The sequence below is a fragment of the Bos taurus genome, chromosome 1 (genome assembly GCF_002263795.3).
Source record: "Bos taurus isolate L1 Dominette 01449 registration number 42190680 breed Hereford chromosome 1, ARS-UCD2.0, whole genome shotgun sequence".
Classification (NCBI taxonomy): Eukaryota; Metazoa; Chordata; class Mammalia; order Artiodactyla; family Bovidae; genus Bos; species Bos taurus.
In genome coordinates this window covers 11,394,546-11,466,634 of record NC_037328.1, presented here as the reverse complement: position 1 = coordinate 11,466,634, position 72,089 = coordinate 11,394,546, and the positions used below count along the sequence as shown (strand labels likewise).

General features: G+C 37.9%; 1 long non-coding RNA gene across 1 annotated transcript; it reads left to right on the top strand.

Annotated features, from left to right (window-relative positions):
• The first annotated feature begins 31,169 nt into the window (after positions 1 to 31,169).
• Positions 31,170 to 36,439, top strand: LOC132346259 (uncharacterized). Its single transcript, XR_009496032.1, has 3 exons — positions 31,170 to 31,239; positions 35,999 to 36,144; positions 36,329 to 36,439. It is a non-coding gene; the product is annotated as an uncharacterized lncRNA (long non-coding RNA).
• The last annotated feature ends 35,650 nt before the right edge of the window (positions 36,440 to 72,089 follow it).

The following is a 72,089-nucleotide window of genomic DNA, read 5'->3' as shown; positions in this document are numbered from 1 at the left end:
CAGGATGGGGAACACATGTATACCTGTGATGGATTCATTTTGATATTTGGCAAAACTAATACAATTATGTAAAGTTTAAAAATAAAATAAAATTAAAAAAAAAAAAAAAAAAAAAAAGTGACTATTGAAAAAGAAAAAAATTTATAATTGTTTCCAACTGAATTCTCTTGGGAGCAGTAATTCTCAACAATTATATCTTTTGGAAAGAAGAAAATAGCATCAACAGTACACTTAATGAAATGACTAATTCTCTATCTTCATATAAGTAATTCAGGTTTAAAATTAACATGAATTTTAAAGAAGAAAAAAAATATGGAGGATCTATCTTCAAACTTTTCGAAGAAAAACATTTCTCGACTTCATCTTCAAAATCTGACTTTTACTATTGTTAGTATTAAGGAATTCGAATAACAACTCATGTGCCATGTGCCCACAACTTAAATACTAATTTTGCTCTCTGTCTAGTAAGGGTAGAGTCATTTGACAGAATGAATGTAGCAGTGGTGATTGTGACTGTGTGTGATGTCAGGCCAAAATCCAAAAATTGTCTATGACTCTCAGTGGCATACTAAGGAATGAAGTGGTTGCAATAATCTCTTGTAGCAGCACAACAACAGAAAAATGATAGTTCTATTTGAAGGCACATTTCACGTGTCATTTCATACAGAACGTACACAGCCTAGAGACTGGGGAAAAAACATGGGATTTCTAGCTAAAATCTAATGAAGTAGTTAGCAAGGCCCTTCTTCATATGAAAATGTCTAAATATAATTTTAGATCACACTCTGCAAAATGTATATGAAAAATCAAAAGTATGTATGGAACTGATGCTTGAAAATATTACTTTTCCTCCATCAGAATTTGAAAATGTAAGTCATTACTTCAGTGACAGACATAGTTCTTACAGCGATCAGCATGAAAACTAGTGAATGATTATTAGTAATAAGCTGGAATCATGTTTGTAAAAGACTCTCTAATTTTTTCTTCCCTGATAGCTCAGCTGGTAAAGGATCCACCTGCAATGCAGGAGACCCCAGTTTGTTTCCCGGGTTGGGAAGTTCCACGGGAGAAGGGATAGACTATCCACTCCAATGTTCCTCGGCCTCCTTTGTGGCTCAGCTGGTAAAGAATCTGCCTACAATGTGAGACTCCTGGATTTGATCCCTGGGTTGGGAAGATCCCCTGGAACAGGGAAAGGCTACCCACTCCAGTATTCTGGCCTGGAGAATTCCGTGACAGTCTATGGGGTCGCAAAGAGTCAGACACGACTGAGCAACTTTCACTTCACTCTAATTTTTGATCTATAAAAAATTAAGTGTTTTTTTCCTAAACTTTTCAGCCTCACACTTCAGGCTGCTATAAAGATAAGTGATCTCAGAAAGTGCTACATAAACAAGTTAACAGTAAAAGAGCTTCTAAATATGAAGTGGGGACCTTATGGCTCTAGGATAAAGGCAGGAATGCAAGACACTTGTCAAATTCTAAAGTAGCATCCTGATCTAAATTTAGAGAAGCTGGCGGTGGATCAAATGCCCAAGAGGAATTAAGAAAACTGTTTCTTCAGTTATACATACATTGCCAGGGTTGTGTTGGCAAGAGAAATTTGTGTGCTTAACGATCATAAAGAGAGAAAGGGAGAAGAGTGTACTGACCATTTGCCTGAATTAAAAATAATGTGCTATAAACAAGTAAACTGAAGAAATAGTTTTCATTATTCCCAGTCTTGATTTTGTGACATGGCTGCTCTTGGAGGATATTCTGTTACCTCCTGTGGATGGAATCTATACCTCTTCTTCTCTATAGACTGGATGCTTATGACTCCATAGATAGTGTTTTGGTTCAGTTGCTCAGTCATGTCCGACTCTTTGAGACCCCATGGACTGCAGTATGCCAGGCTTCCCTGTCTTTCACCGTCTCCCGGAGCTTGCTCAAACTCATGTCCAAGTCAGTGATGCCATCCAATCATCTCATCCTCTGTTATCCTCTTCTCTTCCTGCCTTCAATCTTTCCCAGCATCAGTGTCTTTTCTAAGGAGTCAGTTCTTTGCATCAGGCAGCCAAAGTATTGGAGCTTCAGCTTTAGCATCAGACCTTCCAGTGAACATTCAGGACTGATTTCCTTTAGGATTGACTGATTTGATCTCCTTGAAATCCAAGGGACTGTCAAGACACTTCTCCAACTCACAGTTCAAAAGCATCAATTCAAAAAAAAAAAAAAAAAAAAGCATCAATTCTTCGACTCTCAGCTTTCTTCATACTCCAACTCACATCCATACATGGCTACTGGAAAAAACCATAGCTTTGACTAGATGGACCTTTGTCAGCAAAGCAATGTCTCTGCTTTCTAATATGGTGTCTAGGTTTGTCATAGTTTTTCTTCCAAGGAGCAAGCTTCTTTTAATTTCATGGCTGAAGTCACCATCTGCAGTGATTTTGGAGCCCAAGAAAATAAAGTCTCTCACTGCTTCCACTGCATCCCTCCAAACTTTAAATGTTAAATACTAATGCCCAAGGTGATAGTATAGGAAGTTTGGCCTTTAAGAAGTGATTTGTTCATGAGTAGAGCTCTCATAAATGAAATGAATGCCCTTACAAAGGAGACCCCAGTGAGCTTCCTTGCCCTTCTGCCATGTGAGGACACAGCAAAAGGATAGCCCTCGATGAACTCACCAGGCCCCAAATCTGCCAGAGCCTTGATGTTCAGCTTCCAGCAACCAGAATTATGATAAATAAATATATGTTGTTAATAAGAACAACCTAGTCTGGTGGTTTCAAGACACAGTGACAGGACTCTAGATTAACTCTGAAGGACAAAATGTTACCATTGTTCCAGAGAGGGGTCTGGGAGTCAGACTCTGCGTGATATGAGTTCTAACTTTATAATCGACTGTCTCAGTGACTCCGGGAAGCTATTGTAAACTTGTTCTGTTTCAGTTAATTTATCTATAAAACAAGAATAATAATACTACCATCTGAAGAGATTGAGAGATTTTAATATTATCTGCACACAACTGCTTAGGAAAGTACTTGACCATAATAAATGTCCAATAAATATTAGATCTCATAATTATTAGAAATATTAGATCATCTCCTCATATAGATGAATGTTTGTTAAATGTAAATATTTAAGACTATAAGATAAAAATCTTAGAGTAAGGAAGTTCTCTCTAAGGAGGACAGCTGGCAAATAGAAAAAAAATATTTTCTTATAGTTCTTGACTTTATTACAAAAGAATCATACAAAGCTATTGGTAGATTGTGTAGGATAGGCTAATAGTGTGTAAATGTTAGCTTAAAATATAGTTTGGGCAACTGGAAGTCAAGCTGAGAAAAAAAGGCAATAATAAGAAAAAGTAACACCCAAATGGTATCTTTTATAACCAATAATGATATCGTGTCATATGAACAGTTATGAGTAATAAGGCACATTTGGGATTCCAGAATTACAAAATATAGCGATATGTAGAGTATGATCCCAAATTATAAAATTGCATTTTTATCTGTGAATGGGTGTGACTGTGTGTACTCACAAGATGGGGAAGACTGAAAAAAAGGTGAAAAATATTATTACTGATTTTCTCAAGGTGGTAGAATAATGGGTGTTGATGTCTTTCTCCTATTTTAGAGTCACTCTAATTTTCTACTGTATTTATTAGTCATGCAATTAGATAAGGTTTTTTGATACAAAAGAACAAATCTTTCTATAAATAATGATGAAACATAATCCAGTCAAGCAAAATTGTTAAGACATTTCCTAAAGTTCACATCGTTACCTCAGGAACACTGTTTTACCTCTTACCTTACTGCAAGCTAACAAGTTAGCCTGTAAGTTTCATAGATACAAAAAGACATGAGGTTTCTGGGTCAGAGCAATAGCAGCTGATTACATATAGTTATAGTAAGGGCCAGAGTAACATCTTGCCCCAGTTTTGAGGCGAATTCTCAGGGCAACATCATGAAGGACAGGTGTTTCCTGCCCACAACCAGGGACGAATCACAGGAGAAGGACACTGATCTTAGTAAGTCTCTGGTCTTATACAGGCACCTCTGACAAACTGGCCCTACCTTCTCTCCACAGAGAGACACATTATTTTTATTACTCTGTTATTATTACCTTTATTACTCTGTTATATATGCAGACTACATCATGAGAAACACTGGGCTGGAAGAAGCACAAGCTGGAATCAACATTGCCGGGAGAAATATCAATAACCTCAGATGTGCAGATGACACCACCCTTATGGCAGAAACTGAAGAGGAACTCAAAAGCTTCTTGATGAAGGTGAAAGAGGAGAGTGAAAAAGTTGGTTTAAAACTCAACATTCAGAAAACGAAGATCATGGCATCTGATCCCATCACTTCATGGGAAATAGATGGGGAAACAGTGGAAACAGTATCAGACTTTATTTTGGGGGGCTCCAAAATCACTGCAGATGGTGATTGCAGCCATAAAATTAAAATACGCTTACTCCTTGGAAGAAAAGTTATGACCAACCTAGATAGCATACTGAAAGCAGAGACCTTACTTTGCTAACAAAGGTCCGTCTAGTCAAGGCTACGGTTTTTCCAGCATTCATGTATGGTTGTGAGAGTTGGACTGTGAAGAAAGCTGAGTGCTGAAGAATTGATGCTTTTTAACTGTGGTGTTGGAGAAGACTCTTGAGAGTCCCTTGGACTGCAAGGAGATCCAACCAGTCCATTCTAAAGGAGATCAGCCCTGGGATTTCTTTGGAAGGACTGATGCTAAAGCTGAAACTCCAGTACTTTGGCCACCTCATGTGAAGTGTTGACTCATTGGAAAAGACTCTGATACTGGGAGGGATTGGGGGCAGGAGGAGAAGGGGATGACAGAGGATGAGATGGCTGGATGGCATCACTGATTCGATGGACGTGAGTCTGAGTGAACTCCGGGAGTTGGTGATGGACAGGGAGGCCTGGCGTGCTGCCATTCATGGGGTCACAAAGAGTCGGACACGACTGAGCGACTGAACTGACTGACTGACTGAATCTGTTATTATTCAATCTGCTCCAGGGAGTGAAACATCTCTTTATTTTAATAGCTACTTACTTACACAAGCATTCTGAAAAGAAATGAAGTCCATCAAACATGAAAGATCAAGGAAGAACCGTCTTCCATTAAAACCATCTCATTAAGTTATAAAGGTTTACTAAGTGTGTCTAGTTGAAGGTGCAAATTCAGTAAATCACCTCATATATGAATATTGCTATCTTAGAAGTCTGACAATGCTATGTTATTGCTGAGTTGCTAAGTCAGGTCTGACTTTATTGTGATCCATAGACTGTAGCTTGCCAGTCTTCTCTGTCCATGGTATTTCCCAGGCCAGAATGCTGGATAAGGTTGCCATTTCATTCTCCAGGGGATCTTCCTGACCCAGGGACCCAACCTGCATTTCCTGATTTGACAGGTAGGTTCTTATCAGGTGGTCTCAAATGGTATAGTTTTCATTTACAAGTGGTACATAAAGAATGAATACTTAACCTTGGTAAAATAATTATCATTGTTTGTATACAAAGTGTTATTTTATATATGTTATGCTCAGCGGTAAAGGATCCACCTGCAATTTAGGAGACTTGGGCTTGATCCCTGGATCCAGAAGTTCTCCTGGAGAAGGAAATGGCAACCCACTCCAGTATTCTTCCCTGGGAAATCCCGTGGACAGAGGAGCCTGGCAGGCTACAGTTCATGAGTTCACAAAAGAGGATGTGGTTCATCAACAGTGGCAACGACAATCTGTATTACATGGACTCAAATACATGGTATTGAATTTCTCTGTAGCTTCTTTTTGACCTATTTTCCCTGTTATTTATCTGTTAATGAGAAGCCCCAAAATGTTTCTAGTACTCAGGGCTCGAATCCACATCTTTATTATGATTGAAGAACTCAAATGAATGCAACAAACTTGTAAGTGAAAGAAAAATATACTAGAAGGTCATTTGTGGGAAAATGTGTAAATTACAAAGAAGTAGATGGAGAAGGCAATGGCAACCCACTCCAGTACTCTTGCCTGGAAAATCCCATGGACAGAGGAGCCTGGTAGGCTGTAGTCCATTGGGTCGCTAAGAGTCGGACACAACTGAGCGACTTTACTTTCACTTTTCACCTTCATGCATTGGAGAAGGAAATGGCAACCCACTCCAGTGTTCTTGCCTGGAGAATCCCGGGTACGGGGGAGCCTGGTGGGCTGCCGTCTATGGGGTCGCACAGAGTCGGACACGACTGAAGCGACTTAGCAGCAGCAGCAGCAGCAGATGTTGACCAACTTTATTCAATATTCTAAATGTACTTGTCAGTCCTTGTCTTATTCTCCAGAAGCATTTCTTAAAGCTTAACGTAGACAAAACAGAAAAGACAGCAACGTTGATAATACAGAAGTTCATCAGGTCAAAGGTAAGAGAGAGATCAGAAAATAAAACCTCTCATGGACTGTGCTGACTGTAATAGACTGGCTTTTGCTTCATCATTTGCAAAAGACAAAATTTGTTTTGTCTCTCTTCATTTCAAAAATGTATACCTGAAGCTAATTTTCAGTTCAGTTCAGTTTAGTTGCTCAGTTGTGTCCGACTCTTTTCAACCCCTAGAATCACAGCACGCCAGGCCTCCCTGTCCTTCAACAACTCCCAGAGTTCACCAAAACTCATGTTCATCGAAGCGGTGATGCCATCCAGCCATCTCATCCTCTGTCATCCCCTTCTCCTCCTGCCCCCAACCCCTCCCAGCATCAGAGTCTTTTCCTATGTGTCAACTCTTTGCATGAGGTGGCCAAAGAATTGGAGTTTCAGCCTCAGCATCAGTCCTTCCAATGAACACCCAGGACTGATTTCCTTTAAGATGGACTGATTGGATCTCCTTGCAATCCAAGGGACTCTCAAGAGTCTTCTTCAACACCACAGTTCAAAAGCATCAATTCTTCGGAGCTCAGCTTTCTTCACAGTCCAACTCTCACATTCATACATGACCACAGGAAAAACCATAGCCTTGACTAGACCGACCTTTGTTGGCAAAGTAATGTCTCTGCTTTTGAATATGCTATCTAGGTTGGTCATAACTTTCCTTCCAAGGAGTAAGCGTCTTTTAATTTCATGGCTGCAGTCACCATCTGCAATGATTTTGGAGCCTCCCAAAAATAAAGTCTGACACTGTTTCCCCATCTATTTCCCATGAAGTGATGGGACCAGATGCCATGATCTTAGTTTTCTGAATGTTGAGCTTTAAGCCAACTTTTTCACTCTTCTCTTTCACTTTCATCAATAACCTTTTTAGGTCCTCTTCATTTTCTGCCATAAGGGTGGTGTCATTAAGTGAAAACAAGATATGGATAAGAAATGTAGTGATTTTTTTCACTTTATACCTATGACTTTTCACTCATTTGAAAATGCAGAATGAGTAGATACAATACACATACACTTGACCCCTGCCTACAGAACATCAGGGAATTGCAACTTCACTTATAATCTGTAGATATGAAGAGGTGATTGTCTGCAGAGAGCTCTTTCCCCTGATGCTGCAGGGATTAATAGATTTATTGTAGAATATAAGCCATAGTCAAGCTAAGAAGTCAATTCACTAAGGAGAAAATATGAGCTAATTTTTGTAAACCCAAGCTTCTTACAGTCAGGTGGAGAGAGGGAGAAAAATGAAAACAACACTTAGGAAAAGAAACTGCAGGTTACCTGAGCCAGAACCTATTGTAAAGGAATTGAGAGAATACAGCACAAAACTCCTAGGGCTCAAATGCACAGAATTCATTTGAGCGCCTGAAAGACTAGAAAGTCAGCTGTGTAGACACTAGTCTCTCCTGGAGGCCAAGAGATCAGAAAGGACCTCCAACTGGCATTTGGGTTAACAGGATGACTCCCCAGCTCTCCAGCAATCATGAGCCCTGTTGGTAGATATCTAAGAGTGGATTTTGGTAAGATTCTCACTTCCCACATGAGTCTATTATATATATTTGATTCTTTTTACTTGATTCTTCTAACCTTAATTTGATAGCACATACAAGGGAGGGGCATTAGAATGTCCAATATGCATTTTCTAAGATATTATGAATACAGCTACAATCAAGTAAGTGTTTCCCAATCACCTATTTGTATATGAACAAAATCATTTTTTGAGTCAACTAAATTAATGAATATGTTAGTCGTTCAGTCATGTCCAACTCTTCGAGACCTCATGGACTATGGCCAACCAGGCTCCTCTGTCCATGGAATTCTTGAGTGGGTTGCCATTCTCTCCTTCAGGGGATCTTCCAGACCCAGGGATTGAATCCCAGTTTCCCACATTGCAGGCAGATCCTTTACCATCTGAGCCACCAGGGAAGCATTAGCTAAAATTGTCACTAAAAGAATGATTCAATCACCCAGCCCTCCTACTTGGTGAGCAGATTCGCCTTTCAATGTCTTTCCCCCTCCCCTATCCCTCTGTCCTGCAATCTAGCTACCTTCAAAACATTTTTTTAAAAAACCTTTACAAAATACATTAGGAAAAAAGAAAGAGAGTCTTTTTTTTTTTTTCTGGGAAGATCCAAATTTAAACATTTACAAACATTAAGTATCTTAATAGAAATTAATAAACATGTCATTCTCTATACTGTATTAACCTGGATTCTCTTAAGCTCAAATAACCTAATAATGAGGTAGGTGGTGGTGAAGGAGGAGGGAAAGCAACAATTATTTATTTATTTTTGCATTTCAATGTTCTCTGAATTTCCCTTGGTGGTGGTGGTTTAGTCCCTAAGTCATGTCCGAGTCTTTCGACCCCATGGACTGTAGCCCGCCAGGCTCCTCTGTCCATGGGATTTTCCAGGCAAGAATACTGGAGTGGATTGCCATTTCCTTCTCCAGGGGATCTTCACTACCCAGCAATTGAACCCAGGTCTCCTGCGTTGCAGGCAGATTCTTTGCCTACTGAGCTATCTCTTTCAATTGTCTTGGGTTTTCCTGTACCCTGAAACCATATATTCACTGGTAAATTCACCTGTGACATGGTGCAAATGAGAGAGAAATACCAGGATCACCCACGTAGTTTCACTTTGGCTCTTTAGTGTGCATATCTTCATTTCTCTATATATTACCTTTTTGCTGAAATTCCTTTTTTTTAGAGTGTTCTAACTTCCTCACACTTGCCTCTACATCATCCCACAGGTACAAAGAGATGCCAAAGCTAGATCTCAAACACAGGCCCTTTGCTCATTTTAATGACTTTTTTCTAGAACCTCTCTTCTAGAGTATATGTCATATTGACAATCACCTTAAATTATTAAGATAGTGGCTATTCAATTCAGGCACCTAAAAAATACTGAAGCAGGACATTGGTTAGCAGAGCTTGTCCTCCACTTTTCAAATCTTATTGGTGGAGCACTGTCTCCTTCATCCATGTGTCTGCCGTTGGTTATTTCACTTGAGGTACCTTTAACTCTGAGCAAAACTGCAAAGGTGACATTTATCTTTGGTGATCTATTTGGTGTTGAGAAACTCACTGTACTCTGCTTTTTCTATCCTTAAAACCTATTTTCAAAAAAGCATCTGCCTTGAATTGTGTTCCCATTTTAGTCATCTTAAAGTAAAGTCATCAAATAACTGAACTTAAAGTAATCTGTATAGTCAGCAGTAATAATTTCTGCCATAATTACTTGTACCTAAAATAATTTTGAAAACTCTTATTATACTATGTGAAATTTTTTTTAGAATTTCTAGAGAATGGAAGTTATTTAAAAAAAAATTATGTATTTCAATATCCCTGAAATCAGTCATCACAGATATTATCTTGTTCCCCTAAGAAATTAGTCTTATTGGACAAGGATTTATCCAATTTTTAAATTGTTGTACACCTAGAAAAGAGTGTATTTTTATAAACATCTGTTACTAATAATGGTCATTGTATCATCGATTGACTCATCTGAGGATTAATTACCTATTATTCATGAGGCCTTATCATCATCCTATATTTACTGTGTATAGGTATTTAGCTATAAAATAAGGGTAAAAATGAATAGTGATTACATTAAATGGTACTAAATTTAATCACTGAGTACCTTAAGATATGCCAAGCACATTGAAAAATTTATCAACTTTGGCATGAAAAATATAATTTTTTCTGCCTATTTGTACAAAAGGAGCACTTTGTTTTTAGAATTATCTTTATATCTATTTATATCTATAGAGCTGAACTTGTCAGATAACTTATGCACTTTTATTAGTTTGTTTCAAGATAGCAGTTGTTGATTTAATTCTGTTGTCAATTTTAACCCCAAGGTGATTAAATATTTCACAATCTTGTTTCCATTTCATTCAGTCACCTCAAAATTAAATTGTAAGTGTCTTAAAATTCATAATATAAAATATGAAGCATCAGAGAATCTGCAGATGTCACCAGTAGGCAAGTAGTCACAGGAAACCTATGACAGGGATTTTAACATTTACATAGCACTTCAAAATATATCAACAAGGTTTGCATAAGAATCTTGATGTTCTGTCACTGATCTATTTCTGGAATAAAGTTGTAAATGTTCAAGAATGTGGCTTTTATACTGTACTATTATAGCAAAGTGAGCTCCATAAACTAAAAAGAACATAAATTATACACACACACACACACACACAGTCACACACGCTATTGAGAGAAAGGAGAATTAAGAGAAGAAAATGGGGGTGAGATATAGACCTGCTTATTGAGTACTAACTACACATCTGTCTTTTTGCTAGGTATTTCATTCAACCCTCAAATTACATCTGTTATCCACATTTAACAGAAAAGATGCCTGAACACGTAATAATTTGTAATAATTAACCTAGAGTTCAAACTCAGATTATCTGGTTCCTGAAAACAAATTATTTCTTCAACCCAATGAAGACTATTATAAAAGTATATTTTCTCCTTGGATCTCAGCTTTTCATTTCAAGTATAAATCTAAAAGAAACAAGAATGAAGTCTCAAATCCATTGACTCAAATCCACCTCCTTTGTTGTAGTCAATTCATGGACACACCCAAAAGTATTTTTATATGAGATGCTCTCTCCATCTCTTTCTTTTTGTTTTTCTTTTTTTTTAAATTTTATTTTATGTTTAAACTTTACATAATTGTATTAGTTTTGCCAAATATCAAAATGATCCGCCACAGGTATACATGTGTTCCCCATCCTGAACCCTTCTCCCTCCTCCCTCCCCATACCATCTCTTTCTATCTCTTGCTCTATGTCTCTGTTCTCTTTACATACTTTCCCTAGAAAATTATACAATTACCTTAGACTTAGTGTACAAATCTATATCTATTAATCAGTCATTGCTTAAATACACATATACACATGCAAAATGTCACACATTCAAAACATCATATAAATCTGTCCTCTTTTTTCTATTCTGTACTAAATATACAGGAATGAATGAGTGAAATTTGCTCAGTCATGTCCAACTCTTTTGCAACTCCATGGAATGTAGCCCACCAAGCTCCTCTGTCCATGGGATTTTCCAGGCAAGAATAGTGGAAAGGGTTGCCATTTCCTTCTCCAGGGGATCTTCCCAACCCAGGGATCAAACTCACATGTCCTGCATTACAGGTGGATTCTCTACCACTGAGCCACCAGGGAAGCCTGAAGTTGACTAATTCTTCACTCTTCTCTGTATTACTTTTTTTTTTTTTTTTTTTTTGGTGTTCAGTCTCTCTGATTCTGAGCTTGGTCATAGCATTTGCTTTGTCCAGTTACAAATGAGTAGATGTGACTTAACTAGAAACTTGTAAAAAGTACTTGTGCTTTTTCACTCTGCTTTTGTCCCTCTGCCATTGGCATGAGAAATGCTAAGACAAGCTTGCTAGGGAATGAAAAGTTTATGAAGCTCAGTCAAATTGCCCTAGTCATTTCAAGGGAAGGCTATCCCAGACCAGTATCAGACAGATGGTCATGAAATATGTGAGTGATCCCAGCCAAGATCAAAGAGAGTTAAAAAGCAACCTGACCAGCCACTAACTTACAAAAATAAACACTTAGACTGTGTGCTCTGTCAATAGCTATGCCAATAATCCAGACACTTTCCCCCTACCATGGCTAAATATAGAGTCTATATTTTTCCAGGCTATATGTGCCTGGAAAATATGATAACTATAATATAACTAATCTTTAACCAAACACATCTTTAATTCACCCTTCCCAATACTGGGGTTTCAGCTTTATTTTTACATGATAAGCAATAAAATGTCCTTGATCAAAACCCCCTGGAAATCCTGTTACCTATCAAATCAATCCAAATATCCTAATGACCACACCCACACATATTTCTCACCCTCCAGGGTAGAATTGAAATCCCACTTCCCTCTTAGTAACCAGCCAAGAGTAATTTCTTTCTTTTCAGAGCTCACCTAGTTCTCTGTTGGTACATATCTTATGGCGCTGACCACATTCTGATTTGTAAAATAGTTCATACGCACATAAATCTTATCTTTACTTTATACTCTCCTCTATAAATAAGGGCAGAGATGGGGGTTGTCATCTGCTATCAATCTACCAAACTTTGTGCATGTTCCTTCACCCATTTACCATAATTACCACTTCACTCCCTAGTGGCTCAGTGGTAAAGAATCCACCTTCAATGCAAGAGATACATGCAGAAGTCATGGGTTCGATCCCTGGGTCAGGAATATCCCCTGGAGGAGGAAATGGCAACCCACTCCAGTATTCTTGCCTGGAAAATCCCATGGACAGAGGAGCCTGATGGGCTAGAGTCTATGGGGTCACAAAAAAGTAGGACACAACTTAGTGAAACAACAACAAACAAAAACCACTGCACTCCATCCATGACTTCAATTTCAGACATTCCAATTTCCAGCCACTAATTCTGTTCCCTCTAGTCTCTTACTGGAGAAGGCAATGGCAACCCACTCCAGTACTCTTGCCTGGAAAATCCCATGGATGGAGGAGCCTGGTGGGCTGCTGTCTATGGGGTCGCATAGAGTCGGACATGACTGAAGTGACTTAGCAGCAGCAGCAGCAGCTAGTCTCTTATCTCAACAATTCCTCTATCTCATCAGATTGTTCACCCTTTTCAAGGCTCCAAAGGAACTTTTTATCACACAGTTAAAACAACATGGTTTGTTATTATACATTTCTGCATTTTACCTTCTACTCCCTTGGAACTCTCTCTGTCTTAATCACTTGGTAAAACATCAGTTTAGCTTGAATAAAATTCTCTGTCCCTTCTACACCTGCACACTTGTAGTTGTGCATGGTTGGAGAGAAATATGCAACAATTGCATTGGTTAATTTTAGGTATCAAGTTAAATAGGCCATCAGTTCAGTTCAGTTCAGTCACTCAGTCATGTCTGAATCTTTGAGACCCCATGGACTGCACATGCCAGGCTTCCATAACCAACTGTTTATCACCAACTCCCAGAGTTGGCTCAAACTCATGTCCATCACCAACTCTCATGCTCTGTTGTCCCCTTCTTCTCATGCCTTCAAACTTTCCCAGCATTAGGACCTTTTCCAATGAGTCAGTTCTTCACATTAGGTGGCCAAAGTATTGTAGTTTCAGTTTCAGCATCAGTCCTTCTAATGAATATTCGGGACTGATTTCCTTTCACATTGACTGGTTGGATGTCCTTGTAGTCCAAGGGATTCTCAAGAGTCTTCTCCAACACCACAGTTCAGAAACATCAATTCTTCGGCACTCAGCTTTCTTCATAGTCCAACTCTCACATCCATACATGACTACTGGAAAAACCATAGATTTGACTAGATAGACCTTTGTTGGTAAAGTAATGTTTATGTTTTTTAATATGCTGTCTAGGTTGGTCATAGCTTTTCTTCCACGGAGCAAGTATCTTTTAATTTCATGGCTGCAGTCACCATCTGCAGTGATTTTGGAGCCCCAAAAAATAAAGTCTGTCACTGTTTCCCCATCTGTTTGCCATGAAGTGATGGGACAAGATGCCATGATCTTAGTTTTTTGAATCTTGAGTTTTAAGCCAGCTTTTTCACTCTTTCACTTTCATCAAGAGGCTCTTTAGTTCCTCTTCACTTTTGACCATAAAAGTGGTGTCATCTGTGCATCTGAGGTTATTGATATCCTGGCAATCTTGATTCCAGCTTGTGCTTCATCCAGTCCAGCATTTCACATGATGTACTCTGCCTATAAGCTAAATAAGCAGTGGGACGTTATACAGCATTGATGTACTCCTTTCCCAATTTGGAGTTCCATGTCTGGTTTTAACTGTTGTTTCTTGACCTGCATACAGATTTCTCAGGAGGCAGGTAAGGTGATCTGCTATTCCCATCTCCTGAAGCATTTTTCACAGGTGTGATCTACACAGTCAAAGGCTTTGGTGTAATCAATAAAGCAAAAGTAGATGTTTTTCTGGAATCTCTTTCTTTTTCTATAATCCAATGGATGTTGGCAATTTGACTTCTGGTTCCTTTGCCTTTGCTAAATCCAGCTTGAATATCTGGAAGTTCTCGGTTCACGTACTATTGAAGCATTGCTTGGAGAATTTTCAGCATTATATTGTTAGAGTGTGAGATGAGTGTAATCATGTGGTAGTTTGAGCATTCTTTGGCATTGCCTTTCTTTGGGATAGGAATGAATCTGACCTTTTCCAGCCCTGTGGCCACTGCTGAGTTTTCCAAATTTGCTGACATATTGAGTTCAGCACTTTCACAGCATCATCTTTTGGGATTTAAAAGAGCTCAACTGGAATTTCATCACATCCACTATCTTTGTTCATAGTGATGTTTTCTAAGGCCCACTTGACTTTGCATTCCAGGATGTCTGGCTCTAGATGTGTGATCACACCATCCTGGTTATCTGGGCCATGAAGATCTGTTTTGTATAGTTCTTCTGTGTATTCTTGCCACCTTTTCTTAATATCTTCTGCTTCTGTTAAGTCCATACTATTTCTGTCCTTTATTGTGCCCATCTTTGCGTCAAATGTTCCTTTGGTATCTCTAATTGTCTTGAAGAAATCTCTACTCTTTCCCATTCTATTGTTTTCCTCTATTTCTTTACACTGATCACTGAGGAAGGCTTTATCTCTCCTTGCTATTCTTTGGAACTCTGCATTCAAGTGGGTATATCTTTTCTCTTCCCCTTTGCCTTTTGCTTCTCTTCTTTTCTCAGCTATTTGTAAGGCCTCCTCAGAGAACCTTTTTGCCTTTTTGTATTTCTTTTTCTTGGGGATCTTGATCACTGCCTGCTGTACAATGTCATGAACCTCTGTCTATAGTTCTTCAGGCACTCTGTCTATCAGATCTAACCCCTTGAATCTTTTTGTCACTTCCATTGTATAATCATAAGGGATTTAATTTAGGTGATACCTGAATGGTAAAGTGGTTTTCCCTACTTTCTTCAATTTAAATCTCAATTTTGCATTAAGGAATTCATGAGCTGAGCCACAGTCAGCTCCCAGTCTTGTTTTGCTGAGTGTATAGAGCTTCTCCATCTTTGGCTGCAAAGAATATCATCAATCTGATTTTGGTGTTGACCATCTGATGATATCCATGAGTAGAGGCTTCTCTTGTGTTGTTGGAAGAGGGTCATAGCAAATGGGCCATAAGTTTCCCAGATATCTGGTTAAATATCATTCTGGATGGTGTGTCTATGAGGGTATTCCTGGATGAGATTAACATTTGAATGGATTAACTGGATAAAGCAGATTGCCCTCCCTATGGGGGTGGGCTTCATCCAATTCAATGGCCAAACTAGGACAAAAAAGCTGAACAAGAGGAGAATATTCATTTTCTCTTTCTTTCTCTCTCCGTTTCACTCATTCTCTTCAGGCTGATCATTTCTCTTCAGAAAATGATCTCCTGTTTTCAGACAGACTCAGTCTCAGACTAGAACTTACATCAGCAATCCTCCTGGTTCTTAGAACTTTAGTCTCAGACTGGAATTTACACTATCAGGTCTCTTGGGTCTTCAGCTTGCCAATTGCAAATCTGGAGCCTGACTAATCATGTGAGTCACTTCTTTATTATTCGCCTCTTTTCCCTTACTTTCTTTTTCATTTTTTCACTCTTCTTTCTCTCTCTGTCTCTCTCTCATATATGTATGTGTGTATATATACAAATAAATAAATACACACATATATATGGCCACTGAGCCACCAGGGAAGCCTGTGCACACATACATTTATAGATATGTGAAAATCCAATAGATAATTTACAAAAATCATAGATACTATTAGGTATATATACTATGGATGGATAAAGATATAAAAGTGAAAGTGAAGTCACTCAGTTGTGCCCGACTCTTAGTGACCCCATGGACTGTAGCCTATGAGGCTTCTCCATCCATGGGATTTTCCAGGCAAGAGTACTGGAGTGGGGTGCCATTGCCAAATATAAATATAAATATATATTTTTGTATATACTATTGGTTGTGTTTCTCTTTAGAACACTGACTGCAGCAACCAAGTTGATTCATCTCACTTTAAATTCATGACCAATAATTTCAATCTGGCCTTTAGTGCTATATGACAAGCAATAAATTCCCTTTGTTAATTTACTCAATATTAAATGACCAAATAATAACTCTCCCCATCGTTTTAGTCTCCCAACTTTCTTTTCCCCATCCTTATCATCAAATAGAGCAACCATTAATAATGAGTTTCCACACATTCTTGCCTCCATTCTATCAATTTGTATTTGTGTCTGTTTGTGCTCACAGAATTATGCAGTACAGTGAGCAGACTCTGATGTCCTATAACTTAAGTTTGAGTTGCAGATCTGGATCTTTTATCAGCATGACCTCAGATAAGCAATTTAACTACTTTGGGCCTAGATATCTCATAAGTGAAATGAAGAAAATGTTAGTACTTTCTCAAAATGTTGTGAGACTTCCTTGGTGGCTCAGTGGTAAAGAACCCACCTGCAGTACAGGAGCCAAGGTTTTGATCTCTGGGTTGGGAAGATCCCCTGGAGAAGGAAATGGCAACTCTCTCCAGTATTCTTGGCCAGATAATTCCATTGACAGAGACTCCTGGTGGGCTGTAGTCCATTGGATCTCAAAGAGTAGGACACAACTGAGCAACTAAGCATGAAACATAATGTTGTATTCAATGAATTAAGAATACATAAGTTATTTTGAAACGTACGTAGCTATCACTGTATAGATGCTATCTATTTTTTTCATTATTAATTCTATGCTGATTTGGGTGTGATTTCTGATATTTTTTCTATTTATTTTATCATGTACATTTTGTCATGTTATTTAGTACTCCACAAAATAACACAAGTTCATTAAATGTTCCATTCTATGACTTGATGTGTTTAATATATTCATCCACTTATTTATTTTAATCCAAGTCTGTCAGTGGCAGCTAAGTTTCTCAGGAATAACTCAATTGGAAACAATCCATAAGAAGTGGAAATAGAAACAACACTTAGAGTGCCTCAAATAGCTATGGGAATATGTCCATCATCCTCTCTGGAGACTGCACCAAAGAATATAGCTTTTCTTCCCAACATCATGTTCAAATCTTTAATCATGTAACTAAAAATCTTCTTAGGGTCTTTTGCAAGTATTAAGGACACTGTGGAAGCAGATTTCTCTCTTTCTTGCTGAGAGTATGCTTCCCAGAAGGAAAAAAAAAATGGGTCCAAATATAGGGTATATTTTAGTTCACTCTTTTATAACCTCTGTGTGTGTCAAGGGGACTATCCAATACAGTGAGTCACTTCCCAACTACCAAAAGCAGTGATTAAAGTATAAAATGCATGAAGTTCCCAAGTCATCAGAGACTTTTATAGACAGGGATTGATGTTGTATTTTTTATTGGCTAACCTATAGTATAGAAATAAAACGTGTACATATTTCTCAGTCTGAAACTTGAGCAAAGTCATAATAAAATAGATTTTGATTACTTCTAAGACAATTCTAGAAATATTTGTACATAATACGTGTGTGTATTATAAATATTTTTCCATAAGCTAGCCAGTTTTCTACCAGAAAAATAAACGTAAATAAAATTACCTTCTCACAAACTTCCTGCTCCTTATTACCTTTCCAGATGGGCATATAGTTATTGAATATCTCATATAATGGTAAATTATTTAGTTGAGGCCTGTCCCTCCAGAAATTTAAATACAATAATATCCCATAGTTATAAAGTACATGTTCAGCCTTTTTACCATTACAAAATGTTTTGTGAATTTGTGTATTTTTATTTTCCTTTACAAAAGCTTTTATTCAGTAAAATGCAAAGATTCTAAGTGTTTAGTTCAATGCATTTGATAAAGCCTAGCACATTTCTGTCATGACAGAAAACTTCCTTGTGTCTCTTTGAGTGTCTATGAGACCCATTCATGTGTTTGTACATTTAAGTAGTGGGTTCCCTATGCTATATAGTAGTTCCTTATTAGTTTTACATATACAATACTCCATAATGACATATGTGATAAAAGAATCTAAAAAAGAGTAAAATTATGTATATGTATAACCGATTCACTTTGCTGTAAGCAGAGAGTAAAACTACGTTGTAAATCATGCTCCCCATCCTGAACCCATGGGGAGCATGTGTATACCTGAAATTTAAAAATGTTAAAAATTATTTAAAAAAAAATAAATAAATATGAAAATATAAAACTTGAAAGAAAAAAAAACTACGTTGTAAATCAACTAAATTTCAATGAAAATTTTAAATAAATAGTGGTTTCCCTTCAGTGCTGAGTAGTGCTACATTATGCGAGTTTACCCCAATGTGCTTATCATGTTCTCTTGTTAATAGGCATTTGGTTTGTTTCCAGATCTAGATTAATATGGTTTATAGTTATGGATTATTGGCTAATTTATAGTGATATATCCATGTATGTGTGTGCACTTATATGTATATTTCCAACATCAGATAGATATGTTCTATAGTAGCTAAACTATAAGCTACTGATTCATTTCCTTAATGGTGTTTTTCATGAGCATAAATGATAGATTTTAATCTTGTTTAATTTATCAACTTTTTCCCATTTGAATTGTTCTTTTTACATTCTCTCTGAAAAATGAAAGCCAATCTCCATGGTCATAAATATACTCCCCTGTGTATGCAGGTCAGGAAGCAACAGTTAGAACTGGACATGGAACAACAGACTGGTTCCAAATAGGAAAAGGAGTACGTCAAGGCTGTATATTGTCACCCTGCTTATTTAACTTAAATGCTGAGTACATCATGAGAAACGCTGGACTGGAAGAAACACAAGCTGGAATCAAGATTGCCGGGAGAAATATCAATAACCTCAGATTTGCAGATGACACCACCCTTATGGCAGAAAGTGAAGAGGAACTCAAAAGCCTCTTGATGAAAGTGAAAGTGGAGAGTGAAAAAGTGGGCTTAAAGCTCAACGTTCAGAAAATGAAGATCATGGCATCCGGTCCCATCACTTCATGGGAAATAGATGAGGAAACAGTGGAAACAGTGTCAGACTTTATTTTTTTGGGCTCCAAAATCACTGCAGATGGTGACTGCAGCCATGAAATTAAAAGATGCTTACTCCTTGAAAGGAAAGTTATGACCAACCTAGATAGCATATTCAGAAGCAGAGACATTACTTTGCCAACAAAGGTCCATCTAGTCAAGGCTATGGTTTTTCCTGTGGTCATGTATGGATGTGAGTTGGACTGTGAAGAAGGCTGAGCATGGAAGAATTGATGCTTTGGAACTGTGGTGTTGGATAAGACTCTTGAGAGTCCCTTGGACTGCAAGGAGATCCAACCAATCCATTCAGAAGGAGATCAGCCCTGGGATTTCTTTGGAAGGAATGATGCTAAAGCTGAAACTCCAGTACTTTGGCCACCTCATGTGAAGAGTTGACTCATTGGAAAAGACTATGATGATGGGAGGGATTGGGGACAAGAGGAGAAGGGGACGACAGAGGATGAGATGGTTGGATGGCATCACTGACTCCATGGATGTGAGTCTCAGTGAACTCCGGGAGTTGGTGAGGGACAGGGAGGCCTGACGTGCTGCAATTCATGGGGTCGCAAAGAGTTGGACACTACTGAGCGACTGATCTGATCTGATCTGATGATTTCTTTTACAAACTTGATGGTTCTATCAGCTTTGCTTAGATCTATAAACCAGCTTGAAATAAATAGCTTTTAGAATGAATTAGGGATTAAAATTAGGTTTATTTCTTCCTATGTGATTATCCAGTTAACTCATTACTATTTCACAGGGTGCCTACAAAAAAGTTTTAATGATACCTATACAAGCTTAATGGAGAAGGCAATGGCAACCCACTCCAGTACTCTTGCCTGGAAAATCCCATGGACGGAGGAGCCTGGTAGGCTGCAGTCCATGGGGTCGCGAAGAGTCAGACACAACTGAACGACTTCATTTTCACTTTTCACTTTCATGCATTGAAGAAGGAAATGGCAACCTACTCCAGTGTTCTTGCCTGGAGAATCCCAGGGACGGTGTAGCCTCGTGGGCTGCCATCTATGGGGTCGCACAGAGTCGGACATGACTGAAGCAACTTAGCAGCAGCAGCATACAAGCTTAAAGCCTTTTGAGTTTGATACTCCTCAAGTAAATAGATTTAGTTCACTTCAGTTCAGTTCAGTCGCTCAGTCGTGTCCGACTCTTGCGACCCCATGAATCGCAGCACGCCAGGCCTCCCTGTCCATCACCAACTCCCGGAGTTCATTCAAACTCACGTCCATCAAGTAGGTGATGCCATCCAGCCATCTCATCCTCTGTCGTCCCCTTTTCCTCTTGCCCCCAATCCCTCCCAGCATCAGAGTCTTTTCCAATGAGTCAACTCGTCACATGAGGTGGCCAAAGTAGTGGAGTTTCAGCTTTAGCATCATTCCTTCCAAAGAACACCCAGGACTGATGTCCTTCAGAATGGACTGGTTGGATCTCCTTGCAGTCCAAAGGACTCTCAAGTGTCTTCTCCAACACCACAGTTAAAGCATCAATTCTTTGGCACTCAGCTTTCTTCACAGTCCAACTCTTACATCCATACATGACCAATGGAAAAACCATAGCCTTGATTAGATGGACATTTATTGGCAAAGTAATGTCTCTGCTTTTCAATATGCTATCTAGGTTGGTCATAACTGTCCTTCCAAGGAGTAAGTGTCTTTTAATTTCATGGCTCCAGTCACCATCTGCAGTGATTTTGGAGCCCAAAAAAATAAAGTCTGACACTGTTTCCCCATCTATTTCCCATGAAGTGATGGGACCAGATGCCATGATCTTAGTTTTCTGAATGTTGAGCTTTAAGCCAACTATTTCACTCTTCTCTTTCACTTTTCAAAATGGGTTTTCATATCCTTAGAATCTTTGGTTAATATAATAATTGTCAAGAAATGAATTGAGTCTCCCAATTCATGTATTGAAGGATGTACTCCTGGTAGCTCAGAATATGACTTTATTGGTGTTAGAACCTTTAAAGAGTTGGTTATGTAAGGATGAGTCTCTTAGTGTGAGTCCTAAAGGAGTATAATTGATGTCCTCAGAATAAGAAAGAGAAACACCAGTAAAGTTTGTGCAGAGAAAAGAGGCCATGTGAGAACACAGCAAGGAAGAAGCCATCTATAAGCCAAGAAGAGAGGCCTCAGGAGGAATCAAACCTGCAGACACCTGACCTTGAATTTCTGACCTCCAGAATTATGAGAAAATAAATTTATGTTAAGTCAGCCAGTGTGTGGTATTTTTATTATAGCAGCCTTGCCAAATAGGGTGTTAGAAACAAATATTCTGGACGTGTACAACAATATAACCTCCCATATTCTTTCCTCATTTATGATAGAATAAAAGAATAAGGAGATAACTGACCAACTCAGAATTTCTGAAAACTTCAGGCTCTCTCTTCCTTCAGAAGAAAAAAAAAGGAAGTTTTTCCCATTCATCATTACTGGTGTGGGGGATGCTAATGGAAGTGAAGTTAAAATAGCAGAGCAACATAATAAATGTCAGTCTGAATTCCGTTCATGTCAAGCTAAACAATAAAAATTACCATTTCCCTGGTGAATATAAACTACTAGGGGAAAAACAGAGCTAGAGTCACCCAAGATCCTCTCTCTGATGGCTTCATTATTCTCAATAGTTGAATGCATTCCATTAATAAAAAAAACAGCTTAGAATGAAGTGAAAACTTTAATTTAAGCTTCAACTATTGAATTTTGTGTATATTTTATCCTATATAAAATATTTTAGTTAAGCAAAGAGGAACTAAAGAGCCTCTTAATGAAAGTGAAAGAAGAGAGTGAAAAACCTGGCTTAAAACTCAACAATCAAAAACTAAGATCATGGCTTCTGGTCCCATCACTTCATGGCAAACAGGGAAACAATGGAAACAGTGACAGACTGTCTTTTGCTGGGCTCCAAAATCACTGCAGATGGTGACTGCAGCCATGAAATTGAAAAGCACTTGTTCTTTGGGAGAAATGCTATGACAAACCTAGCAGCATATTAAAAAGCAGAGACGTTATTTTGCCAACAAATTCCATACAGTCAAAACTATGGTTTTTCCAGTAGTCATGTATGGATGTGAGAGCTGGGCTATAAAGAAAGCTGAGCCTAAAAGAATTGATGGTTCTTAACTGTGGTGTTGGAGAAGACTCTTGAGAGTCCCTTGGACTTCAAGGAGATCAAACCAGTCAATCCTAAAGGAAGTAAACCCTGAATATTCATTGGAAGGACTGATGCTGAAGCTGAAACTCTAATACCTTGGCCACCTGATGAGAAGGACTCACTCCTTGGAAAAGACACTGATGCTGGGAAAGATTGAAGGCAGGAAGAGAATGGGATGATAGAGGATAAAATGGTTGGATGGCATCACTGACTTGATGGGCATGAGTTTGTGCAAACTCTGGGAGTTGATGATGGACAGAGAAGCATGGTGTGCTGCAGTCCATGGAGTAAAAAAGATTCAGATACAACTGAATTACTAAACAACAACTCTAAAGGTAAACAGTAATTCCAAGACTCCTGAAGACACCCTGAACATGAAGATGCTCCTGAAAATCTAATTTTGGATGAAATTAATACAAGCAAAGGCAGATAAACTATCAATTTAATTAGACATCAATTTAAAATTGAGTTATTGAAAACTTAGAAGTGGTATAAAACTAAGTGTATTATTTTAATAATTATGATTGAATAGTACTCATACTTTTAGCCATGTCAACTCCAGAAAAATTTTAAACAGTTTGGAAACATCTCTTATTTTATTTGTTTTGTAAGTTTCCACTCCAAATCTCAGCAAAGGAATGCTACATATTAGCAATATTTGGGGGCTTCCCTGGTAGCTCACCTGGTGAAGAATTCACCTGCAATGCAGGAGACCATGGTTCAATTCCTAGGTCAGGACAATCCCCCTGGAGAAGGGATAGACTACTCACTCCAGCATTCTTGCCTGGAGAATCCTCACAAACAGAGGAGCCTGATGGCTATAGTCCATGGAACTGTAAAGAGTTGGACACCACTGAACGACTAAGCACTGCATAGCACCATAGTATTTTGACATTACGATTTCAGAAAAAGAGCATGCATAATAGTTTACTCAACACAAAGGTTTTCCTTCAGAGATTATCTTATGAAACAAAATTAAATTGTATATTTTGTTTAGATGAGTCCAAAACCCTTTTCATATTATATACACATATAAAATATGAGAGATGAAGAGAAAGTGTATGCTCTGATTTTGGGCTATTGTGTGTATTTATTTTTTCCATGGTTTTTCCATGACTTTAGTGTTTAGCTTTAATTTTTGCCCTGGAGATTTTTCCTGTAGTAAAACTCTATTTTAAAATGCATTTCAATGCAAAATAAACATCCTCTCAAAAGACTAAAGAACATGGCTCAGAAAAGTTTGGAATAAATATATTAAACTTTACTACTTTTTATTATTTACAAACTATTTTAGCTTCAAATTACTTGACATATGCTATCTGTGAAAAATGGAAATTTTGAGTTAAGTTAGAATGTATCATTTTTCCCATTGAAATTAAGGAAAAATTATTTTTATTTAATGTTCTTTCACTTAAGGGTAGAATCTTCAGGAATGAATTAAAGTCATTAAGAAGAGATATTGGTTTTCAGTGATTCTGAAAAAGATGGGGGAAAAGTGGAAACAGTGGCAAATTTCATTTCTTGGGCTCCAAAGTCACTGTGGACAGTGACTGCAGCCATAAAATAAATGACACTTGCTCCTGGAAGAAAAGCTATGACCAGCCTAGACAGAATATTAAAAAGCAGAGACATGACTTTGACAACACAGGTCTGTGTAGTCAAAGCTATTGTTTTTCCAGTAGTCATGTATGGATATGAGAGCTGGACCATAAAAAAGGCTGAGTGCCAAAGAACTGATGCTTTCAAACTGTGGTGCTGGAGAAGAGTCTTGAAAGTCCCCTGGACAGCAAGGAGATCAAACCAGTCAATCCTAAAGGAAATCAGTCCTGAATATTCATTGGAAGGACTGATGCTGAAGCTGAAGCTCCTATAGTTTGACCACCTGATGTGAAGAGTCGACTCATTGGAAAAGTTCCTGATGCTGGGAAAGATTGAGGGCAGGAGAAGAAGCAGGTGTCAGAGAATGAGATGGTTGAATATCACCAACTCAATGGACATGAGTTTGAGCAGACTCTGGGAGAGAGTAAAGGACATGAAACCTGGTGTTCTGCAGTCCGTGGGATCGCAAAGGTTTGAATACGGCTGAACAAAATAACAAAAAGTGATTTTTCTTTTAACATACTTCATGCATGGAGATGGAGTAAATCAAAGCTATGTTTACTAAACAGGAGAATCCAAAACAGTGATATGAATATAATATGTGTGCTACTACTTTTTCTCTGATTTGTCATAGATTGGTGGCGCTGGCAGTGGTACTTGATTTCTTCTGAAGTGGAACTAAGCATCTGAACATAAAAATCCCTTGTAAAATGATACCTGCATCAAATATAAAGGCTGCAAGTCTGTATTTTATTGTTCCACACATTGTCCTAAGATCTCAGTAATTTGGAATGGGATTTCCCAGAATTCTTGATTGTGATAGAATACTGTGAAAAACAACTCCCACTCAGTAAAAACATATTTCAATCTTCTTTACCTCTTTAGAGCTTCCCACGTGGCACAATTAGTAAAAAATCTGCCTTCCAATGAAGGAGATACAAGAAATGTGGGTTCTATCCCCAGGTAAAGAAGATCTCTATAGAAGGAAAGGGCAACCAACTCCAGTATTCTTGTCTGGGAAATCTCATGGACAGAGGAGCCTGGCCAGCAAAGTCCATTGGGTCACACATAAGTCAGACACAATGACATGTAAAGTATATATCTCAATTTTTAACCTTACACATCACACACAAATTTATCAATTTTAATTAGTGCAAGACTCCATAGCATGCTATCCTGTCCAATGAAGCAAGTAACATGAGTTATATAAAATACTTTCTGTTACAGAAGCTTGACTTTAGGCCTCTAACTGTTTATTCCATAATAGAAAAATCTTCAACATGGTACACAGTTCAACTGCTTTATTTGATACTAATCTTCAGTATTACCTTAAAGGTGGTTTACACAAATTTCTTATTTAAAAAAGCATTTGTTATCTCTTTGTGTAGCATGAGATTTTACTGTTGATAAAGAATTCCATAAATGCCCTTCAAGCAAGTTTCAATTTTAGATAACTGACAAGATATTATCACAGATTTATAGACTAACAAATTTAAGTTTCTATTAATTCTTCAAACAAAAAGTAATATCTAATAGTCTTTGCATTTTGCATATCGTATGAATACATATTTAAGTAAATATACATGTTACACATACTATATTTTATATATGGTATAATAACCATAATTATGAATTTGAGAGTTGGACTATAAAGAAACCTGAGTGCCAAAGAATTGATGCTTTTGAACTGTGGTGTTGGACAAGACTCTTGAGAGTCTCTTAGACTGCAAGGAGATCCAACCAGTCCATCCTAGAGGAGATCAGTCCTGGGTACTCATTGGAAGGACTGATGTTGAAGCTGAAACTCCAGTACTTTGGCCACCTGATGTAAAGAGCTGACTCATTTGAAAAGACCCTGATGCTGGGAAAGATTGAGGGCAGGAGGAGAAGGGGACGACAGAGGATGAGATGGCTGGATGGCATCAACTACTCAATGGACATGGGTTTGGGTGGACTCCGGGAGTTGGTGGTGGACAGGGAGGCCTGGCGTGCTGCAGTTCATGGAGTCGCAAAGAGTCGAACATGACTGAGTGACTGAACTGAACTGAACTACATATATATATATATATGCTGCTAAGTCACTTCAGTCGTTTCCGACTCTGTGTGACCCCATAGACGGCAGCCCACCAGGCTCCCCCATCCCTGGGATTCTCCAGGCACGAACACTGGAGTGGGTTGCCATTTCCTTCTCCAATGCATGAAAGTGAAAAGTGAAAGTGAAGTCGCTCAGTCGTGTCCGACTCTTAGCGACCCCATGGACTGCAGCCTACCAGGCTCCTCCGTCCATGGGATTTTCCAGGCAAGAGTACTGGAGTGGGGTGCCATTGCCTTCTCTATAGTTTATGTATTTAAATATTATTATCAAAATGAGCTAAAAGAAAAATATAATTCCAGTTGGTTTTTAAATTATATTTTTTATAAAATGAAAGAAACAGCTAATATTAATTATTCTCACTATATATAGGACATAAATTATCTTAGAACAAATATTTATTTAATCCTTCCTCTTGAAACCAAAAGGGGCTTCCTTGGTGGCTCAAATAGTAAAGAATCTGCCCACAATGCAGGAGACTTGGGTGAGGAAGATCCCCTGGAGAAGGAAATGGCAACCCACTCCAGTACTCTCGAATGGAGAATTCCATGGACAGAGGAACCTGGTAGGCTACAGTCCATGGAATCAAAAAAAGGTCAGACATAACTGAGAAACTAACACTTTGAAATTAGAAAAAGAGATCAATATTCTGGTGATTTTAATAAATGTTTTTGAATGTGATGTTTTGCAATAACAAGCAGAGTTTGGTGCCTAGTTTGAAGGTCAATCCTTTTGTTTCATTCAGCTCGAGTGTCCTCAGGTTGTGTTTGTCTTATCAACAAAAAATATTTTTCAGGCTGTTTGGCTTATCTTTACAATGACAAATATTTGGTTTGCTAGTTGGCTACCTATCTACATACCTATTATGTATGCACTTGTTGTCTAAGTTTTATTATGTAAATATTAGAATAGAAAAAGAAAATAAAAACATATCATAGAGAATGTATCAACAAAATGTCTAAGTGGTTATCCTAATTGAGCATTATATTTAGTTCTGGGCATCCTGGCAAGATAAAAATGGAAATATGATAAATTATCTAATTGTCATGATCTGATAAAAAATAATACACCAGTTCTTCAAATGGCATCATTTTTTCTTGCTACTAAATTATCCATCCAATGTATCAATTTAATGGACTATATAATATTAAATAGAATTCTTAAGTCATATTATGATGGCTTGTTGAAGGGATCTATCAATATGGAATCGAGGTCATAACAAAGCAGATTTATTGTTAATAACTTACCCACCACGGGGTCAAAGTGTAGTCCTTTGGTTTAAGGAAGGACTTTTGGTTTAAGGAATGGTCTTTTGCAAGTGGTTATTCAAATAAAAGTGAACACATTCAATTTTAGAAATAAACTGGACACGTATATATAAATAAACCTCTTGAAGAATTCAGTCAAAAATGCTTACAGTGACAGCCACACTTTGATGTTTCTTTTTTTTTCCTTCCAGAGAAATTTACAATCTGTAAACTGCCTGATCTTGTTCACTTGTATTGTATATAATTCAATTCAGCAAGCATTAATGAAGCAATACTTACATTTTCCAGACACTTTGCAAGGGCCTGAGGATACAGAATATTGGGCACTGCTCATTTTTCTCAGTTATAAAGCTAGGGTTGGTTTGCCCTAAGTGTTGACACTCCTGTAGTAAATATGTCTCTGCCAAAAGCACAGTTTCAGCACTAAACTCACTGTGGCAGCATACTAACAGATGGAAATTTTTAAGCATCTTTCTTTTTGCAAAGAAATTTATAGACACCTTCAAATAAAGGACACTGCATTGTATGTTTCTGGTTAATTTCATTCCACATAGAAAGTATAGCCATGGAAATGCCAATTTGACCTTCCACAAGTGCCATTTCCTATAGACTTCACATAGCCTTCCTCTTTCCTTTATGATTCAAATATATACACAATATATCCAAATGAGTCTTTCTAAACCCAAGTCAAAGTTTCATCAGCATTTTCCCAGGGTTCAGGTGCACAGCCAGATATAGCTGTCATTTCGCTGTCTCAGGAATTACTTGGTCTAAACTGGCTGTTTCTGTGTATCACCACCAGTCATCTTTAATCCCCCAAAGATAACGTTGGAAAAAATGAAATGAATTGGAGACTAAAATCGCTGCTTCTTTCATATCGCTCTTTTTGAGAGTCGGGAGATCAGCTTTGATAATGGATTGCTGGACGCCACATGTTCTCATTGGAACATCACAGGTTGGATTCAGCACAAAAATACATTTTTTTCATCTGTAAACAGCACCAGCTGAATCCATATTTCTCATGAATGTCCTACCACAGCACTGTGTGTTCTCTTCATCATGCAGCCAGTTGATTACAATTCCCTTTGAGCACAGTTTCCAAGAATTTGCATCTGTCACTTGGAGTTGAGCATCCTGCAGCTTCACCACCATCCTGGGCAATTGGAACTTGGTTGCATTGTTGCCATTTCCAGACTTAAGTGCCAAAAAATATCTTTAAATAGCTTTAAGCTAGTTGGCTTCAGTTGACGTGGAGGTACAGCTATCAACTGTCTTTTGAGAGCTTACCTTAAGCCTCAAACTGGCAGCTAGAATATATCTGTTTGTAGAAGGTAATAGGTCTGGTCTTTAGGGCTGGATTAGGTAACATTCCACTATTACAGCTACTGCTGCTGCTGCTAAGTCGCTTCAGTCGTGTCCAACTCTGTGCGACCCCATAGACAGCAGCCCACCAGGCTTCCCCATCCATGGGATTTTCCAGGCAAGAACACTGGAGTGGGTTGCCATTTCCTTTTCCAATTCAGGAAAATGAAAAGTGAAAGTTAAGTCACTCAGTCTTGTCCCACTCTTAGCGACCCCATGGACTGCAGTCCACCAGGCTCCTCAGTCCATGGGATTTTGCAGGCAAGAGTACTGGAGTGGGATGGCATGCCTTCCCCGATGAGGTGCAAACAAAATGAAACAATTAGGATTACCCATTTTCTCAAACTTCATATATTTTTGGTGAGCCAAGAAGAATTTCCTCCTCCCCAAAATATTTATCTGACCAATGTCTGAAAAAGAAAATTCCACTTAGTATTATTTTAGTATATTCATCAGCTCAAATTCAAACATATCCCAGTGTCAACTGTCTTGGGTCATTTAATTTGCCAGATATCTTTGAGAGAAAAGATTTCAATCCACTCAACTGAATTTTTTAACTTATTTTATCTATTGACTCATTAATTTAGAAAATATTAAGCATATTAAGAAAAAGTGAGTTTAAGAGGCAACTTGAAAGATGAGTCAAACTGGTCTTGGAATTGCAAAATTAAGACACTGTATTAGTGTCTGCTGTGTATTCAATGAGCTGTCAATTCTCTAGAACTTCCTCTGATACTAGAGGAGATAGTTCTCTGAGGAATAACAGCGGTGGAATAATTCTTATAATAGAAATATGAATAATAGGTTATTGGTATGTATAAGAGGAACTAATTCTGCCTTCATAGGACATGAAATATTCTTAGAGGAGTCAATATGAATTGAATCATTCATTTGTTTATTATTTCATTTTATTTTTATTGGGGTATAGCTGTTTTACAATGTTGTGTTAGTTTCTGCTGTACAGCAAAGTGAATCAACTGTATTCTTTCTTGGATTCCCTTCCCATTTAGGACACCACAGAGCATTGTGCAGACCCTGAGCTATACAATAGGTTTTCATTCATTATCATAATATCAATAGTGTAGAGATATCAATTCCAATCTTCCAATTCCTCCCACTCCTCTTCCCCCCCCCCACTTTGGAATCCATACTTTTGTTCTCTCCACCTGTGTCTCTATCTCTGCTTTGCAAATAAGATCTATTCATTCATTTTAAGATATGTTTTCTTGATGTATTTTTGTGCCTTCCCCTTTCTCTCATACCCTTCTTTGAAGGATGAGCCTTAATTATCTCCCCAGGAAAAGAAAGATTACTTTCTACAGCTCTTTGTGTTCTTATAATCCTTTATCTAACCAAAACTGTCTGAAACCAAACTATGATGGGAAATAATTCTAATGATCTAGTAACCAGGAAAGGAGATGAGGGCAGATATGGGGATGAGAGACACATGTTCCCACAACAGAGATCCTCTACAGTGGAGGGAATATTCTAACCCTTAATAGGAAGGGGTGGGGGCTACTTCTACATGAACAGATGGGCTAGGGGAATCTGTGAATGTGAAATTTTTAGTATTTTAACCCAGCTATCTTTATCACATACCTAAGTCATTTTATTTCTCAGTTAGAGTCTTGACTTTACATAGGACAATTGCCTTAGTTCACTGTTTAACTTTCTTTGACACTTTGGTACTTTAATCACAAAGTCCTTTGTCTGGTTTTCAGCTTTAACTGATTTCTGGTTGCAATTACAGCTTACTGTGTTACCAAGGAAGCCTGTCGCTTTCGCATTTAATTTTTAATTGCTGTTTAATCAGTTACCCTTTGCTTATCTTTCCTTTAAGCATCTACTACACTTAGCAACAGCTGCTTGAGTTCACAATCTTTTATGTCAGTTGTTACTTACCCCGTATCTCTCAAAGTTACAATACAGCACCCTTGCTAGAGCATCCTTCTCCAGTGATACACCAATCCAGTTCACTGTGAGAGAAAGTTTTAACAACAGTTTTGATCCCTTGTACCAGAGTCTTCTGTGATCATCTAATGCTAGCCATGGATTATAGGTGTGAGCTAGAAGATGACTAAGTTCCTGGATTCTGTATTTTATTCCTATGACCATTCCTGGCAGCAATGATTATAGCTTGGGGTCCTGGCAAGATGAAGCTGAGACTAACATGCAAGAACTTTATCACAGAGTCATGGCAGCTTCAAAGAGAAATGCAATGAGGCAGGATTGGACAGAAGGAGAAGTTGAATTGTGATGTAACCCAAACAGAGCTCTAGCCAAGCCTAATAAGGATCTCTGAAGCTATGATGACCCTTCAATACTGCCTTCATTGTAGTAATAAGGTGAGGTTTAATATCCCTGCATCTATCATCATTAATGCAGGTTATCTCTAGAAAGAGGATACAACCTTGGGCAACACAGCTGACTTTGGTATGGAGCATTTTCTAGAGAGAGCTGTCATCTAACAGTAGTTAGCAACCTCCTTAAAAGTTAAGGGATTAAGTCTTTTAGTCCTAAAAGGAGTCTAGATGGCACATCACAAAATTCACTCTGGAAATTTCAGTAGCGCTAGCTTTCAATAAGAGGATAATGGCATGCCAGGAGATTTGGCAGATGGACATATGAATCTCAAGCAGTGCACCAAGCTCTCTGTGATTTTCAAGTGACTCAGATTAACCAAATCCTCTAGATAACAACCATAGGCATTCTACAAAGAATGGTGGGTCTGCAAAGAGCTAGGATCATTACAAGAACTGTTCAGCATCTACCAGCACAGAAATTAAGACTGCAATGTCTTCTACACTAACACCTAGAATTAGAAAAATATTCAAATGCTAAGGGTACACTCCTCTTTGAGACTACCCTTACTTCAGACACCAGCCACAAACCCTGGTTCCCAGGGCCACCTTCACTTCTGTCCAAGTGAGTGTAAATTTGAGAGTTCCCTCTGGTTTTTAATTGCTACCATGATTCACAGAATTCAGGAAAGTGTTATTATTACAGTTTTGTTACAGCCAAGAGGGTTCAAATCAGAACCAGCCAAAGGAAAGACACATAGGCCAAGGTCTCAAAGGATCTCAGACTCAAAGCTTCCAGTGGCTTCTCCTTATAGAGTCAGGATATTTTACTCTCCTAGTACATGGATATGTTATGATATATAGAGTATTTTGCAAATGAGGGATTCTCTTCTGACTTGGGTGTCCAAAGTTTTTACTAGGCTTTCATTATGTAGTTATGACTGATCAGATCATTGCCCACATGACTGAGTTCAATCTCGTTTCACCATGGGTTGAATTGATACCACTTGATTCAAAGCCAGAATCCCCCAGTCATTTGGTTGGTCTTTCTGATCTGAGCAACTATCCAGAGTCATCATCATTAGCACAATCTATCTATAACTCCAACATGAGGTAACTCATGAGCATAAACCCCCGGTTTGCATACATGTAATCAGACACTAAGTCATGTCCAATTATTTGCAACCGTGTAGACTATAGCCTGCCAGGATCCTCTGTCCATGGGATTTCCCAGGCAAGAATACTGGAGTGGGTTGCTATTTCCTTCTCTGAGGGAAATTCCCAACCTGGGGAATCAAACCCACGTCTTCTGAGTCACCTGCTTTGGCAGGTGGATTCTTTACCAGTGAGCCACTTGAGAAGTCCATAAACCCATAAAGTCCACCATAAAAAAGATATTTCTATTACCCAGGGAGCTTTCAATGATTTAAAGGTTACTTCTAAGAACTGGGGTTTCCTGATTGCTCAGTTGGTAAAGAATCTGCCTGCAATACAGGAGACCTGAGTTCAATTCCTGGGTTGGGAAGACTCTCCTGGGGAAGGGAATGGCAACCCACTCCAGTATTCTTGCCTGGAGAATCCCTTGGACAGAGGAGCCTGGTGGGCTACAGCCCATGGAGTCACAAAGAGTCAGACATGACTGAGTAAGTAACACTTTCACTTTCTAATAACTGGGACAAAGGCCAACCAAATTCTTTATTACAGAGAAACTAGCCACTTCACTGAGCCAAGGAATCCAGAAGACTTCATGGTTCAGAAGAATGCTTTCTTTGATGCTCTGTAAGGCCTCAGTGCTTTTAAACTGTGGTGTTGGAGAAGACTCTTAAGAGTCCCTTGGACTGCAAGGAGATCCAACCAGTCCAATCTGAAAGAGATCAGCCCTGGGATTTCTTTGGAAGGAATGATGCTAAAGCTGAAACTCCAGTACTTTGGCCACCTCATGTGAAGAGATGACTCATTGGAAAAGACTCTGATGCTGGGAGGGATTGGGGGCAGGAGGAGAAGAGGACGACAGAGGATGAGATGGCTGGATGGCATCACTGACTCGATGGACATGAGTCTGAGTGAACTCCGGGAGTTGGTGATGGACAGGGAGGCCTGGCGTGCTGTGATTCATAGGGTCGCAAAGACTCAGACAGGACTGAGTGACTGAACTGAACTGAACTGAAGGCCTCAGTACACTCCTGCATATAACTATTTATTAGATTGGTTTAAGCCTAGTTATAATGATTTAAAATTCATGGTCTGAAACCAAAATTACATTTGCATCAACCTAATACCACCTTCGGAGAAGTCAATGACAACCCACTCCAGTACTCTTGCCTGGAAAATCCCATGGATGGAGGAGCCTGGTAGGTTGCAGTCCATGGGGTTGCTAAGAGTCAGACATGACTGAGCAACTTCACTTTCACTTTTCACTTTCATGCATTGGAGAAGGAAATGGCAACCCACTCCAGTGTTCTTCCCTGGAGAATCCCAGGGTTGGCGAAGCATGGTGAGCTGCCATCTCTGGGGTCACACAGAGTTGGACATGACTGACATGACTTAGCAGCAGCAGCAGCAATACCACCTTGGAAGACAGAAACAAAGGGTGGAGGGATGTACTGAAAGATGGACAGACTTAGAAAAAACTGATTCTTCATGTGAAATATTTTTATATCAGCCCTTGATAGACAGTTGAACTTTTAGTATACATTGAAAAAACTAATGGCTTTTTTTTTAAACTCAAACTTTAAGGTGACTGATATTCAGTGAAATTGAGGCTTGTAGATTAGATCAGTCATAGAAAATAAAGAAGTTAATATTTAATTATCCATTAGAAAGTAACATGAATGTATTTGGGATGATATTTTATATTTATTGATTATATATCAGCCAGAAATCTAGGAGCTGCAAACACAATTAATGAACAAAAATAAAGTTTCCTCTTGTGCTTTTTACATTTTAATGTGAAACATAAGCATGTGCCATAAACAATTACAATGAAGAGTGAAAATTTTGTAATAGGAGTGGTAAAGAGTCTAAAAGGAACACTTGGATGAGTGTTCTAACCATCTAACCCAGCCTTAGAAAGTGTGATCAGAAAGATTTCCAGAAAAAAAAAAAAAGAGAGAGAGAGAGAGTTTAAGATGAGATTGAAGAAAGAATCAATATTTCACCAGTGAAGTTGGTCTTAGAATTGTAAGCAAACCACAGAGGTTTCAGTGTTTCATTTCAAAGACACTAATTGCCTGTAGACTCTGATCCAAGCATGAAAAAGGGATCTGAGAGCACTTTCCAGATTATTCAGATTTTCTTCACACAACCAGTTGAAACACATATGACCAAATGGCCTTGTCACTGAGGATGATGCTTTCATGATTGTAGGTCTTCTACATTATGGCACAAACTTCTTCCCTTTGATCTGTTTATTTCAGATGTTCATGAATTATCAAGATAAAGATTTAGAAACCATAATACTAAATCTGTGATTAGCACAAAGTCAAGAAGGATAATCAATATAGAATATGATAGATCAAGATTGCACACAATTTTGAGAGATTACAGTCATCTAAATAAAATAAAATAATTACACCCCAAGTCCAAAGAAACAGCAGTAGCAGTGAAAATACCACAAGATATAACTTAGCATTGTAGGGGGTAAAAAAAAAAAAAATTATGTTAAGGATTTAGTTAATTGTATACTTAGTCAAAGGGCTACCCTGATAGCCCAGTTGCTAAAGAATCTGCCTGCAATGCAGCAGACTCCAGTTCAATTCCTAAATTGGGAAGATCCCCTGGAGAAGGGATAGGCTACCCACTCCAGTATTCTGGCCTGGAGAATTCCATGGACTGTATAGTCCATGGGATCACAAAGAGTCAGACACAAGTGAGCAACTTCACTTAGTAGAAGACACCATGTGCCTGTCAAAACACCAGGGAAGTCTTCTATGATTTGATAATAAAAATAGAATATCTGTCACAAGAGTATGGAGGCTCTTTGTTCTCTGTTTGGAATATTAGATTTGGTTCTGGGTGCTATACTTACTTTACAAAAATTGGTTCTACCCTCCGGTTTAAAGAATCAACTACATGAATACAGCTAGCACAAGATATGAAGCACCATATGTTGGGAGATAAAGAGAGAAGTAAAGAATTTTGTCAATAGCATATTCAGTAAGAGTTTGTTAGCATAATAAACATGTCACTGAGTACTTACTGTGTAAATCACCATGCCTCAGATAGCAGATGCACAGTCTCTTGATCTTAATGGTTCGTATTCCCAAAAATATATGAATTTTAGCTTGAATTATGGTCTGATAGAGGCAGAAGTATATCAGAATAGAAAACCTATCCATGGAATACTGGGGTCACTGTCAAAGATGGGTGCAATTTGGAGAAACAGCAGTGACTCGAAAACTAGGTTAAGCCATGTAAACAGCAATTAGAAAATTAAGAGTTTGAGTGAAACATAACATTTGTCAGTTCTTGACTCATTACAAAAACCACCTCCCCTTAAAAAGAAAACAAAAACAAACAAAAACCTCTTGATCACTCAAAACTGAGTTAACTAAATTTATTACAGATATGAAAAACTCCACATTTACAAATTCTTAACAGTATCAAAGGAGAGGAAAGGAAAGAGAATTTATAGGTTTCATTCCCTGGATTCCAACAGTTTAATGTAGAATATTCTCTCTTTTTTTTTAATTTACTTTTTAACTGAGGGAAAATTGCTTTACAATTATATGTTGCTTTCTGCCATACAACAATATAAATCAGTTAATTATATATATATATATATATACCTTCCCCCCCAATGCAGGATATTCAAAGCAAGAAAAATGATTGTGCATTCATGCCAGAGTTCATGATACGGTTATTTAAGAAGAGTAGACACAACAGGGCCAGAATCTTGAAACCAATCTTGATGAGACAACTATGAACCTAATACCCAAACTCTTTGCTCAGGTGAGCAGGCTGTTGTTAATTAGATAATTATTTGGCTAAATGAGTGAACCCACATAAGTTGTTTGGCAAAGATCTAAAGCAAACTATTTTTTTTTTTGACTAGTTAACAATTTTGTCTCTTTTGAGTAAGAATTTCCTGCGCAAATGGTTAAGTCTCAAATGACTACTTGTGGTTATTTTCCAGGTGAAGCTAGACAATATATCAGAATGGACCCCACCAAAAATTTGTCATGGACTTTGGAACTGATGACACTGCACATATACCAAGGAGATTAAAAAGGTTTTTTACTTGAATTGAGAGTAGAATAAAGTTCTCAAGCAAGTTCCACATGGCTTGGGAGGTCAAGGAAAGGAGAGTGGCTCAGAATTTTATTGCGGGTGCAACTAATGGACATAAATTTGAGCAATCTCTGGGATATGGTGGAGGTCAGAGGAACCTGGTATTCTGCTGTCCATTGCATCACAAAAAGTCAGACATGACTTAATGACTGAACAACAATGATTTGAACAGATATTTCTCCAACAGAGACACACCAATGGTCAACAGGTATATGAAAAAATATCTGATGCCATTAGTTATCATAGAAATGCAAATCAAAACCACACTGAAATATCATTTCACATGAATCAAATAGCTCTTACCAAATAAATGAAAGATGAACAAGTGTTGGTAAGAATGTGGAGAAATTGCAGCCCTTATACTCTATTGATGGGAACACAAAATGGTGCAACCACTATGGAAAACAGTATAGAGATTCCTCAAAAAATAAAAATAGGACTACCATATAATCACAATCCCATTTAGGGGTATTTATCAAAAGGAAATGAAATCAGGATCTCAAAAAACAATATTAGCACTCTCATGTTCATTGTAATATTATTCACATTAACCATGGTGTGGAAACAGCTATCTGTCCAGTGATAGATAAATCGATAAAGAAAATGTCTTTATATACACATAATGAAATTCTATTCAGCCTTAATGTAGAAAGTAATTCTCAAGCATAAAATAATGTGGATGAACCAGGAGGACATTATGCTAAGTGAAATATGCTAGTAACAGAAAGACAAATGCTGCCTGATTTCCCTTACATGAGATATTCAAAATAGTCAAATTCATAGAAGCAAAGATAGCAGTCATGGCTCCCAGGGACTGAAAAGAGGGGAAAACAGGGTGCTACTAATCAATGAGCATAAAATTCCAGTTATGCGAGAGAAATAAACTGTAAAGATCTGTCATATACCATTACATCTATAGTCAACAATACTGTATTGTACACTTAAAAATGTAAGAAGAGGGTAAATGTCTTGTTAAGTGTTCTTACCATAACAAAATGTAATTTTAAAAATAAAGTCTGAAAGATGCTTAAAAATGGGGCTTACATGAGGGTCTCACACACAGGAAGGGTTTTGCCTGGTTTGAATTTCCCTCCAGCACCGAAGGATTAGCACCCATGATTTCTTGTCAGCTTGCCCAATTTTGGAGCAAAAGGTTAAAAAGATATCAGCACTCAAGTAGTAAAAAAATGGAGTAAGATTCTTTTTTTTTTTTTAACCATGATCTATTTTCAGCCAAAAATGTAACTTGGGAATGTCCAATAACTTTGTAATGGTTAGCCATCACTCATCGAGAATGGTCCAAATACAGACAGATTTTGTACTAGAAAGGTCACCAAGGAGAACTAAAGTGCAAGAGTTTGAAACTGAACTTAAATAGGGCTCTTTTTCGTGAGACAGTTTTGGAGTATATACCATCAGTTCCATAGTTCATTGCCAACCTCTAATTTTGTAAAAGTTTGGTTAAAAGCTAACAGACACAAATGTTCTGTGGGGGTTGTTTCAGTGCAGAAACAAAATTTCCACCCTAGATATGTCATGATAACAGGCTCTAGATTTCTGGTTTTCTTTCCTGTTGTGGTGATACTATCTAAAAATCCAAGTAGAGAATAAGCAGATTTATTATGAGGAACTCATACCAGTGGATCACTATATAACATCACAGAGAAAGAGTACAAACCCAACAGTCTGTTTCATTACATATCTTAGCCAAAGCATGAGTAAATTATGTTCAGGTATTGGACTCATGTCAAGAAGTGAATGGGAACAGAGAAAATCAATGCTAAGGACATGGAATCAGAACAGATTGGTAGTTGCTTAAGGCAATGCGGAGTGGGTAATGGTGAAAGGATCAAAAAGTATAAATTTCCAGCTAGAAAATCAGGATGTAAATGTACAGCAGGTGCTTGTGGTCCACTTGATAAGTCATGTCCGACTCTTTGCTATCCCATGGGCTTCATCACTCATGTCAAGCTCCCCTGTTCTTCACTATCTCTCAGTTTGTGCAAATTCATGTGTATTGAATTGGTGGTGCTATCTAACCATCTCATCCTCTGCACCCCCTTCTCCTTTTGCTTTGCTGACTATAGTTAATAATATCATATTGCATGTTTGAAAGGGGCTAGGAAAGTAAGTGTTGAAAGTTCTAATCAAAAGAAAAAAGAATTTTGAAATATGTGTTGATGGATGTTAATTGGACTTATTGTGGTGATCATTTTACAATCCAAATAAAAAGGCTAAGGACATTGTTATTGTCAAGAGGTATTATGTGTCTGTAAATCACTTACAAATATTAAACAATCAAGTGGGAAAAATATCTAAGAAGACAAAGTACATAGGGGAGCAGGTAGATCAAAGCATAACAATCTGTAGCTCTGTTTACTTCTTTCTATGAAACTTGGGCAGAAGTAGTCAGTTATCTTCTTGATTAGATAGTATTATGCTGAAGCTATCTCCTTCTGCAGTCATCTGCTTCTGGAAGATTCCCACACAATCTCAGTTTGAGGTCTCTTCCTAAAACAATCTCAGTTATTTTAAGATGACTCGGCTGTCTACTTAACTGATGATTCCAAGGATCAAGATCCTGAAGTCTACTCCAGACTCAAGGCAGACTTTTTTGGATGTCTCTTCCAGGTTATAAGTTATGAACAAGTTGACAGGAAATCCACAGAAGTCTCTGGAACCTATTAGCAATATGATCACATATTAGTCCTGTTTTAAAGCAGCATCTGGGACTGTGGGCTTATATTCACAAAATTCAGGAGTGTCTGAAAACTAGCTTAAGTTTGAACGCTCCATTTGTCCTTTCTAATTTATCTGAAGATTGATAGTGATGTGGGCACTGAAGTTTTTTAATTAAATACAACCATGTACCAAGCTCCTTATTAACAGCTCTGGTTAAGTGAGTGCCACTGTTTTAGAGAGTATTGAATACCTCATGCAATGTTTTTTGTCCCTTTAAAAATAGAAGTTTTTATCTATCTTAACTATATTATATGAATGTATATATATGAGAGAGCGAGAACACAGTTATTTAAAATTCATTTGGAGGTACTCAAACCTTAAAGGGTTTGACTCCATTCTCACATCTTTAAAATTTTGTTAGGATCATGTTTCAGGCACATAGGGCATCAACCACAGCCAATCTTGACTATATATTTGAAGTTACTCCAGAAATATTGTTTTAAGATAAAAGCAAGTTTATATCTGATAATAAGAGAATACTAAGGATTTTTGTCCGATATGGTACTGAAACTGAGCAGGACCCTGCAGGGGTTTCCCCAGGACAGATGCTCCCTGTTTCCCCTGATTGTCATTTTTAATAGAAAAGGTTCAGCCTCCTAGATCTTCCAGAGTTCCAAAGAGCAGATTTAATCTGAGAAGTGAGTGCAGAAACAAAGGAAGATAGTCAAGCAAGACAAAATAATAATAGTTTAGCCATAAAACCAAGTCAAGGGCCTTTACCACCTTCTCAGGGGCTGTAAATAATGTTCTGAGTTATTCCATAGGTACTAATTCTCCTCTAAATCCTCCACCAGGGGGAAGAAGTTAACTGCATGCTGACCACCAGCAAACAGACCCCAGACTGACTGGAATCAGAGATTGATGATTGAGATTCCAGAAATGTCACCCCATTATCTCACCATTAACCAGAGAATTGTGCATGAGTTGATCATACACACTGTGATGCTCTCCCTCCCTTTGTTTTTAAAAACTCTTCCCTAAAATTCATCAGGATGTTGAATGTGAGCTGTTTCTAGCTCTCCCTGCTTGGGCCCATGTTGGTTGCCATGCAATAAATGCTGTACATACATTGTCAGTAGATTGGCTTTGCTGTGCACTGGGTGAGAAGACCCAAGCTGGGTTTGATAACAGTATGTTAGTCAGCATTATGAGGATAGAAAAGAGTAGAATCTTCTTTTGAAACGTAATATAAAATCAATTTATGAGGATACACTTATGATTACCGTGGGAGTAAGAACAGTTTGCAAATGTAAGCATACTGAAAAAACTTTCAGAACCTTTCATTTATATCGTAAGGTGTATTACACATATTCCTGATTAATAAGAACATTGAAACCTAGAAAAAATTTATTTATAGATAGATATTGTCCTTATCTGTGTGTCCAGTTATGAGTGTATTTTTAACTTGAAAATATATAATTGCTGAAATATATTTATTAACACATTTACTTATATGTTATAGTCTAAAGAAGATTGAACTTCTTTCTAGGTTTGCTAATTTTCATTTTATCCCAAATTTCTTTAAAAAAAAAGTGGAGAATGATAAACAAACCTAATTATCTCTTATATCCTTTATTTAAATGGTAAAAGAGCAAATGTTTGTGTCTCTTACTAGCTTTTTCAGGAAATATGAAAAAAGTTTAAAATCTTATCTGGAAAGAGTTAAGATGAAAGGTAACTTAATAATTTTAGTTGGAATCTGTGGTCTGAGTCATGTCTTATCAAAAGAAAAAAGTTAATAATCTATAGCATAAGTATCTAAAGGCAAGGAATAAATAAAAAGTGAAATTTGGAAACATATAGAAATATCAATGATTATTAGAAACATAGCTGTTTAAAAAAATTTTGCTAAAATAGTTCAAGAATATGCACAAAATACAAGTAGGCAAAATATACTGGATGATAAAACTGGATATAATTTTTCAGACTTTTATCCCCTTAGAATTAAGTATGTAAAACTACCTGGATAAGTTTAGTAAATTTATAACATATTTATGTTAATCTATTTTAATTATTTTTATTATTAAAATATCAGCTGTTTTAAATGAGTACATGACTATTTAGGCAATCTTCATAATAAACTGATTTGATCAGTAGTGAAATAAAGTTCACAAGCAGTCAACTTCTGATTCAGTCAAGTTCTGAGTTACCAGGGCTTCCCTGGTGGCTCAGATGATAAGGAATCTGCCTGCAATGCAAGAGACCTGGGTTCAATGCCTGGGTTGCGAAAATCCCCTGGAGAAGGAAATAGCAACCTACTCCAGTATTCTTGCCTGGAGAATCCCACGAACACGGGAGCCTGCCAGGCTACAGTCCATGGGGTGGCAAACAGTCGGACATGACTGAGTGACTTCCATTCACTCAGCAGTCAATTTATTTTTGCCAAAAATTAGCTAATCAACTGCACATAGTTATGTACTAAATAAAATACAGTTTAAAGAAAAAGAAATCTTCATCTCTTAAAGAACTCAAGTCAGCAAAAAAGAGGCTATCTCCCTTTAATTTTTTTTTTATGTGTGTGTGTGTAATAGAAGTCACATAATGTAAAACATACTATTTTAATCATGTTTAACTATATAGTTTCTGTTGATGGGCAGAGCTGTGTTCCCTCCCTGTTGTTTGACCTGAGACCAAACTAAGGTGGAGGTAATTAAAATAATGGCAATCTCCTTCAAAAAGTCCCATGCAAGCACGGCCACACTCAGAGCCCCAAACCCTGCCAGCAGGCCGTCGCCAACCCATGCCTCTGCTGGAGACTCCTGGACACCCATAGGCAAGTCTGAGTCAGTCTCTTGTGGGGTCACTGCTTCTTTCTCCTGGGTCCTGGTGAGCACAAAGTTTTGTTTGTGCCCTTTAAGAGTCTGTTTCCCCAGTCCTGTGTAAGTTTTGTAAACAAATCCCACTGGCCTCCAAAGTCAATTTCCCTGGGGGTTCTCAGTTACTTTGCCAGATCCCCAGGTTGAGAAGTCTGTTGTAGGTCCTGGAACTTTCTTAACAGTGCAAGAATTTCTTTGGTATAATTGTTCTGCAGTTTGTGGGTCTTCTGCTCGGTGGCTCCATGGTGGGGTTATGGTGACCTCCTCCAAGAGGGCTTATGTATCCAATTAATGATCCAAAATGACCTACTTGGCTAGTATCAAATTTCAGGAGACAGGGCAGGCTTGAGACCCAAGCTGGATTTCTTTTGAGGCTCAGGTTCCTGGGAGGATGTGGCAGGCAGTGTCACCCCATGATGTTGCTGGAGTGTTTCTTGCCCTCTACAGGAGCCGTCAATATTACAAACTGAGTCTGACACTGTTCCTTGTCTTAACTGCCAAGTGCAGGGGGAAGCTGGTGCTGCTTCAGGGAATCTTGAAGGAAAGAACTGCAAGACAACAAATCTATAACCAACCTAGACATCATATTAAAAAGCAGAGACATTACTGTGCCAACAAAGGTCTGTCTAGTCAAAGCTATGGTTTTACCAGTAGTCATGTATGAATGTGAGAGTTGGACTATCAAAAAAGCTGAAACCCAAAGAATTGATGCTTTTGAACTGCAGATTTGGAGAAAACTCTTGAGAGTCCCTTAGACTGCAAGGAGTTCCAACGAGTCCATCCTAAAGGAAATCACTCTTGACTATTCACTGGAAAGACTGATACTGAAGCTGAAGCTCAAATATTTTGGCCACCTGATGCAAAGAACTGACTCCTTGGAAAAGATCTTGATGCTGGGAAAGATTGAAGGCAGGAGGAGAAGGGGACACCAGAGGATGAGATGGTTGGATGGCATCACTGATTCGATGGACATGAGTTTGAACAAGCTCCTGGAGTTGGTGATGGACAGGAAAGCCTGGAGTACTGCAGTCCATGGGGTTGCAAAGTTGGAAATGACTGAGTGACTGAACTGAACTGAAGTATACGGTTCAGTATTCACATTGTTATGCAACTCTTATCATTATCTATCTCTTGGATTTTCCATCTTCCTAAACTGAAACTCTGGACCCCATTAAAACCAACTTCCCATTCCCTCCCCACCCCTGACCCTGACCCCTAGCATATACCAATGTAATTTCTGACTATAAATTTATCCATTCTTGGTACTTCATATAAGTGAAATCAAATTGTATAACATGCAGGGAGGAGGGGGGGAAGGAGATGCAATGTATTTGTAGGATATATATTAACTCTAAAAATTCACTCCAATATACATTCAGTTCAGTTCAGTTCAGTTCAGTCGCTCAGTCGTGTCTGACTCTGCCACTCCATGAATCGCAGCACGCCAGGCCTCCTTGTCCATCACCAACTCCCGGAGTTCACTCAGACTCACGTCCACCAAGTCAGTTATGCCATCCAGCCATCTCATCCTCTGTCGTCCTCTTCTCCTCCTGCCCCCAATCCCTCCCAGCATCAGAGTCTTTTCCAATGAGTCAACTCTTCGCATCAGGTGGCCAAAGTACTGGAGTTTCAGCTTTAGCATCGTTCCCTCCAAAGAAATCCCAGGGCTGATCTCCTTCAGAATGGACTGGTTGGATCTCCTTGCAGTCCAAGGGACTCTCAAGAGTCTTCTCCAACACCACAGTTCAAAAGCATCAATTCTTCGGCGCTCAGCCTTCTTCACAGTCCAACTCTCACATCCATACATGACCACAGGAAAAACCATAGCCTTGACTAGATGGACATTTGTTGGCAAAGTAATGTCTCTGCTTTTTAATATGTTATCTAGGTTGGTCATAACTTTTCTTCCAAGGAGTAAGCATCTTTTAATTTCATGGCTGCAGTCACCATCTGCAGTGATTTTGGAGCCCCAAAAAATAAAGTCTGGTACAGTTTCCACTGTTTCCCCATCTATTTCCCATGAAGTGATGGGACCGGATGCCATGATCTTCATTTTCTGAATGTTGAGCTTTAAGCCAAATTTTTCACTCTCCACTTTCACTTTCATCAAGAGGCTTTTTAGTTCCTCTTCACTTTCTGCCAATATACATTAGGTAGAGACAAATACTTTTGATTTCACTTATAGAAGATCCCATGGGTTTTCTAGTTTTTTAATCCAGAAAACTTTAAGAAATTTTTTCTTATTTTGTCTATTTCTTTCAGTTCTGTTCACTTGCTCAGTCATGTCTGATGCTTTGTGGCCCCATGATCTGCAGCATGCCAGGCCTCCCTGTCCATCACCAACTCCCGGAGTTCACCCAAACCCATATCCATTTAGTTGGTGATGCCATCCAACCATCTCATCCTCTGTCATCCCCTTCTCCTCCTGCCCTCAATCTTTCCCAGCATCACGGTCTTTTCAAATGAGTCAGCTCTTCATATCAGGTGGCCAAAGTATTGGAGTTTCAGCTTCAACATCAGTCCTACCAATGAACACCCAGAACTGATCTCCTCTAGGATGGACTGGTTGGATCTCCTTGCAGTCCAAGGGACTCTTAAGAGTCTTCCCCAACACCACAGTTCAAAAGCATCACTTCTTTGGCACTCAGTTTTCTTTGTAGTCCAACTCCCATATCCATACATGACCACTGGAAAAACCATAGCCTTGTCTACTTCTTTAAACCTTGCTTTAAGCATAGTTGCATCAGTTCAGTTCAGTTCAGTCACTCAGTCATGTCTGACTCTTTGCGACCCCATGAACTGCAGCACACCAGTGGTATAGATTTCTATTATAGTGGTAGAGCAAAGGAGTAAAATATTAACTGGGTACTGAAATTCAGTGTGTGGGAATATATGTAAAAATTCTGATTAACTAAAAGAGCACTAAACTACATAGTGATGTAGTCTCTAATCAATTTCTCCCAAGCTTTGCCGTGCCCTGACATGTACTCTGACATGACTACATTAAGGACGAATTCCTGAAGTCCAGATGGTACTCATAGTTATCAAACGTCTATTCTCACTTACTAATCTTTAAGGTATTTTAGCAATGATCCATCCAGTTGTTCAGCAAACATCCTTTAAGTCCTATTTGTACCTGTACTTTCTTAAGTGTTAGAAAGATATGTGAAGAAGAATCCTACACCACTTGTTGTCAAATACTCCATCTACTTTTAGATTTTTAAATTGTTGTAGCATAATGTGATTAACCTGTGACAGAGATGGACAGAGAGGAAGGAGTGATAAGCAACTAAAGCAAGTCTTGGGATAAATAGAATGGCTCCTAGAGGGTGTGTTAGGACCTGGGCCTTAATGTTGGAACTATCTAAGAGGCATTGGGAAAGAGAGTTCTCATCAATAGGAATTCATATAGTCATATTGGTATATGAGATGTTTGGTTTATTACTGAACTTTGGAGTACTGTGTTCAATCTAATTAGCTTTATCTCAATTAAAGTTCATGTTAGGGACTGAAATATAAATGAAGCTAAAAGTGAAAGGCAAGTAGCAAAGATGTGAGAAAAGCTGGCAAATGCTGGAACCTAACTGAGGCATGAATTTATCGGTCTTCCTGGAGAAAGTGATCATTTGCTTTTCAAAACCATAATTATTTACACTGCAGTCCATTTTTCTAAAGAGGCACAAATAGCAGGTGGCTATAAAGCATACTCTCAAAGCATTTCAAACTAAAAAGAATAGGCAACAAAGACACACGTTCTACCAGAATATGTCATGGTGCCCTTAACCGCAATCTCATTTTTCAAGTTCCAGGAATAGATCTGCTTTTTTCACATTCAGATAGGCAAAAGCAAATGCAGAAATTACAGAGGCACTACCATAGAGTCATGTTAAATTTCTCACACAATTACTTTTGTTATGTTCAAAGCAATTATTTTTGTTGTCAGTGGGAATAAAATATATTAATATTGAAGAATGCAAAAAAATCAAACATATTCCTGGAAATTACAACCTAAGCTGTATGCAAGTAACCCATAGATTCTAGGGCTTGTATATTGCTAATGCTTCAGTTTTAATTTGTTGAGGTGGCTTGTTTTTCCCCTAATAGTTGAAGCACAATCTATCATCTTCAGTATAAAACATTAATAGCTGTGTTTCTGGTGCATGGGTTGGGGCGGGTTATCACTATTACACTTAATAGCAGTATTTCCTTCTAAAAATGAAAATATTGGGCTTCTCTGGTGGCTCAGTGGTAAAGAATCTGCCTGCCAGTGCAGGCAACACGGGTTCAATCTGGAAGATCCCACAGGCCATGGAGCAACTAAGTCTGTGTGCCAGAACTAGTGCGTCTGTGCTCTAGAGCCTGGAAGCTGCAACTGATGATATCCATGTGCCCTAGAGCCTGTGTTCCACACGAGAAGGCACTGCAATGAGAGGCCCTTGCACACACAAGTAGAAGTGGCCCCCGCTTGCCACAATTGGAGGAAAGCCCATGCCACGAAGGGGACCCAGCACAGCCACAGATAAATAAATCATTTTCAAAGTGCTTATTTTTTTTAAAAATTAAAAAATTGATATAAAAAAGCAAAGTACACAACTAATAGTTTTTTGAAGACTAAAATTTGGATGTAAGCTTCATAGGTAAACTTTGGTTTCATGATAATTTAACTATCTCACACACGAGGCATGTGGATCCCTCAACAAAATATGTGAACCTTAAAGACTTCTCTTTTCCATATGCAAATATTATACAATAATCAGGTGTGGCTCTTGCTGCTGCAGTTCTGCTCTTGGTATGGCAGTAAATAATTAACCAGCAAAAAAATCTTCTATGGCTCCAAGATCATCTGTTCTTTATAAAAACTGGTAAATAATAATGCAGATACTAATTATAATAATATATGCACAAAATTTGAATATTCATATGATCCATAATTCTAAAACACAATCATTTCCTATGGCATAGTAGAGAAAACATTTGTGTATTTTTGCATAGTTGAAGCTTTCTGAGTATATTTTACAGACATCTGAAAGACAGGTAAATTTGGGAAGAGGACTGATTTAGCCAGTGAGACAATTTCAGAGAAATTTATCTGAGGGCTTGGGGAGCTGAGACTTAGAAGTGTGGAGGCATCCTATGAAGATACTGTAAAGCTGGAGACAATGATCTTATCTTTCCCCAAGAGAGATGTATACACATTCCAAAGGGTTAGAGTAAAAACATGGTCCCCAAGGATCAAAGCACTCAGGTTATTTTGTCCTAGGTTCTTCACTTATAGTACAAACCAGCATATGTTGGAGAACATCTGGATCTCATTGCTTCATCCCAGGGTTAAGAAATTGAGGCACCTGGAAGGCATATGCTTATTTGCTGGGTGTAAATAGTAGTCTTCTCTGACCTGGAAGCCTTGTGTGTGCATTTAGGATAATATTGATAAATATGGATATTAAGATTCAATCTTACTCCTCTTTTCTATTTTCCAAGATTTATCATTTTAGCTGTTTTTTCTTATGTTGCTCTCTTTATTTCAGATACAAGTTTTTACTGCTTATTTAAGTACAAATTTGGTTAGAAAAACAGAAGCCAGTCTATATCTTTCAGTTGTATTAATACAAACAATTAGATGTTTATTTGATGGAAAGGCTGGGGAAAAAAATCTAGAAAACTACATATGAAGATCTTCACTTAAGCATGTAAATAAGTGGGTCTTACATGCTCACTCTAAAGCCACTAAAGAACCTCTGGACCATTCCCATCCAAGTACTTTGGTTATCAACACAAGTGAACATGATTCTCAAAAAGCTCAACTGGAGGCTTCTTGAACTCGTATATTGGTCCAGTGTCTATCTTCAGTGGACCCATGAAAATAAAACTTTATGCTTCTCCTTTATCTAAAATCTCATGAAAGTACTATTCTTTGGATGATGAAAAGAGAGACAGGGATCTGGAAAACACAGTTCCCTGCTTCTACTTCTTACAGAAGACCTTAGAAGACTTGACATTAATAACTATTAAATTGACAATGGACAGTCCAGCCCATTGTTATTTCTTGACCCTCAAATTTAGATATATTACATTGATAAATATACATATTTATTATAATATATTCAGTTAAGTTCAGTCTGACTCTTTGTGACCCCATGAACCGCAGCATGCTAGGCCTCCCTGTCCATCACCAATTCCTGGAGTCCACCAAAACCCATGTCCATTGAGTCGGTGATGCCATCCAATCATCTCATCCTCCATCGTCCCCTTCTCCTGCCCTCAATCTTTCCCTGCATCAGGGTCTTTCAGATGAGTCAGCTCTTCCCATCAGGTGGACAAAGTATTAGAGTTTCAGCTTCAACACCAGTCCTTCCAATGAACACCCAGGACTGATCTCCTTTAGGATGGACTGGTTGGATCTCCTTGCAGTCCAAGGGACTCTCAAGAGTCTTCTCCAACACCACAGTTCAAAAGCATTGATTCTTCGGTGCTCAGCTTTCTTCACAGTCCAACTCTCACATCCATACATGACTAGTGGAAAAACCGTAGCCTTGACTAGACAGACATTTGTTGGCAAAGTAAGGTCTCTGCTTTTTAATATGCTGTCTAGGTTGGTCATAATTTTCCTTCCAAGGAGCAAGTGTCTTTTAATTTCATGGCTGCAATCACCATCTGCAGCAATTTTGAAAAATATTGCATATTATGTCTAAGTTTGGTGGGTCAAGAAATAACAATGGGCCGGATTGTCAATTGTCAACTTAATAGATATTATGATCAAGTCTTATTTTATAATAAATACAGGAAATGATTCAATGTTGTGATTCCATGATGGGAAACAAATTAATTGCAGAATTCTTGTTCTTAGTATGAATTCTTCTTTTTTGGTCTCCTAAAAGTTCTGGTAGATATAATTTTTTTAAAAATATTGATTTTCTATTTAATGATAAATAATAATAAAAGAGCATTTTCAATTCATTATATTTACTTTAGAAAATAGCATCATTGTCTATATACTTTTAGTAACAATAGAGATGTATCATTCTCAGGATGTGGTAAGGAAATTCCAAAGTCACCATCTGCTAAGAGATATCTCAAATGTTCAGAATATTGACACATAAAAATAAAAGCATAAGACTGAAAATCACTTTCTCTTCCATTCCTGATCCAAAGCCATCTGTTCAATCAAGAATTTTTTATCCAAGCATTTGACTTGGTTAATTTATGAATATGTGACCGTTTGGGATACAAGTCATAAAGTTTTCACTTTTTGATGAGATTTTGAGAATCAAACCGTTGTTCTTTCTTCAGAGCATAAACCATTTCCACAAAGATTTATACTAGAGAGTTCTTACTGAATAAGAATAAAATTTAAATACCTCAGATCATCATTCTTTTCATTAACTCTTACAAATCTTTAAGCGTCAAGCTTTCAAATGTGTCAGGACAATTTAGCAAATCACATCAGAAATCTGTCAAGTAAATAATTTTATTTTGCCAACATTTTATTAATATAATAGATCTATTTATTTAAGAAGACCTTGCAGCCTTATAAAATATATTTCACTTTGTATCCTGTAGCTGACTACCATTCTGAAAATATTAAATTGCCATTTTACTCCATTATATATTATCTGATAATTATGAGTTATAGTAATAAGTAGACCTAAATAATTAAATTTGGTATTTGGGATGTTCAATTTCTTCTTTGTCATAAGAATATAAGGGTAAACAAAATTCATACTTGAATGTTCAGTATAACTGTACAGCTTTTTTAAACCCTCAGTTTAGCTCTTATTTTAATAGGAAAAAAATTTAGACTATTTTTAGGCTAAAATGTTTATGCTCTCAGAAGGCATGACAAAACATTTAAGACCAGAGTCAGGGAGAATTTTTCAGTCATTCTATCAAGAAGCAGTTGATTAATTTTAAAAAGTTTAACTGTAAAATTGGATTAACTAAAAATGAGCCAGAATAGTGTAGAGAAAGAGCCATAACACAGTTTAAAGTATCAAAGTCCTTTTTTGCAGTGCCATAAAGAATATAAAATGGAATTTGTGATTTTTACCATTGGTAATCTTAATATTGATACCAAGGCTATATAATGTGCATATTAAGTATGTTACTGAGGCTTTTTCTTTCTGTTCTCTTTGCCGACATTAAATAAAAAAAATATTTTTAGGATGAAAAGGAATAAAAAAGAAATTGAGAACAAGTGCAAAGGAAAAGTAGTATTTGTTGGAAAGTTCTTGATGTCAAATGCACAAAGTGAATTTTATTATTTTACTTGATAAGAGACAGATTATAGGATTTTCAATCTCAGCTTTCCTGGGATGAGATACTAAGCCTATTGTGTATACATTTTTTCATCTGTCAATGAGGATGGTACCGGGGCCTATTTAGGTTTGAATGAGTGTAAGTGTGTAAGACAGTTCGAATAGCATATGGTAAATTAGTCAGTGTCATATAAACATTTGATATTATTTAATCCTCACAAAATTGTAATGAATTAGAATATAAAATGGACCAGGGTAGGATCCTGAAATTATTATATTGGCATTTAACTAAGATTTGCTTCATGAACATAACCAGGAGTAACTCATTGAGAATATCAACATTTTGAATAAGAAATGCAATATTGACATATAGCTCCTCATGTATGAATATTTGAGTAAATACATATTCATTTATATTATGCACATACACATACACACACATACCTATAGGAAAGACCTGTCTATGATAAGCTGTATGAAATCAAACATTCCAGTGAAACAGAACAAGCAAATACTTATAGATAAATAACTGCTGAAAAATATCAGAATGAAAAAATTTAGAATATAAGTCTAAGTGAATTATATTATTACCATATAAAATCTAGCTTTATTCTGTGAGTCACTGGTACACATACACAAACTCACATATATGTATATACACTAAAATTCATATACATATATAGACTAAAATTCATGTCAACTGTAGCAAAGCATATTTTCCTCTCTTTAAGTTATTGAAGGAGGTACTGAGGATTATGTATTATTTTGAGCCCAGGGAAATTAGACAGATTTTGGCTTTTGAAGCAATATCCAGAAAGCCACTATTAGATTCAATTGCCAGTATTCACGAACATAAAATCCTTAGATAGATATAAAGAAGAGGGAAAGTAATAACTTCACAAATAAAGCCACTATTATCTTAGGAGAAGTTTAATAAAGAACATCTACATTTGCCCATCCATTGTTCATGACCATTTGATGTGAGTTTTATGAGCAATAAACCAGACACAGGTTCATTTAGTTCTTTCATTATACTTCTATTACCCCATATGTCAATAAACATGGAATATAATCCAATCTTTCCACTGTTATGGAACTTTTGATGAAAAATATGATGATAGGTTGAGGTAAGTAGATTACTCTTTTTCGTCTGCTCTTTGATGATGAAGTATGTGATGTAATTCAACTGACTTGAGGATTCTTCAAACTTTGTTTCCTTTTGAATATTTGCATAACCCTTCCTTTACACAATCTTCTTAGAAGAATATACCATATCAACCTCCTTTATTTAGAACAGCTGTAACCTTATCTGTTACACTTGCAATAAGTACTGAATAGTTCAGCCCCTACATATTCTTCTCCTCAGTTATCTTTCTCATATAGAGCCAAATGAAACTGATTAATGTGAGAAACACTAGACTAATGAGAGATTATATGGAACATCATTATTCTATATAAAGAATTTATATCACAATTTCCTGGATTCCTTAGATAACTGCTAACTATTTCAGATTTTGACTGAAGATTTGTATAATAAAAAAGTTTACATCAAGTTTTAAAAAAAGACTTACTTAAATCAAATTATGTGTTAATTTTAATGTCTCCTATTATGTATTATTACAATTATGTATTCTGTATATAAATATTATGTACTATTAGAATATCTCCCATATAAACTTAGGAAACAAATATAGCAAATAACCTAGTAAAGAAGATTCTACCTTCCCAACTTTAGAAATAGACCAAAGTTGCACATAAGTTAATATCATTGCTTAAGGTTTTTATGACTTTGAATAGTCTATTGTGAGAGATACTATTTGGGACAAATTGAGGACGAATTTATGAAACTTTATTTACTATGCCAAAGCCTTTGACTGTGTGGATCACAATAAACTGTGGAAAATTCTGAAAGAGATAGGAATACCAGACCACCTGACCTGCCTCTTGAGAAATCTGTATGCAGGTCAGGAAGCAACAGTTAGAACTGGACATGGGACAACAGACTGGTTCCAAATAGGAAAAGGAGTACATCAATGCTGTATATTGTAACCCTACTTATTTAACTTATATACAGAATATATCATGAGAAATCCTGGGCTGGAAGAAGCACAAGCTGGAATCAAGTTTGCCAGGAGAAATATCAATAACCTCAGATATGCAGATGACACCACCCTTATGGCAGAAAGTGAAGAGGAACTCAAAAGTCTCTTGATGAAAGTGAAAGAGGAGAGTGAAAAAGTTGGCGTAAAGCTCAACATACAGAAAACGAAGATCATGGCATCTGGTCCCATCACTTCATGGGAAATAGATGGGGAAACAGTGGAAACAGTGTCAGACTTTAATTTTTTGGGCTCCAAAATCACTGCAGATGGTGACTTGCAGCCATGAAATTAAAAGACGCTAACTCCTTGGAAGGAAAGTTATGACCAACCTAGATAGCATACTGAAAAGCAGAGACATTACTTTGCCAACAAAGGTCCATCTAGTCAAGGCTATGGTTTTTCCTGTGGTCATGTATGGATGTGAGTTGGACTGTGAAGAAAGCTGAGCACCGAAGAATTGATGCTTTTGAACTGTGGTGTTGGAGAAGACTCCTGAGAGTCCCTTGGACTGCAAGGAGGTCCAACCAGTCCATTCTAAAGGAGATCAGTCCTGGGTATTCTTTGGAAGAAATGATGCTAAAGCTGAAACTCCAGTACTTTGGACACCTCATGTGAAGAGTTGACTCATTGGTAAAGACTCTGATGCTGGGAGGGATTGGAGGTGGGAGGGAAAGGGGACGACAGAGGATGAGATGGCTGGATGGCATCACGGACTCAATGGACGTGAGTTTGAGTGAACTTCGGGAGTTGGTGATGGACAGGGAGGCCTGGCATGCTGCAATTCATGGGTTCGAAAAGAGTTAGATGTGACTGAGAGACTGAACTGAACTGAAGGTGAGAAATATTGACCACATCCTTGTGCCTCAAAGGACTAACTTTTACACTATCATGAAGATTCCTAAAAATAAAGAATCTCATGCTCCCAGAACCAATGAATCTGAATTTTTATAAAGTCCAAAGATGATTCATATGAATCTTAATCTTTGAAATTCACTGGACTAGATGCTTTCTAACATTATATACTTTTTATGACTCTGATTCCTAGAATGGAGAATAGTGTAGGAAAGAGAATCTATTTCTAAGCTGATGCTATAGAAATTCGAAATGAGGCAAGAAATATAAAGGATGAGTTGGAGCATCTTGTAATGACAGAAAATATAGAGCTGCTCAAAAGAAAAACCTATGTTCATGGGGTACATAAAAAAAAAAAAAAAACAGAGACAACTAAAGGAGCTCCTAATTGGCAAAACAATTAAGGAACAAATTAATAAGGAATTACCAAAATAGAAATCCAAAGTATAAAATAAAAATCCATGAGGCCATACTAATATAAGTAAGTGATTAAATAAATAAATTCAAGAGAAAAGGCAAAACTTTTAAGCAGAAGAATTAAATACCTCCAAAGAAATTGAATGAATGGGAGATAAACAAATGATGATAGATAGATGTAAGCACAGATAGATCTTTAAGGAATTGGCTAATGCCATAACAGGGAATGCTGCTACTGCTGCTGCTAAGTCACTTCAGTCATGTCCAACTCTGTGCAACCCCGTGGACTGCAGCCTACCAGGCTTCTCCATCCATGGGATTCTCCAGGCAAGAACACTGGAGTGGGTTTCCATTTCCTTCTCCATATCAGAGAATGGCAAGTCCAAAATCTATAAGACATAACAGAAGACTGTAAACTCAGCAGAATTTTTATGTTAGACTACTGAAGCAGAATTTCTTTTATTCTGATAAACCTTGGTTTACAGTCTTCAACTAATTGGGTGAGGCCCACTCCCATCATGAAGGGTAATCTGCTTAAAGTCAACTGATTGTAAATACTAATGACTTCTACAAAATACTCTCACAACAGTGCATAAACTAGTGTCTGAAAACTAGTGTCTGACCAAGTAGCTGGACATAATACCCTAGCAAGAGTGACACATAAAATGAACCATCAAAAATTCAAAATAATTTATGTACATATTCTGCTGTTGACCAGAGGAACCGTAACTCCCCATCCTGTAAGGGTGAGCTGCATATAAATATGCCCTCTCAAAACACAATATAGGATGTGTGAGTAACTCAACAGCAAAGCAACCTGACAGACACTACTTCATCCAGATGGTCAAGGTTACCACCAATAATGATAAATCATGTTGATAGTAAGAATCCTTGATATGAGGTGATGGAAATAGCACTTTAACTATCTGGTCTTTCTCTCAAAACCTATCCCAAACTAATCATGAGAATAATGCCAGACAAATTCCAACTGAGGAGTATTTTTCAAAACATCTCAATAATATTTCTTAAAGCCGGTGAGATCATCAAAAATAGGGAAAGTCTGAGGAACTGCCACAACCAAGAGGAGCCTAAAGAGACCTTACAATTTAATGTAATGTGGTTATTTGAATGACTATTTCCTGGATGGTCATGGAACATTAAATGGAAAAGAAAAATCAGGAAAGAACTAAGGAATTCTGAATAAATTATGGATTTTAGTTAATAATAATAATTCACTAATTTTAACTAACATATCGTATTAATGTAAGCTGCTAGTAATAGAGAAAACTGGGTGTGGGTATTTGAAAACTCTATTATCAGCTCAAGTTTTTCTATAAATTCTAAAACTTTCCTAAAATTGAAGTCTATTATTTGTGGCGGATTCATTTTGATATTTGGCAAAACTAATACAATTATGTAAAGTTTAAAAATAAAATAAAATTAGAAAAAAAAAATAATTGAATTGGTAACTAATACCTCTTGGGGTAAAGGCAGTAGTTTTAGTATATAACTCTGCATTGCACTACATACTAAAAATGGATTGATAAAAATAGCCTTCTTATTAACAAAGTCATGGTGGGTGAAAAAGACTGAAAGATTAAATAGTGTCAAAATGGCATTAAGAAGATTATATATAAAGTACTTTTAGCTGTTTCCTTGGACTCCAAAATCACTGTGGATGGTGACTGCAGCCATGAAATTAAAAGACACTTGCTCCTTGGGAAAAAAGCTATGATGAATATAGACAGCATATTGAAAAGCAGAGACACTACCTTGCTGACAAAGATTTGTATAGTCAAAGCTATGATTTTTCCAGTAATCATGTTCAGATGTCAGAGTTGCACCATAAAGAAGGCTGGGCACCAAAGAGTTGATGCTTTCAAACTGTGGTGCTGGAGAAGACTCTTGAGAGATCTCCTGGACTGCAAGGAGATCAAACCAGTCCATTCTGAAGGAAATCAACCCTGAATATTCAGTGGAAGGACTGGTGCTGAAGCTCCAATAATTTGGCCACCCAATATGAAAAGCTGACTCATTGGAAAGACTTTGATGATGGGAAAGATTGAAGGCAGGAGGAGAAAGGTACGACAGAGAATGACATGGTTGGATGGCATCACCGACTCAATGGACATGAGTTTGATCAAACACTGGAAGATGGTGAAGGACAGAGAGGCCTGGTGTGCTGCGGTCCATGGAGTTGCAAAGAGTCAGGCCCAACTTAGCAACTGAACAACAAAACAGATTAAAAGGGCATTTAATAAGGAGTTGGTAAAAGTTCACCAGGAAACTAAAATGCTTTACATATATAAACATACATCTCAAACAAGTAAATAAATGTGGTGGGAGGATTCTTTCAAGTATGACAGAATGGCCTGTATCAAATCACCCTTAACACAAGTAACATTCATTATTCTGGAAGATATGAAAGTCAACTATGTGAAGATATGAAAGTCAACTATGACCAATAGCAAGCAGAAATTAGAGAGGAGTTGAACCTCCTAAGAAAGAAACAGTACCAGTAAGATTTGTTTGTTTGTCTGAAGCCATTCTCCACACTGTATGGAGTAAGAAAAGTAAAATCAAAGTGGAATCCTGTCACATTATTTTTCTGAAGGATTAGAGGGCAGAAATCAAGGCAGCCAGAGCAACTGAAACTTAGAGAAAGCAACATAGAAGGCAGGAAATCACAAGAGACATGCTTCAAATCCTGCACTTAAACTCTACCAAACTTTTGGCTGATCCCTGAGGACATTTTCAACAGCTGTGTCAAAAACAGCAGATGGTAGAAGAAAGGAAATGAACAGAAAGTTAAACTCCTTCTCACTTGACAAGATGCATGTTTTATACTTTCAGACCAGCTAAGTTAATTACTCGCAAGAACAAAAAAGAAAAAAACAAAAAACAATATTCTTTGGTGTAACAAACAAACAAAAAAAAAATCTAGAATCTCAACAATATATCATCCCCAACATCTGCTGCTGCTGCTAAGTCTCTTCAGTCATGTCTGACTCTGTGCGACCCCATAGATGGCAGCCCACCAGGCTCCCCGGTCCCTGGGATTCTCCAGGCAAGAACAGTGGAGTGGGTTGCCATTTCCTTTTTCAATGCATGAAAGTGAAAAGTGAAAGTGAAGTCTCTCAGTCGTGTCTGACTCTGGACTGCAGCCTACCAGGCTCGTCCACCAGTGGGATTTTATCCAGTAGGCAGTAAAAACTATCAAACCTATGAAAAATAGGGACATAGTTAAAAACAAAAACAAAAAAAACAACAAAAAAAACACCTTGTCAATAGAAACTAATCTTGATACGATCCAGTGCATGTGCTCAGTTGTGTCTGACTCTGTGACCCCACGGACTGTAGCCCAACAGGCTCCTTTGTCCATGGGGATTCTCCAGGCAAGAATACTGGAGTGGGTTGCTTGCCCTGCTCCAGGGGATCTTCCCAACCCAGGGATCAAACCTACGTGTCCTGTGTCTCCTGCATTGGCAGGCCAGTTCTTTACCCGCTGAGCCAGTGGTGTGTAATAGACATCAATATTGCAATTATATTCAAGGACTTGAGAGAAAGTTAGCTGATAATGAGTGAAGATAACTAAGCACAATTAAGGGAAAATTCTAGAAATGGAAATTAAACTGTCTAAAATAAAACATTTACTGCATTATCTTAATAGCAAATTAGAGTTGAAAGAAAAAAATCTGGTGATCTTGGGAATAGATAAACTGAAATTATCCAACCTGAAGAATAGAGAGAAAATACATTTTAAAAAATAGAATCTTGATGATATAGGAAAAAATGTCTAATGTCTATGTGCAATTCAAGCTCCAGTAAGGGAAGATAAATGGAATGCAGTAACAAAACTATTTTAAGAATTAATGCCAAATATATCCCAAATGAGGTGAATTAAGAAACTCAGTAAATGCCCGAACGTGAGAAGCACAAACATAAGACATATGGGCACACATTATAGTCAAATTGTTCAAAATTCAGTTCAGTTCAGTCACTCAGTCGTGTCCGACTCTTTGCCACCCCATGAACTGCAGCACACCAGGCCTCCTTGTCCATCACCAACTACTGGAGTCTACCCAAACCCAAGTCCATTGAGTCGGTGATGCCATCCAACCATCTCATCCTCTGTCATCCCCTTTTCCTCCTGCCCTCAATCTTTCCCAGCATCAGGGTCTTTTCAAATGAGCCAGCTTTTCACATCATGTGGCCAAAGGATTTCAGCTTCAACATCAGTCCTACAAATGAAAACCCAGGACTGATCTCCTTTAGAATGGACTGGTTGAATCTCCTTGCAATCCAAGGGACTCTCAAGAGTCTTCTCCAACATCATAGTTCAAAAGCAAAATTAAACCTAAGGAAAAAAAGTTAATTTTGGTCACACAGCTTGCAGGATCTCAGTTCCCGTTAGAGACGGGATTTCCCTGGTGGTTCAGTCAGTAAAGAATCAGCCTGCAATGCAAGAGACCACCTGTAATGCAGGAGACCTGGGTTCAGTCCCTGGGTTGGAAAGATCCCTTGGAGAAGGAAATGACAACGTGCTCCAGTTTGCCTAAATCACATGGACAGAGGAATCTAGTGAGCTATAGTCATGGGATCACAAGTTTCAGACACAACTTGGTGATTAAAACCAAAAATGCAATAGAGATTGAACCTGGGTAATGGCAGTGAAAGTTTGGAATCCTAACCATTAGGCCACCAGGGAATTCCATTGGAAAAATCTTAAATGCAGCCCAAGAATAATAAATGATATATTTAGGAAACAAGATTTTTAAAAACGATGACTTCTCATCAGTAACCATGGAGTCAAGAAGACAATAGAGTGACATCTTTAAAATTCTGACACAAAGATGACAGCTTACAATTCTGGATTTAAGAAATTATATTTCAAAAATTAAAGCAAAATAAATACATTTACAGATAAGCAAAAGCAAAGAACATGTTCTGGTGGACCTGCATTATAAAAAACTCATTATAAGTGGATTCAAGCTGAAGGATAACATCAGATGAAACCACGTGAAATCACACTAGATATAGCTATAAGAGTAAATAGACTGTTGGAAATAGTAGGTAAATATTTTAATCTTTTAATTATCCTTTTTGTCTTTTTCAGTAAAGATATTGGTTTAAAACAGCAAATATATTATTGATTTCTAGGTTTTATAACATGTGTAGATATAATATATGACAACTACAGTATTAAAGCCCTGGAGAAGGGAAAGGCTACTGACTCCAGTATTCTGGCCTGGAGAATTCCATGGACTGTATAGCCCATGGGGTCGAAAAAGTCAGACATGACTGAGTGACTTTCTCTCATTCACTCACAGTATTAAAGATGAGATAGGATCACATATGTTAATCCCTAGAGTGACTGAAAAAATTATGGAAAGAATTATAGTATATTTGGACACAGCCAGGATGTGAATATGGTTGGACAAAAAATCAGGTATTTGGAATCAAATAACCTAGATAGCATATTCAAAAGCAGAGACATTACTTTGCCAACAAATGTCCGTCTAGTCAAGGCTATGGTTTTTCCTGTGGTCATGTATGGATGTGAGAGTTGGACTGTGAAGAAGGCTGAGCGCCGAAGAATTGATGCTTTTGAACTGTGGTGTTGGAGAAGACTCCTGAGAGTCCCTTGGACTGCAAGGAGATCCAACCAGTCCATTCTGAAGATCAGCCCTGGGATTTCTTTGGAAGGAATGATGCTACAGCTGAAACTCTAGTACTTTGGCCACCTCATGTGAAGAGTTGACTTATTGGAAAAGACTCTGATGCTGGGAGGGATTGGGGGCAGGAGGAGAAGGGGACGACAGAGGATGAGATGGCTGGATGGCATCACTGACTCGATGGATGTGAGTCTGAGTGAGCTCCGGGAGTTGGTGATGGACAGGGAGGCCTGGAGTGCTGCGATTCATGGGGTCGCAAAGAGTTGGACATGACTGAGTGACTGAACTGAACTGAACTCTAGTTTTTCATAGCTTTCCTTCCAAGAAGCAAGCGTCTTCTAATTTCATGGCTGCATTCACCATCTGCACTGATTCTGGACCCCAAGAAAATATCTATCACTGCTTCTACCCTTTCCCTCTCTACCTGCCAGGAAGTCATGGGACCTGATGACATGATCTTAAGCCTTTCAATGTTGAGTTTCAAGCCAGCTTTTTCTCTCTCTTCATGAGAAACCTAGACAGCATATTGAAAAGCAAAGACATTACTTTGTCGACAAAGGTCCATATAATCAAAGTTATGGCTTTTCCCGTAGTCATAAACGGACATGAGAGTTGGACCATAAAAAAGCCTGGGCGCCAGGGAGTTGATGCTTTTGAATTGTGGTGCTGGAGAAAACTCTTGAGAATCCCTTGGATTGCAGGGAGATCAAACCAGTCAATCCTGGAGGAGATCAACCCTGAATGTTCCCTGGAAGGACTGATGCTGAAGCTGAAGCTGAAGCTCCAATACTTTGGCCATCTGATGTGAAGAGCCAACTCATTGGAAAAGACCCTAATGCTGGGAAAGATTGAAGCCAAAAGGAAAAGAGGGTGGCAAAGGATGAGACAGTTAGATAGCATCACTGACTCAGTGGACTTGAATCTGAGCTAATTCTATGAGATATGGAAGACAGGGAAGCCTGGCGTGCTGCATTCTATGGGGTCACAAAGAGTTGAACACAACTTAGCAACTAAACAACAACAATAACAACCACAACCCTAGTTTAAGTTTTTCTCTACTCTACCACTTATTAGTTAAGAGATGTTTTAAAATGACTTGGTGGCTCAGCTGGTAAAGAATCCACCTGACAATGCAGGAGATACAAAGAGATGTGGGTTCAATCCCTGGGTTGGGAAGATCCCCTGGAGAATGAAATGGCAATCCACTCCAGTATTCTTGCCTGGAAGAATAGCACCTATACTATAGCTCAACAGATAGAATTTATTCGTCTCCAACTTCCCTCTCTATTCACAAATAACCAGGTTAGAGCCATTACATAGCCATTGCCTTCTCCAGGGGCTCTTCGCAACCTAGGGATTGAATCTGGATCTCCTCCATTGCAGGTGGATCCTTTACCATCTGAGCCACCAGGGAAGCCCTAATACATATAGCAGCAGTACTTAAAAGTTTCTTGTGAAAACATCTGAATATATTGGAAAAAACAGTAGCAGCACTGGAAGAAGTATATGAAATATGCTCCAGTTAATGATTGATGCATCCAAACAAAGAGCATGTAAAATGTTAAGAACATATAATTTAAGAGTGCTTAAAAAATAAAAGGCTAATTCAAAGGAGTAAGAGGAGTGAGAGATTCATCTGAGAAAAATCATCATGGAGACAGGAGTTGATGAAAGACAGCAACCAGAAGCAGTGTGGAGATACAAAAGCTGTTAATAGCTTGAGAGAAAGAGAATGTCATCAAGTCATGTCCACTTGGAAACATGTGCAAATAGGAAAAGTACAAAGTCTTTTCATCTCCCAGTCCTTACAACTAAATTACTGACTCTGGAGAATCAGTCATAAGCTTGAAATTATAGCCTCATTACCCAGTTATATGCTTTATTAAATATTAAAGTCTACCTTGTGATGACAAAAGTGAATTCCATGGATACATAAAAATAAATCAGGCTTTTTTTTAAGGGTAGCTCAATTATCGGAGAAGGCAATGGCACCCCACTCCAGTACTCCTGTCTGGAAAATCCCATGGCCGGAGGAGCCTGGTAGGCTGCAGTCCATGGGGTCTCTAAGAGTCGGACATGACTGAGCAACTTCACTTTCACTTTTCACTTTCATGCATTGGAGAAGGAAATGGCAACCCACTCCAGTGTTCTTGCCTGGAGAATCCCAGGGACGGGGGAGCCTGGTGGGCTACCGTCTATGGGGTCACACAGAGTCGGACATGACTGAAGTGACTTAGCAGCAGCAGCAGCTCAATTATAATTATTAATTTATCTATAAATTCATGATTAAAATTACAAGATATAGAAATAGGACTAAGATTACAAGCCCTAAGAAAAACTCTAACATTTGAGGAAGAAACCAGTATTTTGTGAACAGTTTATATAATCACTTGAATTCTATTAATTAGAATTTCTAATTTTTTTTTACATAATATAAGGTATATATCTGCTTTAGACTATGGGGAAGCCGAAAATATTGTGACTTTTTTATATTTGGTTTATCATAAAATTTTCAATGTGTGACTATTATAGTGTGTTGTAGGGCTCAATAATTCAGAGCAGATGGTGGTAGTTGCTCAAGTTAATGAACTGACTGTTTCTTTCTGCATGTGGCACATCCAATGTATCTCTACTGAAGATGTTCAGAAGAGAAAAAACCTACTAAGTCCAATTTCTGGGAAACAGAAGGCATGAGATACCAGTGTTGCTGCCTTGGCTGACCTGTCTTGTTCGAGTATTATGAAAAAGGCTGTACTCTCTCTACCAATTCATTGGCTGTCTTCAGAGATACATGGCAATTCTAAATTGGAATGAAAGCAAAAAATAAAAATGAAAAAGGATATACAAAGGATAGCAGATGAAAGGAAAATTATACTGTATATACAAAGAAGGAAGGAAGGGAGAAAGGAAGGAAGGGAGGGGTAGAGGAAGGAAGGGAGGAAAAGAATAGGGAGGCAAGGAAGGAACTAGAGGGACTCCATTTTTTGGACCTTGCTCCCCCTCTGTCCCACATATGAACACATTAATAAAAAGTCCTGGTACACCCTCCTTAATGGCAGCAGGAGGTGCAAACTACACAAGTTTTTGCTCTGGGCAGACTCACTCCTGCTTCACCCCTTAACCACCATAAAAATCCCACCCTGTTCTCCACATACAGCCTCAGTATATAAATTTAAAAAATCTTTTCATCCCCTCCTTGGTGTATGATGTCATCAGTCTTGACACTGAAACCAAATCTTAGGTGATGTCCACCTAACTACAAAAGCAATCTCATTAGCACTTGAAAGCAGCCTCAAGTTAGAGGTATGTGTGTTAAATCCCACCTAAGAGTGCTATATGGGGCTGTTCAGCACAAACCTAACACTGTATTGTTGTGAATGAGAGTCGGCACATCAAATGCATCCTCTAGAGAAATGGTTACTTTAATAGTCTTAAGGTTTGTTTTCTAAAGATCATATTCTGGTTTATTTGGGGGAACATTTTCCCTCAAAATAAACCAATCCTTATTAAAACAGGAATTTGGAGGGTGGAAAAAAGGTGACTATAATAGAAAAGAAAGAAATGAGGGAAATGAAAAAAAAAAAGACATCATGAAACATAAAGAGAAGGCAGTCAAATCTAATCCTTTCTTGTGAATCTTTTTATCCCAAGCAAAAAAATAAACGTCCCAACCATTTTCCTTCCCCAAATATGGGAATTGGTCTGTCCTACTCATAAGAGGGCTTTTCAGGTGGAACTAGTGGTAAAGAACTCAACTGCCAATGCAGAAGAAATAAGAGATGCAGGTTCAATCACTAGGTGAGGAAGATCCCCTGAAAGAGGGCATGGCAACATTCCAGTATTCTTGCCTGGAGAATCCCATGAACAAGAGGACCATTGTGGGCTGTCCACAGGGCCACAAAGAGTTGGACACAACTGAAGCTACTTAGCACACAGGCACACACCACCCATAATAATTAATTTAAAAAGGTTAATAACAATATGAAAATAAAATGTTATGTGATAACACTAAGGAATGCATTTGATTTAGAAAAACCAAGACAAGCCAAAAAATTAGACAATCCTTACTCACATTTAGTCTTCAAATGCCTAAGTGAGATGAGTTTGGTGGCCTAAAGGGAGCTTAATTTGAGTCCTTATAAAATTATCACAGAAGTTAGAATTAACTGGATAAGTGTAATAATATGTGCATGCATGTAGTTAAGTGTGTTATAATTACTTCAAAAACAGTATATCTTAGCTATGCTATGTTTTTGGTTATTTTCAAGTAAGGCTTTCCATAAAAACTTCAGCATTTAAAAATCCTATCAGGGTTTCCCTAGTGGTCCAGTGGTTAAGAATCTGCCTTGCAATGCAGAGGACACCAGTTCTATCCCTGATCCAGGAAGATCCTACATTCTGTGGAGCAGCTAAGTCCTTGCACCACAACTGCTGAGCCCATGTGCTGCAACTACTGAAGCCCGTGCACCTAGAGCCCATTCTCCACAACAAGAGGAGCCATGAGAGGAGAAGTCCGCACAAGACAACAAAAAGTAGCCCCCACTAGCTCGCCACAACTAAAGAACATCCATTCACAGACATGAAGACCCATCACAGTCAAAAATTAAAATAAACAAATCCCCCCCCAAAAAAATCTCATTAGTGTGTTAGATGATTCTAATAGTAGAGATATAACGGTTACACAGAAATGATGTTGAAATGGAGGTATGCAAGGTTGTTTATAATGCTGTCTCAATGTTTGCCTTTGCAAATTAACAGAAACTATCTTCACTGTACCTAGTATAAGGCTTTGCCTCTTTGGCATGAAGTAAGTTCATTGAAATAACCACCCATTGCTCTCTCTAATCCAAGCTCTGTTTGTCTAGGCTGATGACTAAAAGACCACATACCTTGACTTTATTGGCCTTGGTAGCCCTGCAAGCTCATGAGACAAATCACTGTTCAATTTTATTTTCATTTTGGTGTGCTTTTAGTTTTCATCTCATTTTGTTGGAAACATGATCATAAGAAAAACTGATACTTCTTCAAACTACACTCAGATAGGGAGAGTCAAAGAGAACACTTCCTCGTGGGCCTTGGTTCTTGGTAAAGATACAAAGAAGGATCTGAGGTCTTAACCATGGCAAAAACAAGTTTATCAAAGGAAGAACAGAAAGAATACCTCAAGAGAGAGATGGGCAAAGTCAAGAGAGGCACTGGAGATGGAATGATTAGGTATGAGGTTTTTCAAGACAAACTTTTACATATTCATCTAGGAGGGTATGGACTGACAGTTTTGATTGACATTTGCAAGTTACATAACAACAGGCTATAATATTTATGTCTTTCCCATAATTCAGTCTGTTGTAATCAGATGTATGCATGTATAGAATATTTATGAACACTTAACAGGCTCCCTGTGAAAAATTGTTAAGAAAATTCTTAAAGACATGGGAATACCAGCCACCTGACCCGCCTCTTGAGAACCCTGTATGCAGGTCAGGAAGAAACAGCTAGAACTGGACATGGAGCAAGAGACTGGTTTCAAATAGGAAAAGGAGTACATCAAGGCTATATATTGTCACCCTGCTTATTTAACTAATATGCAGAGTACATCATGAGAAACGATGGGCTGGAAGAAGCACAAGCTGGAATCAAGATTGCTGGGAGAAATATCAATAACCTCAGATATGCAGATAATTACCACCCTTATGGCAGAAAGTGAAGAAGAACTAAAAAGAGCCTCTTGATGAAAGTGAAAGAGGAGAGTGAAAAAGTTGGCTTAAAGCTCAACATTCAGAAAACTAAGATCATGGCATCTGGTCTCATCATTTCATGGCAAATAGATGAGGAAACAGTGGAAACAGTGACAGACTTTATTTTGGGGGGCTCCAAAATCACTACAGATGGTAATTGCAGCCATGAAATTAAAAGATGCTTACTCCTTGGAAGGAAAGTTATGACCAACCTAGACAGCACATTAAAAAGCAGAGACATTACTTTGTCAACAAAGGTCTGTCTAATCAAGGCTATGGTTTTTCCAGTAGTCATGTATGGATGTGAGAGCTGGACTATAAAGAAAGCTGAGCGCTGAAGAATTGATACTTTTGAACTGTGGTGTTGGAGAAGACTCTTGAGAGTCTCTTGGACTGCAAGGAAATCAAAGCAGTCTATCCTAAAGGAAATCAGTCTTGGGCGTATTTATTGGAAGGACTGATGTTGAAGCTGAAACTCCAATACTTTGGCCACCTGATGCAAAGAGCTGATTCATTTGCAAAGACCCTGATGCTGGGAAAGATTGAGGGCAGGAGGAGAAGGGGACGACAGAGGATGAGATGGTTGGATGGCATCACCGATTCAATGGACATGAGCTTGGTAAATTCCGGAAGTTGGTGATGGACAGGGAGGCCTTGCGTGCTGCGGTTCATGGAATCACAAAGAGTCAGACACAACTGAACGACTGAACTGAACTGAACAGGCTCCCTGCTACCTAAGGTCAGTTGAGGACACAGCCATACATCAAGGGTTCTAGGCCAGAGTTGGAGAAGCCTCTGTGGTTAGTTTGTATCCACTGTGAACCTAGGATTAATGTGCTGGAGTTGGAAAGGTTTCTGTGGTTGTTTTGTAGCATATCTTTGAGCTCTCCCAGACAACACTGGGGAGTATCTAAGGAGGGGTTTAGAGATCAGCTTGAATCCTTTTCAACTAGGCCAACATAGGTTGCATATGCCTTACTTCCTACCTAACAGAATCAGCTATTACAAATGTCTTTATTGTACTATTCACTCTCCAATTTATATGGACCATATGTTATGTATCCATTTATATTTCTATTTATTAAATGAATATCATTTGACCATCTATCATGTGCCTAGAAGTGTGAAAGATGCTAGAGATAAAAAGTGAACTAAAAAATAGAAATGGTTTTTCTCTCTGGAGCTTAAAACTCAGCAGGATAACAAACATTACAAAAGAAGTATATGTTTTGCAATCCATGAAAAGGGCTATGAAAGAAATGTAAGAAAGAATATATAAGAAACATGACTGACATTGGAGCTGATCTCTGAAGGTTGAGTGCTTGTCATCAAGTAAATAGAGGTGGTATGTTGAGGGACAGGCAAAAATCATCACAGATGGAGGTGTCAAATGGCATTCATATTCTTGTTATTATAAGATAAAATAAAACTATACTAAACTGCACTTTTCAGATAAAAATAAATTTTATGGGCTGAATGTTTTAGTTTTGGAAAAAAAAAACATAGATTTGTCTAATATGTAAAATTTACTCCTGTGTTCTGACTTAAACATTGGAAGATCAATTTCAGGGTAAAATTATACTTTATCATTGACTCAAAGCTCTAAAATGGACCTCAAAAGATTAAAGTTGGATCCCTAGATTCCTTCCAAGGGAAAAGAACAAAAACACTTAGAAACTAAAAATTTCTTATAATTGAGTAACCTTGAGTTACTTGAGTAACCTTGAACTCCAAAATATAAATTCAATCAGAGAAGTGAGAAAATGTAAAAACAAAGCAAAACAGTCAGGCAGAGACAAAATAATAATAGTTTACTCATAAAACAAAGTCAAGGACCTTTAATTCCTTTGTTTCTTTGTCAATTTAACACTGAAAATAAAAGGTAAGCTTTAATTTACTGGCTCAGTATGAGCTGTTGAGAAATTAAATCATTTTCACATTTGCATAACAAAATTTATTATCTGTAATTAACTAACCTTTAGAAAATTTATTTTTAATTTCCTCCTGTCAACATATCTGGAAAATGCCAAGCTAACAAGCATTAGCATATAAGCAACTACATTAGTGCAGAAGCTACAACAAGCATTAGATGGATGACGCAGTCAAGTCCTAAGTTAATTAAAGAGTTGTCATCACATTGTTCACTTGGAAACATATGGAGAGATATTTTGTATCATTGCTAAGTGACAACAAAATCATAAGACACCACTTTACATGCACTAATCAGCTGATAATCTAATCAGCACTGTTTGCTTGAAATTCCTTTATAGTTAAAACACATTAATGCCAAAGCAAAACCAAAATATGAAAATCCAATTGTCCTAATTCTAACTTTCATAACTCAATTGTAATGTACATATATTTTGTCATTTAATTTCAGAAGCAACAATTTTATAGTGCTACGTTTAAATTTTTCAATAATGAGAGTCAAGAAATTAATTTATTGTCTTTCTCCATTCTTGATATTGAAGAACTGAAATGTATATTTTCCCATTCATAAAATTTGATTATTAGGTCCTGATGTGAATATATATGCATTTTTCAGATTGCATGGCTATAGACTATTATTTTTTTATTTTCAATAATAAAAATTACCAAAAAATTTTAACCATATAACCCTCTGTTTTTCCTTAGTTTATCAAACTCTACTAAATGTTCTAAGTCATTACAATTCATAGAAAAGCACTGGGAGCAGGTGGCATTATGAATTCAAATTAGATCCAATGTGCAGAAGGACAGCAGGGGGGTTGTCTATATCATTTTCCTGAATGCTTGAAACCAACAATATTGTACATTTTCCAAACTAGTCAGGCCCTTACTGTTCCACAATTTTTCCCGTTACACTAGAGTGCTTTAGTTCCCTCAAGATACTTGTTTGTTCACTCATTAGATTCTTAACCTGGCACAAGAAATTTAATGTATTGATAATGAAAAAATGTAACACAAAGCAAAATAAAACAGATGACTTTTAAGACAGTTATAAAGGGTGAGTCATAATATCTTTTGATTGTATATACAGACCCATATGTATACACACAGAGTCAATATCTAAATGATGACATATCTGACTCTTACTAACAAAGTTAAAAATATAACATACTTTAAATTACATGGCATAGAAATATTTTTCTTAAATTTTTGATAGAGTATAAAATCTTTTCCTTAAAAATATTTTTGATAGATTAGAGCTTTATTTAATTCAAGTTTTAGAGAATATAAAAAGACTACAAGTTGTTAAAGAAACTGAGTATCTTTTTATCACTTATTTCTAATCACAAGAATTTGCAACATCACCTACTCAGCTATTGAAGCCAGAAATTTTTTATCCATCAATATTCATATTCATGAATCTAAGATCATGGCATCTGGTTCCATCACTTCAGGGGAAATAAATGGGGAAACAGTGGAAACAGAGATAGACTTTATTTTGGGGGTGCTCCAAAATCACTGCAGATGGTGATTGCAGCCATGAAATTAAAAGATGCTTGCTTATTGGAAGAAAAGTTATGACCAACCTAGACAGCATATTAAAAAGCAGAGACATTACTTTGTCAACAAAGGTCTGTCTAATCAAGGCTATGGTTTTTCCAGTAGTCACGTATAAATGCGAGAGTTGGACTATAAAGAAAGCTGAGCATTGAAGAATTGATGCTTTTGAACTGTGGTGTTAGAGAAGAGGCCTTGGACAGCAAGGAGATCCAACCAGTCCATCCTAAAGGATATCAGTCCTGAATATTCATTGGAAGGACTGATGCTGAAGCTCCAATACTTTGGCCACCTGATGCGAAGAAGCTACTCACTGGAAAAGACCCTGATACTGGGAAGGACTAAAGGCAGGAAGAGAAGGGGATGACAGAGGATGAGATAGTTGGACGCATCACCGACTCAATGAACATGAGTTTGAGTAAACTCCAGGAGTTGGTGATGGACAGGGAGGCCCGGCGTGCTGCAGTCCATGGGGTCACAAAAAGTCAGACATGGCTGAGTGACTGAACTGAACTGATACATATGCATGTCCTTCAGATTTTATCCCCTAAGATTCACTCAGTTCTCCTACTTATTTCGACCCCTATCAAGTCCACCTTGTTCCAAGTCAACATCCTCTGTGACCAGGTTACTGAAAGTATTACTCAGTTGTGTTCAACTCTTTTTGGTCCCATGGGCTGTGGCCCAACAGGCTCCCCTGTCCATGGAATTCTCCAGGCAAAAATACTGGAGTGGGTAACCATTCCCTTCTCCAGGGGATGTTCCTGACCCAGGGATCAAACCCAGGACTCTTGCATTTCAGGCAGATTCTTTATTGTCTGAAGCACCCTGGATTATTCCAATACAATTCACAGCTCTCCTAAAGAATTTACATTTACCAAGCATTAAATTGTTTCTCTTTTTTTATAGAAATTTCTTTAAGATGGTATTCTTGTTCTAATCTTATAAATGAGTGAGAAAAGTAAATCCCCAGTGGTAACTGAGCAGGACCCTATGGGGCTTTCCCAGAATAGACCACCCCCATGTCCTCTGTCTCCTTTTTGTTCCTGGAAAAATTTTAGACTCTTGGGCCCTCCCTGAGTTCCAAAAATAAATTTAATCAGAGAAGCGAGAAAATGCAGAAACAAAGGAAAACAGTCAGGCAGAGACAAAATAATAATAGTTTAGTCACAAAACAAAGTCAAGGACCTTTAATTGCCCCTCCAGGGCTATAGATAATATTCTGAGCCATATGCTTTGAACTGTTTTACAGGTACTGAAATCCCCAGCAGGGAGAAGAAATTCACTTCATTATGACCAGAAGCATGTAAACTTCAGTCTGGTTGGAACCAGAAGGTTGATTATATCGATTCCTGATTACCCCACTGTCAAGTGATCAAAATAATGTCCATAATATGACCGTACACCCCACAACCCTCTCCCTCACCCTGTTTCTTTAAAAACTTTCCCCTAAAAGACATCTAGAAGTTATGTTTTTCTGAGCATTAGCTGCCTGCATTCCTTACTTGGCTCCTGCAGTAAACTCTGCACTTTCCTTCAGTACAGTGGTGTCAGTAGGTTGGCTTTACTGCATGCTGGGGAACAGACTCAAGTCTGGTTTGGTAACAATATTATTTACATCATAAGACAATTTAACAGATTATTACTAAAATATATCAAGGCAGGCTCTTATCAAATCAACATTATGGGCTACTACTTTGTTGCAAGAAAAGGAACCCATGCTCCGGGGCCTAAGAGTAGGCTCTTGTCTAATACTTGGAAGTGAATTCTCCCAAGCAGACACATATGCTGAGAAAGCACGAGACTTTATTGGAAAGGGGTGCCTGGGTGAAGAGCAGGAGGGTTAGGGAACCCAAGAGGACTGCTCTGCCACATGGCTAGCAGTCTCAGGTTTTACAGTGATAAAATGAGTTTCCAGGTTGTCTCTGGCCAATCATTGTGACTCAGGGTCCATCCTGGTGGTGCACGCATTGCTCCTCCAAGATGGATTCCAGAGAGGAGGATTCTGGGAGGTTGGTAAGCCATGTGGTGTCTCCTTTTGACCTTTCTTGAGTTCTTCCAGTTGGTGGTGATTTGTTAGTTCTGTGTTCCTTAACAGGATCTCCCATCATAAAACAACTCATGCAAATGGTTACTCTGGTGCCTGGCCAGGTAGGTGGTTTCAGTCAGGGTTTCCCTGAACAACTTTATAAAATATAAACTGTGAAAGGGAAAAATGAATGATACTTTATATCACATAAGTTTTACTAATGTCATTAGCATTGTTGTCAAGCTGTTTTTATTTATCAAAACATAGCAAAAGCTGGGAGAAGGCAATGGCACCCCACTCCAGTACTGTTTCCCGGAAAATCCCATGGATGGAGGAGCCTGGTAGGCCGCAGTCCATGGGGTCGCTAAGAGTCAGGACACGACTGAGCAACTTCACTTTCACTTTCCACTTTCATGCATTGGAGAAGGAAATGGCAACCCACTCCAGTGTTCTTGCCTGGAGAATCCCATGGACAGAGAAGCCTGGTAGGCTGCAGTCCATGGGGTCACACAGAGTTGGACACAACTGAAGTGACTTAGCAGCAGCAGCATAGCAAAAGCTACAGGAAAAATGATTTTAAAATGATAAACTATATTTTCTAATGTGAATAAAGCAAATTTATCTTTGCTTTTCCTAGTGGTTTCTTTTTCCAAATTCCTCATTCATCTGACAAAGTAACACTAATATTAGGACCAATAAAAGTTGTTTGGGGGTTGTTTTTTTTTTCCCCCCTTATCTGGTGTTATTGAAGACAAAAAAAAAAAAAAAAACACAGAAGTCAAAAATTCATCACTAAATTTTGTGTATCTCTGAGTTCCCAGATGCATCTCCCACAGAAAATTTTGTCCTCAGCCTCTCTTCTCTCAGCCACCCACTCCCCACCTTGCATTGCATCTATTTTCCAATCTCTGTCTTCTCAAGGCCCAGAAACTCCTCTAACTCCTATCTTGGCAGCAGCAGAGGGAAATTAAACATTTCTTTGCCTTAAACAATCTCCTTTCAAGGATGATCCATTTAAGTTTGTCAAGCAGAGTGATTTACCATTTCATTTCCCTGTCCATCCCATTTTCTTGAAACAAGGTTCAAACAATTTACCACCACAAGATCAAACCTGTCAATACTAAAGGAACTCAACCCTGAATATTCATAGGAAGGACTGATGCTGAAGCTCCAATGCTTTGGCCACATGATGCAAAGAGCTGACTCATTGGGAATGACCACAATGCTGGAAAAAATTGAGGGCAGGAGGAGAAGGGGCTGACAGAGGATGAGATGTTTGGATGACATCACCGACTCAACGGACATGAATATGAGCAAACTCCTGGAGACAGTGAAGAACAGGGAAGCCTGGCATGCTGCAGTCCATGAAGTGGCAAAGAGTTGGACATGACTTAGTGACTGAACAACAACAACAACAGTGAAAGGGCCCATTAAAGCCTTTCCTGAAATTTCATATGACAAAAGACACCCCCACCAATCAGGAAATGCCAAAGATTT